Raw genomic sequence first — 72,089 nt, 5'->3', positions numbered from 1 at the left:
CATTTTTGGCACCCAACATGGGGCAGCTCAGGCCACAACATAATGGCAGTGGGGCTATGTAGAAAAGTTAATTTTTTATACATGGTAAATGGTAAATCAGTATACCCACTTTGCAGAACAGTATTAAATGTTCCTCAAAAACTAAATACATACCTTCTTTCATTCCTGGGAATCTATTCCAAAGAACTGAAATCAGAGACACTTACCTAGACATGTTGTAATACTGTATATGTAGTCTGGGGAGATTTAAGAAGACCAGTGCCTCCCTAAATCATCAGGGTAGGATTCTTAATTATAACCAATGACAAATGATCCAGGTTAACTTAGCAGAAAAAATACTCATTAGTTAAGGGGAATCGAGATGTTTGGGATATGGGTTATTTGTTATAACTCATTGAAATTTGATTCCTACTGTGGCAGTGTTGGGGCATATAAGAGTTTATCATGTCATTACGAAGGATTAATGTCCTCCTTAGAATTTTAGTTTAATTCTTGTGACAATGGATGAAAATGGATTTTCATGCATCAAGGCTTGATTCTGCTTTGTCTCCTGTATGCACTTTTGTGTGCACACCAGTTAGTTCACCTGTTATGCTTCAGCAAGTGTCTCCAGTTAATTCACCTGGTATGATTCAGCAAGTGTGTCTCAAACAAAAAGCTTTGACTTCCAGCTTCCAGCCCATGAGCCGAATACATTTCTTTATAAATTACCATGTTTGTGGTATTTTGTTACAACAGAAAACAGACTAAGAAAAGCCAATTATCAATAAAATAGATTCTATTCTCAAGTATTCTAAAAACTGCTTGGAAACCTGGGAAATCTGGCTTCTAAAAATGACAATAATCAAGAATATATAAGCATAAAACAAAACTTAAGCCAGTCTAAAACACATAGCCAGAATATAATAACTATTGGCTTTGTTTTTTTTTTTAAAAATTAGAAATTCAATTAATAAGCATGTAGTTTTTAAAAATTAACTCTGAGTGAGGAAATTAGAATGTGTAAGTTACAAAAATGACCTCTCTGAATCCATACCCTGTGTAAAATTATTTTGAAGTTCCTCCCTTAAGGATGAGAACTCTATTTCCCTACATCCCCTCTGAGTCTTACATTTTCTGAGAGCTTATTTGATTTATAGAATCTTACAGAATCGACAACATGCTAGTTCTGAGTCTTGACCTTAAATAAATTTGCATGCTTCTGCTCCTTCTTAGCACTCTTCCCTGCACAGTTTGTAATAAGCAGAAATAAGTAGAGAAGAAACAAGCTTCTCCAGTGAAGATAATATGAAATATCCAGCAGTCAGTCAACATGACTGCTGACCACACAGAGAAAAGTAGTTTTATAGCCAAGTTCAGAAGAATCACCGAGCTGAGCCAAATCTAGATTGTCAACTAACCTACAGAGTCACGAGCTAAGTGAATGTTGGTTTAAACCACTTAAGCAAAAAAGTGTTTTGTTAAACCACAGAATCTAACTGCTGCAGACAGTAATAATCTCTTACCAGATGGGCAAGGGCAGAAAATGTAGACATTGCCTTTGGTGGGTTTACCCAAAGACCAGATTCCCTGCTTATTACTGTACACAGAGGCAGCAGAGAGGCAAGCAAGCCTTCATCACTTGGTAGGCACTAATTATTTAATACCGACATTTCTAAGAGAACTTTCTAACACTAGTGGCTGTTTATATCCAAATTCAAAAATACTAAGAAGAAAAAGACAAGAGGAGAAAGGCATTGTCATTCACTGGTTGTGTAATTAAAATCAAAATCTGTCATCTATAGTCAGGATTGAGGCAGGTAAAATTAAACACAAATTGTCCTAGAAATAATTAAAAGCTAGACTTTTAAATTGAAGGTTGTCTTTTCATAATTAGTTAACAATTGCTATTGTTTTAAATGGGATTATTGTTAACCTTTGACACTTTGCTCATATGATTCTTTCTTAACCAAATTTTAATTATGCCTAGGAGGAAGTGAAAAAGTTATCCATTCATTAATATATTAAGAGCTCGTTTTCTATCAAGTAAGCCTTCAATGGATGCCAAAGTAAATAGGAAGGGCCCTACTTTCAGTGATATGATAATACAGAAAATATAAATGCATCAAAATATCACTTCATCGTTGATTTTTAATTAATTGGCATAAGATAAAAGCTGTCTCAAAAGTTAGATATGAGCTGTTTGAAGATGAAATAATCTTAGATCAGGGAGAGGTGGGACAGCATCACTGAAGCTACTTAGAGCTGCAAGCAAAGCAGCTGATAGGGTCAACTGAAACATATTTCTACAACAGATCGGAATCTTCAGTTCTGCAGAAGACAGTGTCAACAGTGTCAGCTTGTGAAGTAGCCCATATCTGCCTCATCTGATCAGTTTCTTCAATCATGGAGACTCCTATCAGCTGCCATCAGCATCTCTCCCATGTTCCTGCCTTCCTCATCATACGAATAAGAGGTTCAGGCTCTCAGATAAATCACACCTACTCTTGGCACTAACCTTGTTCTTGTTACCACCTCTGGCTATCTGTCTATCAGCTTCTCTCTCTTGGTGTATCATTAGATTCTCTTGCTCTAATGGACTGTGGGATGATGCTTTTGTCACCTAGATAAAACTGATTCTCTATTTACCATAAGTCTTTAGAAAGATAAACAGAAATAAAATTAACTGTCTTTCACAGAACTCCTTGAAAGAACAATCTTTTACCATCATCAATTTCTATGATGCCATTCTATTTTCATTTTCTCTTTCAGTTTGAGGTCTGAAATGTTAGTGAATGTGACTAAGTCAACTTCAAACTTCAATTTCCAAACCCAATCAATTCAAGGATTTTGCATAAGACATTATTATCTCACACCTTAATGCTATGTTGTCTTGTATCTTCTTTGACCATCTCCATAATTGTCTAGGGAGACTACACCCAGAGGTCTAACCAGTATGTCCAGCAAAATGCATTTCAATTACATCCTTCATTGCCTGTAAAACCACCAATGAGCATTTACCTCATCAAAATTAAACGACAAAATGCTTTAGTTGTCCCAAATAACCTGATCTCAACATTTTGGTCCACTTTTCTCCTCATTTAGGTAGCTCAGTCACATAGATTTTTCTACTCTTCAACAAAAGCCAAACAGCTCTCTCCACTACCAACATCTATAGTTTCTTGTCCCTCTGACTTTTTTGTTCACTATCTTCATAGGTTTATTTCTCTTTAAAAATTTACTCTAAAAACTTAGTTTTAATTTATTTCCTAGCAATTCTTTAAAAATGTCAACCAATATTCTCATATTTGTTTTTAACATTTCTACTTTCTTCTCTTCAGCAGTGGTAACCATCTAAAATTTTATACATTTTATTTAATGTTTTTTCTAGAATTAAAATGATATAAGATATAAGATATAGATATATAGAGATATAAGGTATAAGTCTGAATACTATTGTATTCCTTTGAATCACTGTAGTTTATCATGTGTATCACAGTTTATTTTCTGAGAGATCTTCATTTATCTGCTTTTATAAATATTAAACTTAGCTATTAGACATACTTTGCTGGTCAACATAGACCCCATGAAACAATGTAGAAGTTCCAAGCTTAGGCTCTAAGAAGCATTGGATACTTCTACTCAATCATTTTACAAAGGTAACATTTCAGAAGGATCACACACATTGTCCAGTGATGGGCTGCAGGAGCGATGAATGACCCTTGTAATCCATGCCATCTATGCATTTTTGGCTTGGATTCTTAGTCAGTTGAGCCCAAACTAGATCATCCAGACCCAGTTACTAGACACATTCTTTAAAGAAAGGTATGCATCCTATTGAATGTCACAAGAATTCTTCAGATAGCAAGTACTAAAGAAATAGGTGATGTATAAATGAGGGGATGGAATATCACAACTCATTAGACCACTGGAGTTTTAGTGTTCAGCACTTACTCTTATCTTTGCATTTTCCAACAGATATGACAGAGCAGTATGACTTCTAAGTAATCCCTTGTCACTCTCCCCAAGTACCTAGCTATAAGACATTCTGGAGATATAGACTTCTCTCTGACATGATAATAGAATTGCTTGTAATGTGCAACACTCATGTACAGAATTCCCTCTTGATCTGCATCAGATAGATACTATGTATGAGAAACAACATCAGTCACAACTCTTTGCATCTTCTTCCCCATTGAGTCCACTGCATTTGCCAGTTGTTTGCTTGGTCATTATTTAAATGCTAATAACACAACTCCATAAACTATGCATGCCATGAGGACAAATTCTAGGTTATGTGTTCAGTGGACTAGAACAGTGTCAGACTCATAGTAAAAACTCAATAAACAGCTGGTGGATGGATGGACAGATAGGTGGATAGATGAATGGATGGATGGATGGATTGATGGCTTCTCATTTCTGTGTCACTCTGTGTAGATCAGTACATAGTAAGGTTAGACTGAAAACTGTATATTGAAACCAAATTCTGAAAAGGGAAATAATACAAACAAAGAGAAATTTATCCAAAATATAACCCAAATTTCCTTAACCACTAGCCCTTTCCTAAACCAAATTATATCAAAGTAAAGATGTTTAAGTCATGTGAAAGACTACACAAATGTAGAGATTCTGAAAAAAAAAAAGAAAAAGAAAGAAAGAAAAAAGAATGACATTGAACAGAAAAGAGACAGGCCTTTTGTTTTGAAACATCTACACATACATTATCATACTTCCTTTCAAATTGTTGTATCTGTACAATTCTTTGTATTCTTTGCTTTTTTCCTAAACCAGGAAAGTTTTGATTCATTCTATGTGCTTTAAAAGTGAGTGATGTGGGGAGGGGGACTGGGAGAGGTAGAGGAAGGGAAGACATTAGTCAAGATGAGAGAAGTATATGTATGAAAGAAGAATAAATTCTAAAAATCTAGTGAATAACTAATTGAATCAAATGTGTCCAGGAAATTATAATAAATACCCTTTAAAATGTAAATCCTGGAATGCATGGAAAAAATAACTTAAATGATCCAGAAAAGACACTGTTAATGTGCTCTGATGCAGCCAAACACTTAGGTTGTACTTTTCCGACCAGTTTATTTGGAGTTACTTCATCATAATGTTACACACCAGAATAACACAGGCAAGAACAAAATGTAAAACATTATGTGCTTGGATAGCAGACTAGAATCACAGAGCTTAAGATGTAATTCCTCCTGATAAATGCCAGTTCTGTTCAGAAGAAGCGAGTAACAAGTCTGAAGATTTTAGCTTTCCAACTGAGTGTTGAGCTGCTGAACCAAATCATAGAAATACTTCATCTTGATTGAAAACCAACATACTTAGCACTGTCGGTGCCTTTAAATCTGCATGTTTCTTATTTTATACATATCATCTGCTCAATTTGCCTTAAATTTACTGTATAAGTAGAATGACCTCATTTCACAGAGTTGAAGAAAACCTCAGATTCATTCAGAAACAATAATTAGGGGTTACAGGATAACATGAAATCCTGCTCACATAAAAACCGTTGTTTGAGTGTTTGATGCTGGTGTTGGCGTAACCAAGGTTTGACACATCTCCCAGATTTAGTGTTGGTTCAAAGAGGAAACAAAAACTTCATGTAAATACTGACAATGTTGAGGCCTTTGAGTTTCACAATAAGGGATTCCTAGGCTGCTATAAATTTTCTTTCTTAATAATATCATGATTGTGACCTGTAAAAATTGCTAAGCAGTTATGACATTATCTCCTTTTTAGATGGAAAACAACCCCCTGAAGATGTTGTTGTTATTATCAATCATACCTTCCAGGTGAGTTAAGTTCCTGCCCAAAGCCATTAAATTAGACCTTGACTAAATAAAGCCATTGGATATTAAGCCCAAATTTAAGGGCAATATATATATATATATATATATATATATATATATATATATATATATATTATATATTATACTTATACACACATATACATACATACATATATACACATACACATTATATATATATATATATATATATATATATATATATATATATATATATATTGCTCTATTGATTTCTCTTACTCTAGTCTCTCACTTCTTGCAATCTATTCATACACTGAATTTTTACTCCTTGGTATATCCACAGCTTTCTCTAGTTACTCTTTCTATCCTTACTTTTTTCTAACTGTCCATCTATTGCTTGCTTTCTCTCACTCTTTCCTTCATCTCTTGCAATCTATCCATCCACTGAATTCTTTCTCCTTCTTGGTGTATCTGCACCTTTCTCTATTTATTTTTTCTATCCTTGAGTTTTGACTCGACTATGTCATTACGTCTCTCTTTGCTTCAATTGTTTTACTCATATGATGATTATATGTTTACCATCCATTTATATTTCCACCTTTGTATGAAGTTCTATGTTTGCCGTTCACATATCAATCAAATCACCTACCCAGTCTTCCCCTATATTCATATCCTTTCCTCAAATTGACATTTCTTTCTTTTTTATTTCTCTATAAGTCTTGGTAATTATTTCAAGATATTGCTCTTTTTTCTCTTTCTCTATTATTCACTGTCAGTCTCATTCTTTTTTCTATCTGTGCCCCTCCCTGTCCCAGTCTTCCTCTCTCGTCTCTGCATCCAAGCTTTTTTCCATTGATAGTTTCTGCTAACCTAGGAGCAAGGGGTATCACAGATAGGTGCTTTAGTCTGTTCTACTAAATATCTATGCACAGATCAATTAATGTTAACCTTGTCATTTTCTGAAGAAAGAGAGAACACTGGAGAAAAATTATTCCAGCGTGTCAAGCAGTTTTTCATTAGCGTGCCTTATTACAACTCTCCTTTCAAGGCTGTCTGTAAACACAGTGCCTCTGACTAAAGCCAGAGTTGCTTCCATATTTGGAGGACATCATCTCCTCCTTCTGAATAAAAGAGCAGGCACCTTTACAATCCATAATAAGAAAGATGACATGTCTCTCTGAGCAAAGGAGTGTTCTGTGTACTCATCCATGATTTTTGACCTGGACACTCTCTTCTTGTAGTTCTGCTGTGTGTATGAGCATCTGCTTGTACTGTGAAGTTTCAATTGGACCCAAGGGTAAGAAAAATTGACACAACCATGCTGACAGTTACACTGCTTACTGTGCCCACAGTAATGTCAGAGACAAAGAACTGTCACTTACCGTGCTGCTGCCCATGGATCTCATTAGCTTTCTGTGGAATGAAACCTCAGCTCCTCACAGTTGCTGCCCCAAAGCTGTTTGTTCCTTTGCCCTTTCTCATGAAGCATGATGTTGGTCATCAAAAATCCTTTCTATTATAAAGTGAAGAGTGACTTGACCAACCATTCCAGCATGCTACTTCCCCTGTTTCCAATTTCAACAGCAAAATTAGTTATCTTTTCCTTAGCTTACCTGCTGTTCTCAATGAGGAAGAAAAATTTTCCCTTTCATATACTGTGCAACTCTTTTTCTTCTTAAACTCTGACTGGTGAGGTGGACTGTCAATTGGGCATAACAGACTCTACCAGTTTCATTGCCCTTCCAAAGCCAGTACAACAGAAGGCTTTGAACATTAGAGTAGTTAGTAGGACTGAGCTGGTGCTTGTGGCTGCTATGGAAATAGGTCCCTGTGCCTCAGCTCACATCTTCTATTTCCTCATATTTTTTTTCACGTTAAATCCCAATTGCAGCACCTCCTTCCTCTCTTCCAAGTCTTGCCCTTGCAAATCTTTCTCCCTATTACTCCCTCCCCTTCTAGGACCAACAGGACTAAGCACCTTCTTTCCTACTGAGGCTCAACCAGACAGTCTAGGTAAGGGAAGGGGATCTAATGGCAGGCAACGGAGTCAGAGACAGCCTCCACTCCATTTGTTTGGGGATCCCCATGAAGATCAAGCTGCACATATGCTACAAATGTATATGGGGCCTGGGTTCAAGTCCTGCATGCTTCAGTCTTTGTGAGCCCCCATGGGACCATATTAGTGGACTCCGGAGGGCTTGTTGTAGAGTCCTTGACCCTTCTGGATCACTCAATTCTAGTCTGTACTCTTCCACAAGACTCCCCAAGCTCTGGCATGATGTTTGGCTATGGGCCCTTGTTCTGTTTCCATTTGCTGCTGAATGAGACCTCTTACAAGACAGCTATGTTCATTTCCTGTCCTAGCTCCAGCAGTGACTGCTAGGCAGGTCCTCACAATCTCAGGCTCCTGCCACTCCATGCGTCTCTTCTCTTCCACTCTGGGCCTCTCTAAAGCCTCCTAAAACAAGTAAGGGGTCCATCCATTTAGAACTTCCTAATGTATGGAGTCCTCAGGATTAAAGATATGGATATTCATTTCTCTCCATTTATTCAGTTGTATGAAAATGACCTACAAGCTATTGACAGAACTCTGGAATGTATCAAGGCCTGGGTTCTCAAAGTGTCATAGAGAGCACAGCACACACTCATGTTGGCTTTTCTTTCCTTCCTCACTCTCTCATCCTTGTCTTATATCCTCTGAGGATTATGGCACAAATAAAGCACCAACAAACAAGTACCAGTCTCTAATATTTCCTGGCCAATTGTAAGCCATTCTAAAGGTGAACAGACAGACTAAGGTCTCTGGAATGAAGAGAGATCTGGATCTCTGACCAGCTCTTCCTTAGAGATTTTGAACAAATCACTTAACCTTTTTGAGATTTTGCTTCTTAAGACCAGAAAGACAATTCCTTGCAGTTTTGTGGGGATGGAATTGATTGTGGATACAAAGCTTTCAGTCCTAAGAACAGGGTCATTCATAACAACAGTACTCAACAAACAGCAGCAATTACTGTCATTACAAGCTTCGAAGACCTCAGGGGGACCCTAGAAACTAGAAGCTATAGAGAGGGGATGCTCTGAATTCATTGGTTGTCCAGACATGGTTAGGCTATAGAATTAACCATTATATGAACACAAAACTGTATAAATTATTTATAAATTGCTGTTTAGAGGAAGAGTTGCATCATAAATAGCTTCTGGGTTTTCTAAATGTCTTCATGCATATGTAGAGAGAGAACACATTCAAACTACCAAAACAATTATTTAAACTGATTCTTTCTACCCTTGGGATTTTTCTCTGTCTAATCAACTGGAGATTGTGTAATTGAGACCTTTGGGAAGAGATGACACAGCAAAAATGTAAAAGTGGAACTTGTTGTTGTGTTTTTGTTTTGAGAAAAAGAGCTAAACCTTGTTAGGGTCTTCCTTAGGAGAAAATGATTTTCTTAACAAAAGTTAGGGAGAGTGAGGTTTGCGAAGGAGTGTGTAATGAAGTCAAATGGTAATAGTAGATGCAAGATTCAGAGATGCATGTGCATATCTATAGCTCAAGCATCCATGGGAGCTATTTGGAAACTGAGTCAGACTCCAATACCTGCTGTGTTATAGTTTTCTTCAGCTGGGGACAGCGTTGTACTTCCTAGTGTCATCTTTTGGAAACTTTTCCTCCACATCAATTGGAGTTCTGCATGAGCTCCTGAAACTCCTTTGTCAATTACACTCTAATTATGCTACGTGGAACCTTCTTTTGAAAGCACTTCAGGATTTGTAGAAGGCTCTCTGTGAATGGTGAGCCTTGCCTTAGAAGGGGGGTGGGGGGTGGGGGGAAGATGACATCTTTGAAATGACTGAATACCAGCTAGACTCCTACTCTCAGGCAAGCACAATAGTGTTTCAAAACCCTTGAGACAACCATTGGAGATTAAAATCTGAACCATGTACCAATCATTATGCTGTTCCCATTCTGTGATCTCTGTGAATTCTGAGAATAGAGGTGTGAGCCCCAGATGAGCTTATCCTTGTAAGATGTGAACTGTGAATGGATCTTCAAACATATTCTCCTACAAACTCCAACGTGGAATCCCTACAGCATCCTTTCATTAATCACTAGTGACTTGGATAAAGTTTGGGCTTTCTTATTGGTGTTGAGTGTACTGGGAATCTAAAACTAAGCATCTAATTACTTTAAATCCTAACAGATTAGCTTTAAAAAATGAACACAGTTTGTATGGTTTAGGGTCAGAGTTCTGCTTAGGTAGATGTGTCTGGCTCAAAATCTTTAGTTAGATGCAGTCTCATGACAGTCTGGACTCTGTTGCCACATATACCTCTCCAAGGCTGCCTCATGAAATGTCATTATGCTTCCTCAAGAGTAAATGTTTAAAGAAATAACAAGAAGATAACAAAATGGAAGCCACAGTCTTCTTGATGTGTGTGTTCGTGTGTTTTGCCTACATATATGTATGTGTGGTATCCATGTGCGTGGTACCTGCAGGGTTTAGCAGAGGTCATCAGATTTCCTAGAACTGGAGTTAGAGATGGTTGTAAGTCATCATGTGCTGGGAAACGAACCCAGGTCCTAAGCAAGAGCAGCAAGCACTGTTAACTGCTGAGCCATCTCCCCAGCCCCAACCCATAGTACTGTAATAATGCCGTCTGAGAATGGACATGCCATCACTTGTTCTGCATTTTGTTTACTGGCTATGAATCATTAAAATCTAACTCATAAACAATGGATGCAGATTGGACATGGATGTGCATGAGCGCGCGAGCGCGCACACACACACACATGCAAATCAAAATAAAATAAATGTTTACAAGAAAAAATAAGCTATATAGCATGATAGTGACAGTCATTTTCCTTTATTCCTCAAATATGTATTTTTCCTCTGTAAGATATATATATGTATGTATATGTATATATGCTTATTATGCATATATATATATGCTTATTTCGTTTCAAACAGGCTTTGTCCTAAATCTTTTCTGTTCATATGAAACTATATCAGTTTTGTTTCATAAGCAACCTGAATTTTAGTTCATGACAAAGATAAATCTGCTAAGAGTTATACCCTTTGGTTTCTTCCATTACTTAAGAACTCTTAACATATCTATGTCCTACCCATTCTATCCTATCTCAGAAAAAAAAAGATAATTAAGGGAAAGTAGAAAATAGAATTTTCAAACACTCTATTTGTCAAGTCATCTTTATGTATGTCAGTGAGAGAAAGGTAAGTAGATAGAAAAATAGATGAAAATACTGATAATTTTTAAATGTTAATAACTACTTAATGTGTCAAGAAATAATAACTACTTAATGTGTCAAGAAATAAAGTATGTTTGGCATTTCATTCTCCCCCTACTCCCTATAACTTTCTATCCATGGCCAGTCTGATATTCAGCAAGATATGCACCAGGCTTGCATTGTGCTAATTGCTGAAGGACCGCAAAACTTGAAGCCACCTTAATTTCCATGTCCATCACTGTTTCTTGATTGCCTCACACTGCCTTACAGTTAGTGTTTCTCCTTCACATCTTGTGGTACATAATCACCTCTATCCTTCGTCGTTTCTATTTTCCTTTAAACTCTTATAAACTACAACTTTATTCTCAAGTATCAAGTTCAAGCCTCCACTACTAAAAAAGAAAGAAAGAAAAGGAAAATCTTAGAGTCTTACAGCTCCATGTTTTTATAACATCGCATTCTCTTGTTCCTTTCTGCCGCTTCATAATGACCCATGGAGGCTTTATGCAAAGGCTTCAGTGTCAACTCTCCTCCTGGGACCTCTGTTATGATCCCATGTCTTTTTTTTTTTAAGTTCTCTAAAGGAGACAAAAAACAGACACGTGACCATTCATTTGCCTTTACTGCTCAGCTACATTCACCTAAGATTGACTCTTGCTTCTCAAAGTGATCCATTTGTGCGAGTTGCATTATTATAAGTTCTAGCTGCTTTTCTGCATTTCACATTAGTATTTTGGTCCTATTTATTTGTGTCTCCCACTTACTTCTGAAGCTGGGTCTTTGTGTTTGTTCTCTAGAGCTACCATAACAAAGCACCAGAAGCTGGTGACTGAAAAGTATAAAAGAGAAATTTCTATCCTAATTGTATTGTAGAAGTCTGAAAGGGAAGTGTCAGAGGAAGTATGTTTTCCTTAAAATCTAGGGAAATGTCATTTGCCTCTGCCTCACCTTAGGTGGTTGTAATTGATTTTCAGTGTGTTCTGGCACTGGGTAGCATCACTCTAATCTCTGCTTGTCATAGTTAACATCAGGTGACAAGTTGACATGCCTAAGGAGAAGGAGTTTCATTTACAAAACTGCCTGCATAAAATTGGCTTTTGGGAACATCTTTGGGACACGTTTGTATTTGTTGATTGGTGCTAAAGGGCACAGCCCATTATGGGTTGTGCCATCCCTGGGCAGGATGGATCTTGGTTTTATAATAAGGATAGTTTTTTGTGAACCTGAAAGCAGCTTTTCTCTGTGATCTCTTTTCTCTGTGATCCTGCCACTAGGTCACTGTTCGAGTTCTGCCTTAGCATGCCTTGATGAATTCTAACTCATAAGCCAAGTAAAACCGTTTTCTCTCCCATATTGACTTTGGTCAGTAATTTATCACAGCAACAAAATCCAAACTAGGACACTATTTCTGTATGTGTATTAACTTTTTTGGCATCTGTTCTATGTATGAATTTTTCTTTCTTCTAAGAATATCCTTTCTGTTGGATTGAAGGCCTCTGACATTCTTGTATGACCTCATCTTAATTATATCTCTAATGTGCTTCACTTTAAATAAGGTTGTATTCTGAGATACTTTAATTTAAAATTTTAATTCTGGGGGAGGCACAATTTATCTCCTAAAACTCTTCTTCAGATTTTTGGACTGTGTTTAATACTTCTCTATTTTCTCTGTAATAGCTATAATCACCACTGCTGTGCTTTAAAGAAAACATATTACATAAAGTTTACCACTTTCCCAAATTATTTTACTTTACACCCTTGTTCTCAAATTAAAACAAGCATTTCCCAATGCTGAAAATACAACTTCTTTATTATCATGGTGACTAAGTAACTGAGACAAACAATTTAAATGAAGGAACTGTTTGTTCTGACTTATGGTTTTGGAGGATTCAGTTCTTATTTGCTTAGCCTCCTGTACTTGGGAAGAACATTGAGGAAGTTGGGCCTATGGTGAAGGCTATTCTTTGATTCTTGGCATGGAAAAATACACAAACCATGAGACAGATTTCTGCTTGGATTTCTCCTTTCCCTTCAGTTTGATTGGACCCCTATTCAAGAAATGGTGTTACCCACATTTAGAGGGTGTCTTTCTCAGTTAATATTCTCTGTAGTGATCCTCACTGACATGTTCAGAGGTGTACTTCACTAATCTTCTAGATGACTGTAAGTCCAGTAAAGTTGATTATGAAGATTAATTGCCACATTATCCATGCTTCAAAGATCCAGAACCATAATAAAGCAACTATGCAAAGGATTGCAGCCATTGCAAATGAAATATTCATCATGCCCAAAACCACTATTTTCATTTATTTGGGCCCTTATAATAGTGTTTAATTTAATCTACTAGTTTTTCTCTGTCTCAATTTCTCATGGTACCAAATAAGTAACTTTATTTTTATTACTTTTTTGAAACGTTGTCTCATTTTGTATGGTCAGGTTGATCTGGAGTCTGCAATGAGTCTTCTTGCCTTGACCTCTTGAGTAATATGGTTAGAAGCATGTGCCACCATGCCAGGCTAAAAATAAAAGCTTACAAATAGAAATCATAATATCCTGTTTTACAAAACCAGGGGGGAGGTCAAGCTATTTTATGGCTGCTTAAGTCTTCCACCTGTGTTATGAGATAATGTCACTTCTATAACTTCAAGTTCACACAAATCATTTGTGCTCCTGGATTCAGGAAGTTCCACCAAACAAACTTTCTAATGCAAAGCCAATCTTGACACAAAATTTCTTTTTCTCAATCAAGTTCTATATTCTTATTTTAGCCATAATATGTGTGTGTGTGTGTGTGTGTGTGTGTGTGTGTGTGTGTGTGTGATATATTCAATGGTCAACAGAAGAATTTGGTGATTCAAATCCTGTAAGTCGTCTTCCTTTCTCCATAGATACCCTCCTAGTTCAAGGCTACATTATCTCCAAAGTAAAAAGACAAGTTACCTCTGAATTGGTTGTCCTTCCATTTTATAGTATTCTTAATTGCTAAATCTACTATACACAAGGACTCTGAGAAACGTTTCTACATAAGCGCAAATGATCATCTCACACCTTAGACAAGGCCCTGGGCTTCCGTGTCATTTCTGCATCCCTTCAAGTCTCACCACAGCCATAGCAGATGATGCTAGTAACTATCCTTTAGGTTCTGGCCTCACTTAGGAGAATATTGAGAGTACCAGAGAGTTTACAACAGAGAAAATCCCTAACAGATATAAGATGGGAGTTGATGGATAAACATCTCACTCTTTTGACTTCTCATGGGAACAATAAAAAGGAATCCCCAGAAGATTAAATCCATGAAAGTACAACGCCAAGCCTTATTGTGCTCCGAAGTAAAATGAAACATGTATACATCTATGTACTTATTTTTATGTAATTTTAAATGGTGAGAAGTTTTTTTTTTATTAGATCTTTTACACTTCAGATACCATCCCGTTTCCCCATTCCCCCCCCTTAGAAAACCCCTATCCCATGCCCCCTTTTCCTTTTTGCATTTATACATTTTTTTAAGAAATGTTAATCATAGGCTTTATAAGTTTGGTATTGTTCAATCAGAGGTGTAACCCACTACCCAACCTAGATATATCAACTATCTTTGACTGGTGGAGATACATGAACATCTGCTTCCCTGTCTCCCCCCTCTATCTCTCTTTCATCACCTAGCTTCTCCTCTCCTTCTTCTTCTCCTCTTCTTACTCCTTTTCTTCCTCTCAGTACTCCTCCCACTTAGCTCCTCCTACACATCACCCTTCCTGTTAAAAGGAAACTTTTCTCTCAAAATACAATTAGAGCATAATTATGCCTATTTGTACCAGTGAGGTACAAGATAGTCCTAATACCCAGTCCATCCTTTTGTTGACTAACCAGCACCTCTGTCATCTATCCTAACTAAAACACTTAGTTCTGAACCTGGCTTTTTCCTTGGCTTTAGGATGAATGTCAGCTGATGACCATACACTCAGATCTTTTCTCTCAAAGTAAATAGCTATAAGTTTTCAACCCCATCAGAAATCCAGAATGACTGAGTTGACTATAATTGTGGGAAGCACAAAGCATAGCTTCTAAAACTCAGCCAATTTATAGAGACCTCTGAACACCTGGACACTCGCTCTACTTCAAAACGTTGGAGCATCTGTTCTTCTGCCTTCTGGCCCAGGATCATCTGACAGACCTTAGTGCTGCAGAATTATTAAGGGCTGATTACTCTGTCTAGGCAGATATAATCAGTCGACTATTCTGCAAGTGTGTACTTTTCTGGACAGTAATTAGTCTGTAGAAGGAAAGTGGCAATTCTTGCCTAGTGGCTGTCTCACTAAACATCTCACTCTTTTGACTTCTCATGGGAACAATAAAAAGGAATCCCCAGAAGTAACTGGAGTAACTCCAAGGATGCTCAATTTCTTCTTAGAGTTTAACATAGGAAGCTGTCCGGAGCAGACAGGTCTCTAATGAAAATGAACATTAATACTGAAATGTTTGTCATGTCAATTCTAAGGATTTCTGATGTTTTGAAAACCAGCTATCCATGTAAGGTAATCTGGACTGTTGCCTGTTAACTCCACTCAGCTATTTCTAAATAAAACATAGAGAACACCCTTATAATAAACTCCAAGTCATGAATTTGCTATAGTCCCTTAACTCACAGGCTGACCATCTCAAATCAGTTAAAAAAGTTAAAGAAGGACTGGGTCTAAGCTTTGTATTCCTAAGTGTGTTATACTGGTACAATGCCTATGAGAGTAACAATATTCATCTCACTCTTATATCACTAAGAAGCTCATGCCAATGAAAACCTTAAAATTTGTAAACAAAGTAAATTGGTGCCATTTAAGAATTTATATCTTCATCTTGATATTAATTATACAGATTTCTACTAATAGGTTATGGCTATGCAATAAACCCTAGCTAATCCTCTCTATTCCGACAAAACCACTACTTTTCCCTAGGGAGACAGCCCAACATTTACCACCTTAGTCCCCATGCCCAGGGAATAGGGGCGCTGACTCTTCATTAGCTTCTTCAAGCTGATTATGGGCGTTGAGATATTAGAAGAGGAGTGGGGGGGAGAGCAAGTTGACAATCCTCTGATGCTGTGTCTTCGCTGCCTCCAGATGGAATTCCCGGACCTCAGAGGTTTGAGCAGGTCTGCCCAGCTTGCTTGTTGAGTAGATACACCAAGGCTGATCATTCTGCAATATACAATTCTCAAAACAAATTTTAGTATCAAGATAGTTTTTTTTTTTTTTTAAAGAGGGCTGACATTTTATTAAGAATGTTGGTTCTAACCGCTTTTCTATTTTTCCCCTCTTTTATTGGATATAATATTTACATTTCAAATTTTATCCCCTTACCATATTTCCCCCACCACCCAGGAACCCCTTATCCCATCCTCCCTCCTCCTGCCTCTATGAAGGTGTTTACCCACCTACCCCCAGCCTCCCTCCCCACCCTCAGATTCCCCCCCCCTCAGTGCTCAGCCTTCAGGGTACCAATGATCTTGTCTCCCACCTATGCCCAACAGGGCCATCCTCCCCTACATACACAGCTGGAGTCATGTGTCTCTCCCTATGTGCTCCTGGGCTGGTGGTTTAGACCCTGGGGAGCTCTGGCTGGTTGGTATTCTTGCTCTCCTCACAGGGCCAATGGTGAGAAGTTTTAAAGAAAGTATTACTGAATGGGTTTCCATAAAACCAGCGAAGCAAAATTATAACTAAACATTATTTTTGATAAACATAACTATATGTTTTGTAACAAACATACTTTAATTTTATTGTATTTTTTAGTTCCTTTAATATTCTGGACAAATAAATACCTAAAATATACCTGAATATATTTTTCAGTTACTTCAGGCTTTTATATGGTCCAGAACAATACTGTCAGATTCTAAATCCTAACCTCTATTTCAAAATCTTGATAACTTATTTTTTATGGAGTTTTGTGAAGATTTTGGTATTCTGAATTTTTCATTTAAATGCTGTTTATCACAGTTACTGAATATTTTATACCTCCTTAAAGTCCATCAGAAAGCTGCCCTGTCACCTGGTCTGAGGCAAGGATAATGGGTCAGCAGTAGTTTCCAGACTTTCTCAGAAACAGTTTCTAGGCTCCATGTCCCAGTAATGGTTCTGGAATGTCCATAGAGATAGATTCAACAGATTAGGATAGTGGTCACCTACTCTAGAATTTCCCTAATGTGCTTTATATCAGGCCTGCAAGCTCACTTCAGGTTCTCTCATCTTGGTAATGGGAGGCCCCAGCATGCTGGACTTCTGCAGAACAAAACACTCTGCATTTACATACTATTTGAGTCCAAGGTATCATTCTTTGGTGAATGGTGGACCCTTACATATTGAATGGATATAGAAAGAGTGGACAGCCTTGTCCCTGATTTTAGTAGAATTACTATAATGTTCTTTTCATTTAATTTGATGGTGGTTATCATTTTGTATGTTCCTTGTACCACTGATCTTTCTAAGACTTTTACCATGAAGGAGTATGAGATTTTGTCAACGGCTTTTTCAGCATCTAATGAGATAATCATGTGTTTTTTGTTTTTCTTTCAGTTGGTTTATATGATGGATTGCATTGATAGATTTTCATATGCTGAGCCATCCTTCATCTCTGAGATGAAGCCTACTTGATCATGGTCCATGATGTTTTTGATGGTTCTTGGATTTGGTTTGTGAGTATTTTATTGAGTATTTTTGCATCAAAGTTTATTAGGGAAATTGATTTGAAATTCTCTTACTTTGTTTCATTTTTTGTTGTTGTTGTTTAGGTATCAGAATGACTGTGGCTTCATGAAACAAATTTAGCAATGATTTCTGTTTCTATTTTGTGCAATAATTTGAGGAGTATTGGTAATTGCTCTTCTTTGAACATCTAATAGAATACTGTTTTTAAATCATCTGGTCCTGGGCTTGGCTTTCTTTCTTTCTTTCTTTCTTTCTTTCTTTCTTTCTTTCTTTCTTTCTTTCTCTTTCTTTCTTCCTCCCTTCCTTTTTTTCTTTCTTTCTTTTTTTGTGGGGAGACTTTTTAATGTCTACTTTTATTTCCTTAGGAGTTATAGGTCTATTTAGATTATTCAAATTCTCCAGGAACCTCTTCAGCTGATAAATACCTTCAGTGAAGTGGCCAGCCCTTCATTGGATACATTGGACTTAAAATTGACTAAAAAAAATCAGTAGCCCTTCTATATACAAATAATAAAATGAAAAAAAATGAGAGAAACATTGCCCATCACAAAAGCCACAAATAATATAAAATATCTTGGAGTAACTCTACCTAAGCAGGTGAACAACTTGGTTGACAAGAAATTCAGAAATTCAAGTCTTTGAAGAAAGAAATGGAAGAACATATCAGAAGATGGAACAATCTCCCATGTTCATGGATTGGTAAGATTAACATAGTAAAAATGGTCATTGTACCAAAAGCAATTAAGATTAATTCCTATAAAAATTCCAACAAAATTCATTACAGACCTTGAAAGAACAATACTCAATTTCATATGAAAAAACAAAAACCTAAGATAGCCACAATACTGCATAATAAAAGAACTTCTAGAGATATAACCATCTCTGATTTAAAGCCATACTATGGAGCAATAGTTTTTAAAAAAACTGAATGGTATTGGCCTAAAAATAGACAGTTTGACCAAGGGAATTGAACCAAAGACCAAGGAGTAAACACACACCACACACACACACCTATGGACATATTGTTTTTGACAAAGAAACCAAATATATACAATGGAAAAAGGAAAGCTTCTTCAACAAATGGTACTGGTCTAACTGGATGTCTCCATGTAAAAGAATGCAAATGAATCCATACTTATCACCACATACAAAACTCAAGTCCAACTGAATCAAAGACCTCAACATAAAACTGGAAACACTAAATCTAATAGAAGGGAAAGTGTAGAAAATTCTTTAACACATTGGCACAGGTGACAGCTTCCTGTACAGAACACCACAGCTCAGGCACTAAGATTAACAATTAATAAATGGGACTTCCTGAAACTGAAAAGCTTCTAAAAGGCAAAGGATACTATCAATAGGACAAATCATCAGCCTGCAGAAAAAGAAACCCTACATTCAGCAGAGGAGTAATATCCAAAATATGCAAAGAATTCGGGAAACTAAATACCAACAAACCAAATAACCGAATTTTAAAAATGAGGCACAGAGCTAAACAGAAAATTCTCAACAGAGAAATCTCCAATGACCGAGAAGCACTTAAAGAAGTCATCCCGACTGAGGTAGCACAAACTCCAAAACACAAACATGATATGTGCTCACTTATAAGTGGATCTTAGCCATAAAGTACAGAATAACCATGCTATAATCTCCAGACCTAGTAATGAGGAGGGCCCAAGGGAGAATGTTTGAATCTCCTTCAGTCAGGGAAACAGAATGGACACTGAGGGTGGAGATAGGGGCTTGGGTTTAGGAGGGGTGGGAAGAAAAACAAGAGGGATCAAATTGAGAAAGGACATGGAAAGAGTACTGGGAAAGAAAACTGGAAGTGGTCAGAGTTATCTCTGAGATAAGCTAGAAACGTGGGATAATGGAAACTCCTGGGAATTATGAGAGTGGCCCTAGGTAAGACTCCTAGCAAAGAGGGATATGGATCCTAAACCAGTCACCTACCCAGTCACAAAACTTTCAACTAATAATTTGTTCTACCTATAAGATGTGCAGGGGTAAAAGATGGAGCAAAATATTGAGGGAATAGCCAACCAGTGACTGGTCTAGCTTGAGACTTATAGACTTACACCATGGGAGAAAGTTCACTACTGACACTATTAATGATATTCTGTTATACTTGCAGACAGGCGCCCTGCACAACTGTCATCTGAAAGGTGTCACCCCACAACTGATGGAAACAGATGCTAGACCCACAGCCAAACATTATGTAGATAGAGCTTGGAGAATCCTGTGGAAAAGGGGGAGGAAGAATTGAAGGAGCCAAAGAGGTCAAGGATACCACAAGAAACCCTACAGGATCAACTAACCTGGGCCTACAGGGACCAACAGAGAGTGAACTGCCAAATAGAGATGGACCCAGGCCCTCTGCACATATGTAACAGTTGTGCAGCTCAGAATTCATGTGGTACTCTTGACAGTAGGAACAGGGGCTGCATCTGATTCTGTTGCATGCTTTTGGATCCCTTTTCCCTAACATAGGTGAAATTGCACCAAGTCCTACTGCATCTTGATATGCTAAGGTGGGTTTATATCCATGGGAGGGCTCTCCTTTTCTGAAGAGAAAGGGAAGACGGGGTTAATGGAGGAAGCAACAGTGGAAAGGAGGAAATGGGAGGGAAGGAGGGAGGGGTAGCTGCAATACAGATATAAAGTAAATAAATAAATCAATTAAGAAAAATCTTTACACATGGTTCTCTAAGATAGCATTGCTTTTACATCTCCACATTTAATTTATCCCCTTTCTAAAACCTTTTCTTTATCATAATTAAAATTCATATGAGACCCTGCATCTTATGCTCCTCTTAACATGGGCATTTAATATCTGGTTTCTACCAAACTGTCAGTCACATAAGATTAAGACACTTTTTTCCTAAGGAGATGCAGTAGTTTATTTTATGGTGAGCAAATTGTATATGGAATGTCTCATGTGTTGAATTGAATAAAGAAATTAATAAAGGAAACAAAAAGACCTAAATGCATTCAGTGGCAGACCCTTCACTTGGGTGAATGGAGCAGGTGGGGAGATGTACAAACACATTCAGAGCAGAGCTACTGAGGAACACAGTGTACCAGATTAGTTGGCGTGATTTGCTGCCTGGGTGGTAGGTTCAGAGACAAGCCCGCCCAGCAATCTGGAGGTAAATTTGGCAAAGAGTGCTGCCCAGAAGCTCTTGGCCTCTCTCACAGCACTCTACTTTTGCTGTTACCAAACTCTTTCTGATTTTGTTGTTTGACTCTACACATCAGGTGACAGCGTTTCTAACAGGTGTCCTCATGCTGATACAGAATTGAAGAATGATGGAAAAATAGCAGGCATTTGCTCTGATCCTGATGATAGGGCTGATTTAAGCCCTGGCAGGCTTTTTTGAGAACCACCTGGCAGTACATTTCTACACACCCACACACAACATTCAGTTAGCATTTAAAGGACTTCCATAAATCACCAGGTTCTCTCAACTGCTACAGAGACAGCTGAATTTTTCTTGGCCATGACGGAACTGTTCACGCCATCTTCTCCCCAACCTTGTCAACAATTCAGGGAGAGTGGCTCCAAACAAAGTAACAGTTTGTGGCTCTATTCTTAAACATTTCTCTGTCATTTGGGACATATAAAGGTGTTTGCTGCAGTGGTTTAATCATGGTAGAGATTTAGGAGAAACCTACTCTTTAGCAGACATGTCAAGCAAGAAATCATTTCTCAGGATTGTCTGTAGACACTCATAATAATAATATGCTACCAGTCATATCACCAATGATAATTTGTTTTATGCAAATAGGAACTCTGAATTTACTCAAAGGTATAAATAATTACAGGAAATAATTGTACGTTTTTTTCACATCTAAATAATGATTGTATAATGGGAAGCAAATTATGAAAGGAGGGCATTTGGAAAAGAGATGTTCAAATTCTACCCTTGGCCTTGACAAAAAGAAACATTTAAAAATTCTCAATGTGTGTAGGGTACATCCTGGGTGTCATACGTATCAGCTGAGATGCCCACAATAACTGGCTTTAGTAATATCATGACTTGAAGTATTAGTTGATTTTGTGATTTTAGTTGTTTCTGTTGCAGCCAATTTTAAGACTCTGATAAATTGTCCCTGAGCATGAGGTTGGGTAGAGATGTAAGACTGGCATTGAAGACGCTAAGAGTTGAATTAACCCCAATCCATTACTGAATTTAGTCTACCTATTCATCACCTCCTGGAGACAGTGGTTGGCTACCCAGAGGTGGTTCAGAAGAAACAGTTATCAATAGCCCTCTTCTATAACATAAAACAACATCACCAAAGCTAGTAGACGTAGGAGAAAGATGTGCAGTGCCTTATTGAACTGGTTCATGTTCTTTGTGTCCTCTCCTGACATCTGTCTCTTACATGAACTTGAACCTAAGATCTACAACATTGCCAGACTTTTGGAAAAGAAATAGCCAAGTTATGAAAATACCAAATATGAAAAAAGTATATGTGAAGAACACTTACTGTAACTTGGGCTTTCCAAGGAATTATGAGAAAAGTCTTAGCCAAGTCTTCTATTCCTGCACGAGACATCATGACCAAGAAGCAAGGTAGGGAGGCAAGGGTTTATTCAGCTTACACTTCCACATTGCTGTTCATCACCAAAGGAAGCCAGGACTGGAACTCAAGCAGGTCAGGAAGCAGGAGCTGATGCAGAGGCCATGGAGGGCTTGCTTCCCCTGGCTTGCTCTTGCTTGCTTGGTGGCTTGCCAGTCCAGGGATGGCACCACTCACAATAGGCCCTCCTACCTTTGATAACTAATTAAGAAAATGCCTTACAGCTGAATCTCATGGAGGCATTTCCTCAAGGGAGGCTTCTTTCTCTGTGATAACTCCAGCTTGTGTCAAGTTGTCACACAAAACCAGCCAGTATAAGAAGCCTGCTGAGAATTAGAGAGAGCCATTTTATAGAAAAGAAACCATGGCCCTGAGAATTGATGTGAATAGATTAGAGTCAGAATTATACTCTAGTATAAGTACTCCAGTAAGTAAATAAGAATTCTAAATGGGTTATTTTGCTATTGATTCAGTATTATATGAAAATTCGCATGAACTCAAAATTTTTAAAATGTATCTGTACTTTATCTATATGATTATTTTGCCCAAATGTATGTCTGTGCACCAAATGCACAAGTGTTGCCTCTGGAGACTGGAAGAGACCATTGCTTCTCCTAGATCTGGAGTTAACTTCTCCTAGATCTGGAGTTAACTTCTCCTGGATCTGGAGTTAACTTCTGGATCTGGAGTTTATTTTTCCTGGATCTGGAGTTGTGCTATTAGGTGGGTACTGCAAGAGCAGCAAGTGTTACCACTGAAACATCTCTGTCGTCTCTGCACTTAAGTTCTGAGTGAACTGCTGTAATAATTTATTTCATATCAAGAAGCACTCTGAGAATTAGTATTTTTCTTGGTAAGATGTGAAAGGCATTTTAACGTATTTTCAATAAGTTTATATTCTAAGCAGAAACTTTTGGCACCTATCAGGAAGGTGTTGATATTCATTGTAAACAAAATTCTCTCCCATTCTTTTCTGTTCCTGATAAAAAATGAAACTAGGCGGCCTTGTTCACCTCTTTTGCTATTATCAAAGCAAAAAAGTATCCTAGGTGTGTGTGTGTGTGTGTGTAGTATATATGTGTGTTATTTTTGTCCAATCTCCATAAGAACAAAGACCCTGTTTTGAGTATGTAAGTCTCTGATTTATCCCAATAGCCATATTTTCTTCCTAAAAATCAAGTTGGATTTCCCAAATATAAATAACAAAGAACACAAGTTTATTTTCAGGATTCTACTGTTTCCAATTTAAAATATCATCCTATTGTGATAATTCGAGATCTGGGTCAAATGTGAATTGTCTAAAGAAATCTGTTTATATCAGGTGGTAAAGAATAATACATTTGGTAATACTGGACGGGGGTCCTTGGAACCTTTGGGGCCTAATTAAAATCTCAGTAGTATGTGTGGCTTTTGATAATGTTCCTACTTCTGTTTCCTCACTTTAGGGTATAAGAATTTGGCCTTAAAGCTACAGGCAGCTGTGGAATGCAATGCTCTATTGGAGCATTTTAAATAGCACATTTGGCCCTTCAGAAGTAACTAAATGGGTTTCATTTTCACAGATTTATAGAACCTGCTATTTTGCCTAAATTCTTTCTTGTCCGGCTGATTCACTCCCAGCACTTTTGAATTGAGTTCTTCATTACTCACCCTCCTAACAGTACATAAAGTAACTTGGGTTTGACTTCACACAAGGCTGGCAATGCTTATTTCCTTACAGATGCCAGAATTTTATACATCTTTTATACTGCCAGAGACACATAATAAAATGTACATATTGCAGTTAGTCTAGGTTTACAACCTAGAAATGAAGTTATGGTCTAAAAAACAGTTATTGAGGCTTGGCTATATATTGACCTGTAAGAGGCCTTCGCACAATCTCCTTGTCAAGGTGGTTTTTATTTATTTATTTATTTATTTATTTATTTATTTATTTCTGATTTTATCAGAAGAGACTGGGTAAAACCCTGCCAAAGGTCGTCAATAAGCAAGCCCTCCTTGTTCAGCCAAGATTCATCCAATGTTAGACTGAGACTAAGACCCGGTGGTTTGAAGAAGTTCTCATAGCATAGGGAGCACTCATTTCACCTTGAAGTTTGTTAAAACACAACAGACTTTTGGACAGTCTGAGGAGTCTCGGAGTTATTCAAACTGTAGTCCTCAGCAATAAAATGACATCATTCCAGTGATGCTGAGAAATGCAAATCCATAGACACCAACTACAGACCCAATCTAGGGTGGAGCTCCTGATGTTTCCAGATTGTCATCTCTCCAAGAGATATTAATGTTTGCTAACATATGAGCACCATTGGCTTTAAAAAGCTAACAAGAGCTTCACAACAGTGATAACAACTCAAAAGTCACAGAGATTATTTTAATTGCTACTGGGTGTTCAGACTGTCACTTGATGTCACAAAACACTAGCAACTGTAAAATGACTGAATAAAATGATCTGTGGGCAGATTCTTCATCGCATTTTGTCCATACTGAATGAACCTTGCTTTCTCTCATAGACGCTGTTCTTCTGTACTGAAGTCAGTTCAAAAGGCAAAACCCTTAACTTCTGGGTTAAGTTTTCATGAAAATTCATGGCATCATGACCAAATACCCGTATTCTCACTTTTGATGATTTTTGTGGGATGTTTTGGGGCACTGTGTATTCAGATGCTAATTTATATGCCCAGACATCTGTTTGCAGTTGGATGTTGGCATGTTATGTAAAAATTGTTTTCCATTGGTTCTGATTTGTTAATAAAGAGCTGATTTAGCTGATAGCTGGGACAAAGAGAATAGTTCAGGACTTCCAATCATAGTCAGGGTGACCCAAAAAGATGAGAGAGAGAGAGAGAGAGAGAGAGAGAGAGAGAGAGAGAGAGAGAAGAGAAGAGAAGAGAAGAGAAGAGAAGAGAAGAGAAGAGAAGAGAAGAGAAGAGATAAGATGTGATGTGGAGAGCCATATGGATTCAACATAAGGTCATAATGAGAGAGCAGCCATGAAGATGCACATGGACCAGAGAGCGCCAGGGCAAGTCTCAGATTGAAAGTAAAGGATAAGTGGCTAAGAATTGGGTTGTCCAAGAGGATTAGAATAGCTCAGAATCTGCCCAGCTTGTTAATAAAAATACCTGTGTCATTTACCCAGGAGCTAAAATTGACTAGAGTGTATGTAAAATTACCTTGCAGGTTTTTGGGAGCAAAGGGGTTAAGAACCCCACCCCCAAAATTGCTATCACAGATGATGGCTAGATAGAGGGTGTTTAATCAGAAGGCACAAACCATAATATTTTCATGGGAATATGTGCCAGTAGAGAAATGGAAGGGTAGTTTGCCATGTTTTTGCATGATTCTGTGAGGCATGATGGTCATCCTTAAGCCTCATGGGATTCAGACAGACCCTGGAAACAAAGCATGCAGAAGAGTTTCTCCTAGAACACAAAGATAGTCTCATTCTTTAGTCTTTTCTTCTCTGGTAAACTTCATCCTGGTCACTTCTCTTCACCTGTGTATCCCATGAATATCCCACTAAGGTCACCATCCATCTGCATTTGTTTGTTTTTGATGTTCCTGTTTAGCCACTGTCTTCATCTGAGCTCAATTTTCTAAGAGAAGAAACAGGATATGGATTTCATTAACAATTTATTATTACTTTTATGGTAGGTTGTGCTATAAAGTTGCTCCAAACCAGATTTTATTACTGTAGAACAATCACTTTAAGCTTATCCCCAGCTAGCTTACAAATAAATGAGACCTGACTATGCTTGTTTTCTTTGGCTTTGACAATTACTGGGGGAGGAGGGTAACCTCTAACCTACTCTTTTAACTGCTGTCCTAGCTGCCTCCCCAGAACCATACTCCAGATATTTGCTGTTTCTTTTGGCCATGTGCTCATGGTCCATCTCCTCCCATGGCAGCTTCCTCTCCTCTCATTCTTTCTCCTTCTCCCAGGTAACTCTAAACATACCTTCCTTTAATCCCTCCAGTAATTGGCTGCAGCCAACTCTATTTAACCAACAGTTTTAAAGGAACAAGGTTTGCACAACAAAAGCTTGTAAACAGGAGAAGTCAGTCTAGGACTAGACTTTCAGGTACAGTATTTAGCATTACAATACACAGCAACAGATCAAACCTCAACACATTCATGAATGGAATTCTCAGAAAGAGCTGCAGTGATCTGATCACTGGGACAGATGTAATAACATCCACATCCCTTTCTCTGAGCTCAGTCACAGAAGCTTTGATTACCAGTTTTAAACACAAGTCAATTTATTTTCTCTTCCCTAATTAAAATGCTATCATATTCCTTAGAAAGTGGTAAAAATATAATGTTTCAGACACTTGATTGATGTCAGGGAAATACACTTGAAAAATTAAACCAAATATTTTTACTTTGAGAAATTGAGTGGCAGGACCAGTGCTTTGTTTTATTTTGTAGCAGAAGAAAGATAATTCTTTGGCACAGCTGACCTGTGTTGAGACTCCCTGTAGAGAAAAGCCAGCTTCCTATGCTGGGCAGAGGTTGGGCATAATATTTCATCATTTCCTACCTATCTTTGTTTAAAAGTGCAATAGAAAGAGAATGTCAGAATTTTTTTTAAATGCATACGTTAAATATCTGTAAAGGAGTCTTTGACAGTTGCTAGTCTCCAGCTTGGATTGTCCTCTTCATTATGAGTTTTAATATAATAGAATTCTCCCCCTGAGAATGTTATTTACAAATTGAGTTCAGCTTGAATATTGATGTACTTTTACTTGAGAAGGTGTTCTCTAACCAAGAAGCTGAATGTTAATGCAGGGGTTGCTATGGTAAGCAATCTTTTCTCTAAAGCAGGAGAATAAATAGTTACATGAATTTCTAAATCAATAATAGAAGAGACAGTGTGGGTAAGAACCAGGTATTTTGCCACATAAGTATAGGTTTGGAGTTAGAAGATAATGTCTTCTCTGTAAAATTCTAATATAATTATAGATGCTTTAGGAAATTTTGTATTCACCTTTTGAATCTGATTGTTGATATTTTTTCAAAGATTTTACATAACCCTGTAACATTTGCTTTTTTTCTTTTTCTTTCTTTCTTTTTTTTTTTTTTTTTTTTTTTAATCTTTCACTTAGATAAAGACAGCCAAAGCGGGGGAAAAAAAACTTCCTGGTTTTCATAGCTAATAAAAGGGGCTTGCAGATTTAGATCCTAATTAATGAATGCTTAATGAGCCAGAAGTGTTTAATGAACATTAAATAATAACAGCAAAGCGGAAAGGCAGTATTCACCTTTTAAAAAGTGATCTAAAACAAGAGCTTATTTTCTTGAGAAATATAAGTATATACCTGATGCCTCTCCACCTATTCTTCCTGTAGGCGTGAAAGGGAGTCCTTTTCAAATATTGTACTAACAGATTCTTTGCTTCCTGCCTTCCAGTTGGGGTCTTCTAATGCGAGATGTAAATTGCAGAATGAAGGGAAAGAAGTGAGTTTGGGACCCTCAAGCCAGGCTGAACATTGGTTGAAATGACCTACCCATTGTCACAGACCTTGGGTGCTATGTGTTTTTTCCTCACTGAACACCTGCTCGAGTTGTGAAGATTCTCTTACCACTTCTCCTCCCAAGGACTGTAATTTAGTTGGTTCTCTTTAATCCTGCCAAGTTAGTGAATATTCCTTTAACTTTCTTCAGTTTCCCCACTGGAGTATGAGTTTGCTTGCTTATGAGACCCTACTTTGGTTATCTAGGAAGTCGATATTTCTATTACAGTGACTAGCCACCAGTATTAAAAAGCATCCCTAAATATTTAAACACATTTTAAGTATACATTTTATATGGTTGTGCCACGGGCATTTCAATGCTAAATTTGCCTTTCTGAGTTGCTTTAATTTGCATGGTTAAAACATTGACTTTCTTGCATTCTCATGAGTCCCTTTACATTTTAATCTGTACTTGCATTCATATCACATCTCCTGAGTATTTGCCACATTTCCCCACCAACAGAAACTCTGTAAAGAGTATTTTCCAGCAGAGGGTCTTCCTCTTCAACTAGTAACAAAGACATACGGCAAGAAAGAGCATAAAACCTCAAGCTGTGACTAAGTAGGGTACTTAGGTGAAGTTTCTCCAGTGTATTTTGTCTTTTAATATTACGGATCACTTCTGTCTAATAGAGATGACTTTGGGATGGAGACCAAAGCCTCAACACTGCTGGCTACTGTAGCTAGAGGCGTTACATTGTTCAAGCTATTCTAGTGGTGCTCAGACAAATCTCTTGGTTGTAACAATTATCAGTCACCAGGCAAAATACTTCTCAAACATTAACAACAAGCAGGTGCTTAATTGATTTTAGCTGTCTCATCATCATCACCACCACTATCATCATCACCATCATCATCAGTCATTATTTATCCATATGGTTTATCAAAATTGTTCTTGTTTCTTTTCTGTTACTATGATAAACGTAACTACAAGCTAATTAGGGAAGGAAATAATTTATTTTACTTTACAGATTATACTCTATTATTGATGGAAATCAGGGCAGGAATTTAAAGCAGAAACTTTGAAGGGATGCTGCTTGCTATCTATGTATCACATGTCTGTCTGCTGTCTGTTCATCCATCTGTCCATCTGTCTTTGTCTCTCTTTTACTCCAGCTTCCATTCTACAACAGCCCTTTTCTCTCTCAAACCATAAATAGCGTTCTACTTCCTACACAGAGCCTCACGTGCAAGATGGAGAAAGAAAGCAATGCCATCTCTTGTCCAGAAAAAACATGCATCTCCTACATTAGTCTTAGAACAATCCATCTCTCTCTCTCTCTCTTTTTTTTTTTTTTCAGCAGAACCACTGGGACTCAAGAATAGCAATGTCCCAGATTCATTATCTATTTATATGAGAATATTGATCAATGTGGTGCTAGGATACTTTTCCTATGCATGTCAGTGTTGGAGGCAATGATTTCTGTCTCTTCCCAGAGCATAAGTGATACACTGAAAAGTACCCTGGGGTAATTTGGAGCTAGCGCAGTTTTTAAAACTGCCCAACTCAACCAAAATTATTTAAGCTTAGGAAGAAATAGGATCATTAGGCTTAAGGAGAATAACACAAGTTTATAAGTAAAACGTAGAAGCATGTAAATATAAGTATCACCCTATGATCAAATTTAAAATTCATCTTTCAAATTAGAAGCTGAGAGAATCAAGTTAAAAATATGTAAATCCTATGGCTCAGCACGTCTTCACAATTACATCCTCAAAACAAATGTGTAGTAGTAGTTGAGTAGTGAGAACTGCACTTATCTGTGGGTACAAGGATATGCAGAGCTACCGGAAATTAACAACTGCTAAGAGAGGGAGAATTAATTTTTCCCAGACATGGGATCTCTAATTGGCTATTCAATACTAAGTGGTCAGACCTAAAATATATAGCTACAAGCAACATTAAATGTATTCAAAAAGATTACACACACAAACACACACATATGTATTCAGCAAGATATATACACACATTGCTATATATACATATATGTATATATGTCAATATATACATATATGGGGTGAAGGTATATGTAACAATTATTTTAAACATGATCACAAGTTTGACATGGAGCTGAGGGATACGAAAGGGGTTGGAGGAAGGTGCTGTAGAAAGAAACGTAGGATATGATATAAATACATACATATGAAATAAAAGCATGCATTTATTTTTTTAAAAAAAATGAGTACATGAATCGAGCAAATGGTACGTTATCGAATGAACCTATAAGAATTATTTCAAATAGTTAAAAGTTTGGAATACCCTAAATTTTTCACATTCATGTGAAGTACAGAAACAAGCAAGTGGATAAGTAGTAATCTTGTGATATACACAAACATGGGTGGACTTCACAGATACAGTGATAACTGCAAAAAAGAAATGTGAGAATAATGACTCTACTTACCTAAGCAACAGGCCCAAGAATAACTGATTAAACAAAGTTAGAACAGTGTCCAACTCTCAAAACAGAGTAATGAGCCTGGGCATAGGCACTATCATACTGCAATAGTCCATTTGTATGTCATACAGAGGTTAGCAAAGGTGAGATTCTGTTACAGCTTTAGTAAGTTAACATACGTCATTGAAAGAAATGGTAGACAAAAATCCAACGGTGTTAGAGCAAATTCCTTCATGGAATGGCCAACTACCTTTAATCTTCTCTTAGAATAATAGTTAATGTAAGGGCTAACAGGTAATTATCTGAAGTGCCTTTTTATTTGGGCCACCAAGGCATGGCTGGAAGATAAGGAATACTATACTTTCCAGAATTTGATCCTGAAAGAGAATTGTATCAAAGATGGCACATTAAAGCTCAGTTATGTACTGTAAGAAACAGTAATTGCTGGTCTGTAAAGACCTTTATCATACTCTGCTCAACTCTGGCTCTACACAGTAGTTACTTAAGTAAAATAGCCACAATTCTTTAATAGTTTCTGTACTATTTGATAAACTGCTCCAAAACTATGTACTCACTCGGTTAAGCTCTATAGACAGTCTCCAGTGATCTGCTTTGGATGATTGACTATTAGTAGCAGACATACTTCATCTCGACCCATGTCTGGAAAGGATATATATATATATATATATATATATATATATATATATATATATATATAGAGAGAGAGAGAGAGAGAGAGAGTTATACAGTAAAAAGAAAAAAGCAATAAATATATTAAAAAGTTATTATCATCTTGGCTTCGTAGGATGAGACTTCAGATTCTTCATTTTTAACAAGCTCCCTGGTGGTGCTTATGATGCCAGTTGATCTAACACTGGTTGAATAAAATAACATCTATTCACAAGGTTCGTTGTTTTGCCTAAGGCATTTACTTGTTGTTTCTCTTATTACACCCTGCTCTATCCCAAGCCACAGGAACTGAGAGAAACTGTATGTGTGTTGTGTGTATGTGTGTTGGATTTTCTTTTTTATTTTATTGAATATTTTATTGAGAATCTCATGCATGCATATTAACGGTTTTTATCAAAGCTACGTCCATTCTCCAACTCCAACTTCTCCCCATCATTCATACCTTTGTGCCTTCCAAATCTAGTACTGTTTGTATGTTTGTGAATGTAAGAACACCTACAGGAGCTAGAGTAACCTCTGAGGGACCACATCCCGGAAGATGTCTTTATCTCATACAGAAGCTGTCTGTTAATAACTCCCCACCTAAGGAAGTGGATTCATGAGCATCTCCCTATACATGCCGGGTCCTAGTATGTTGTGATTTTAACTGGCTTGATTTTATGTAGGTATTCTTCATGCTACTATGAGTTTATGTGTGCAACAGTTCTGTTTTCTAGAAATTACCATTTCAATGCAAATGTCTTCTACTACTTCTGGTTCTCACAGTCTTTCTGCTTACCTTTCTCAGTGTTTATGGATGAATGCCTGACAGTCCCTCTTTTATTTTAAAACATTTGTTTCTTTAAAAAATATGTGTATGAGTGTTTTACCTGCATATATATATATATGCATCTGTGCTAAATATGTTTACGGTGCCTGTGGAGACCAGAAGGGGACCACTAAAAAGACATAGAAGAGCCAGTAAGGAACATTCATATATGGCTTGAGCATCCTTTCTTGCCTCAGGTTTCCTGTCCTGAATGAGTTCCTGCCTGGCTTCTCTCGGTGATAGACTATTACCTGGAAGTTTAAAATGAAGCAATCCCTTTCCTCCTCAAGGTGCTTTTTTATTTTTCAGCATATTTTATCATAACAGTAAAAAACAGTAAGACCAAAATTCTTCAGATTTGTCCACCATCAAAGTAGCAAAGTTGGGTTTTTGTACTTCTGTATCTACTAGGTTTGGAACATGGGCTGTCCCTAAATAAGAATGTTACATTGGACAATGTAAAGTCCAGCATCAGAGCATGAGTCTAATAACGTTTCTTGAGTTGTCAGCCTCAATCACTGCCCATTGCTAGGGAATGAGTGTCTTATTACAGCAGTTGGAGTGCCATAGGGTGTTAGTACACCGCATACTATCAGCTCTAGAGAGAAAAATGAACAAAGAGTTAAAGAGTTATCCTTAAGTGGTTTAAATTATATCGCAGTAGGAAAAGACTGTCAAAAAAAAAATCAAAGCAACCTGTATTGTGTCTTAGAACATGATATACGACAAATAATATTCCACATGGTAAAGTATGAGGAGGAAGAATGAGATATCAGCGTGTGAGGTGAAGGGGAAGAGTTCAAAGGGGAGAGGGTTGTCTTCACTGAGTAGATAAATTTGAACAATAGCTCAAAGGAAGTAAAACCTGACCCTCAGAGAGTAAACACTTTAGTCTGAGGGAACAGCTATTGCAGTGAGAATGAGGTGTGAGCAGACTAGATCTGTCCTCAATTTTCTGTCCTTCCTTTAAGATCTTCAGCTGCTTTTACAAGCAAGGTCGACTCAAAAGGAAGGCGTGGTGGTCTGTGGAATTCAGATGACAAACACAGGGGAATGGGTAAGGTAAAGAACATCTGATGGTCCATAAATCCAATCAGACAGGCACTGGATATCCCATGGTGTTCATACCCCTATTACATCAACGGGCAGACTTGACCAAGTAAGGACATTATCTTAGCTCACAGGGGTCACAGCTGAGTAAGGATTGTTACCTTTTCACTCCTGTCTGTCTGCCTAGAACCATCCAATTCTATAAAGTCTGGTCATCAGAGAAGAAAATAAATCAAATTCTTTACTAGGAATCACGGGTTAAATGTGAGTAAATTCTTTATTGATGTTTAACAAGGAAACCTCACAATTTTGCCTAAATATACACATATCTTGTGGGTGCTTAGATATGTTTATTTTGGAGGAGAAGGAAGGGGAAGAGAAATAATTTAATTCTCTGCATCACTTAGAGAACCAACATCACCTTACATTTAGAAAATATCATATATTTTTCCTACCCCTGTGCTGGACAACATATTGGCTATAAGCTGGTTTTACTCTTAGACTGTTTTCTAGACAAGATGTAGTTAGTTCTAACTGACAACCATGTGAGGACCATTAACCTGCACCAGAACAAAGCTTGGGTTTAGCACTTTGACATTTTTGACTTTCACTTCACCACTAGCACTTATGAGACACCCCATACAGGCTAAATGATCTTTAACCTCTTAGATTATACGAGGTCATTTGTATGTCTGTCTGATAGAAATATAGTGAAATGCAAAAGATTCACAGATCTATGTATCGTATAGTCTTGATCAAGCATTACTAGCAGTAGGGGATGACAGAAAGAATCCATATTCCAAGAATTTATCAGATGGTGATTTCAAGAGAGACCTGTGAGAAAATGAGGAAAACAGGAACGCAAAACTCCTTAGTGCAGATTGGTGAAGGAGCTTCCTGTGTTTGAAGCACTGCATCGCTCTTGGTTCATTGGCTCCTATCGCCCAAGCACCTACCTGCTGTGCTGGGGAATGAGCAGTCTCTATATGATTGTCTTACTGGTTTGTTAGAAATGTAGGAAACAACCAATGTTCAGTCAAAACTATAGTTGGGTATCATGACAATCAAAACAAGGTTTCTGTAAACAAATGATGTTTATTCAATTCAGGTCACAAGGGCTATGTGATCATTCTCTCAATTTATTTATGACAGTCATAATGAAGGAAAAACAAAAAAGTAGGGAATGTTGTTAATATCTTCAGCAGGGAATTAATACTCTTATTTGAAATCCAGGTGCCATAGTCTCTTTTCCCAGTCCCAGCACCCAGATTCTGATGCTCATAGAATCTACTTTCTATAATTATATTTTCATGTATTGGGTTTTTTTAAAAAATAGGAAACAAACAATATATGGCCTAATATCTGGCCTAAAACTTTGACATGGTGTAATGGCTTTGAAGTTCATCTAAGTTGCTGCATGTATCAAGACTTCATTGATTTTTAATAAATATAGTCACAATTTCTTACATTTGTGAACCACAATTTTCACTCATTCATTGATTAGGCTATGACATTCACATTCATGTACAGGTTTCTTTGAGGATGTGTCTTTTGTTTCTAATGGAAATACAATTAGGAGTAGAATTCTGAGTCACATATCAGTTGTCACCTGGAAAAAAAAAATCATGAACCTTTTCATAGCAAAGATATCATTATACATTCCCTCCAATAATGTATGGTCATTTACACATCATCATAGTGCTGTAAACATCTGATACATTAGTAGTATTGGTGCTGGTGGTATTCTAATTTGTATAAAAATGTATCTCTTAGTTTTCATTTTTATATTCACATATTTGTTTATTTAATTCATATATATACATATATATGTATACAGACACACACATACACACAATATATATATATATATATATATATATATATATATATATATATATATATATGCCTTAGGGTATGTGTATGCACCACATGCATGCAGCCTGTTCAAGTCAGATGAAAATACCTTGTTGTTGCCCTGCGCCATGGAAGTCCTGCAGCTTTGGCTATGCAGGACTGACCCTTTCATACACTCCAGAAGTTCAAAGATGGAGTAGATGTTGGGATGGGACAACTTGAAGTCCTGTGATCTGGGCCAGGGTGTTAGCTGAGTTAATCAGCCTGCCAGCTCTCATTTGCCCTTGACATAAGAGTCCTTTCTCCTGCTTTGTCAGGTGAGGAGCTCTCGGCCTATAGCATCTGGCTGGGTTTCCCAAGCTCATACCATCTGGGCTAGCTCCCACAAGTAGGCCACCATAGCCAGCTCCAATGCACTGCCCAGGTGAGGTGCAGGACCTGCTTCTTGAGTGCTGCAGCCAGCATGGGTCAAGGTCAGCTCTCCTACTTTCAGGGCCAGCTCTCCCATGCTGCCTAGATGAGGGATGGGGACTTCAACGTAAACCCAGGCAGCAGCTCAGATCCGGCACATCTGCATGACCTTTGGTAGCTATATGGATTACGAACATTGCCATAGATCCCTGTGGCTGCAGGGCCACGGACCCAGACTTGACCCTTGACAGCAGCAGTATTGGCCAGGATCTCACCACGGCCTCATGTGGCAGCACAAGCTTTTCACATCAGGCTGTTCCTGTGTCTCCAGTTCGGCCTCTCTTCAAAGTGCACATCCGTTCTGCTACTTTGTGTTCTATCTCCCCACCACAAACTTGGTCATTGTGGTGGCGCTGCCTACCCACCTGCCCACAGGCCCAGGCTATGTGGCAGTGGCCAGGGCCTCTGAGTGTCTTCCTCCATGGGCAGAGGTCTTTATTATTTTTATTTCTTTAATGAACAGTTAATCTAAGCATGTTTTGAGGGATGATTTATAAATACTATTTTCGAGACATGTCTACTCAAAACCTTTGTTTATTTTTTAATTGGGTATAAATAGGTATCTCATTGTTTTCATTTTTAATTGGGTTGTTCTTTTTTTTTTTATTGAGTTGTAAGGATTCTTTAGTCTGAGTACCAAACTAAATCACATATAAAATATTCTTTTCTTCAGTGTTGCTTTTTGTTTTACAATGTATTTAATACATATATTTTAATTTTTATAAAATCTATTTTTTTCTTTGTCTTTTCTTGTTACTAAGAGTTTACATGCACATATGATTTTCTCTATTTCACCAAATGTTTAACTAGTCATGGTGGTTTGAGTAAGAATATCCCTCATAGATGCGAATGTTTGGCTGTTTCCTCTCCAGTTTATGGTGCTGTTTGGGTAGATGTAGGAAGGCATGGCTTTGCTGAAGGAAATATATCACTGGGGTCTGGCTTTGTTTAGATTTCAAAGCTGCCTGTCATCTCCAGTTTACTCTTGGCTTTCTGCTTGTGATTCAGTAGTGAATCTCTCAGCTGTCTCTGCCACATTCTGTCATGGTACTGTAAGTTGCCTTGGTCATGATGTTTTATCACAGCAATATGTGAGGAACTAATAGGTAGCTCACTATTTCAGTAGAAACATTAAACCCCAATATTTCCTGATTACTGTACCATTCTATGTACTCTTATTTATACATTGTGTCTTTGGCAATCCAAAGATCCAAAGTTTTTATATTTCCTTTCTTGTCTTTTATTTTTCTAATAATATCTGAATACTTTTTTCAGTTAAACATTAAAATAGACTCTACTAATTATTACAAAAAAATCAAGACATTGTTTTTTTTATGTTATTTTGATGTCTTTGTTAAATTTCTAAAAATTGAGATTCCATTATATTGCCATCAAGCCATAAAAAATACAATTTCTCATTGGCCTAAATCTTTTTCTAGATCTCCCTGTAGAGTTTGCCATATTTTTTTTTATACAAAGCTTGTTAAATTATTGTTATAGTGGTTTTTTACTATTTATTTGTGAAATATTAATATGTATAATTATTGTGAATGCAATCATTTTCTCTATTATACTTTCTAAAGTATTATTATACAAGAAAACTACATCTGATTGTCTTTTGATTGGCTGCATAAATGAATTCTTTTACTAGCTCCAATTCTTGCTGTGCTTAAGATTCCTAGATGATATAATCACACAATTTGTAAATAATAATTTCCCTCATACTTCCAGTTTTATATTTTAGAACAATTATAAATAATTATGATGACAGCAATTGTCCTTCTTTTCTTCTCAGTTTAAATGAAGAACTGATTTGTGTTTTAATAGGATTTGTGATTTTGGCAATGATTTCTTTGTGATAAATAAACCCACAAATATGCACAGACTTACAGGCATCATGTGTTCCACATTACACGTATATGAAAACTAAGCTTAATGCACCAAATAGTCTATACAACTATGCTGTAACTGTAACTATGTTGTTTAATGTTTAAATATATTTTTAAACATATCATGTGCCTTCTCGTAATCTTTGAAATACTTGTAACTATATAGGTTCTTTTGGTTTTTCTTTCATTTAGCAGCAAAATAAATCTGTTAATTGTTTGGAAATTTGACCTTTTTCATTTTTAGCATTAATCCCAGTAACTATTATTAATTCTATTATTTTTTACCTTCAAATTACATTTTAATATAAGTTAAATTGTTCATTCTTTTCTCTCTGTCTTATTGTCGTGGTTTGGTATCAATAACAAACAGCATTTTTCAGTTTATTGAAAATTATGGCCTTCCGCCACTCGCCCCTCCTCCAGTCTGAGGCCTGCGGGTGAGTGCACCCCAGATTCCACCATACACATTCTGGGGGATCCATAGAACCCATAGCCAGTGCTAGCACGCCCCTTCTGCCGCTCATCCCTCCTCTGGTCTGAGGCCTGCGGGTAAGTGCACCCCGGATTCCGCCAGACACATTCTGGGGGATCCATAGAACCCATAGCCAGCGCTAGCACCCCTCTTCTGCTGCTCGCCCCTCCTCCGGTCTGAGGCCTGCGGGTGAGTGCACCCTGGATTCCGCCAGACACATTCTGGGGGATCCACAGATCCCGCAACCAGCTTTAGGTAGGAAAACCCACATACTACCCTGAGCTCATAGCTGGGTGCCCTGAGTGCTCAGAATCCAGCAGATACCCCTCCCCCACCCCCATGCCCCTGCCGGCTAGCACCCCCCTTTTGCCCATCTCCCAGGTCAGAGGTCCGGACCAGACCTCTACCAGGTCTGCAGTTGTGTGGACCCCGGATCCCACCTGAGACATACTGGAAGGTCCACTCAACCCAGAGCCACAGAGGAACAACTGAACTTAGAGTGTCAGACAACATATCCTGAGATATCCAAGAGGAGACACTGCACCCAGAACAGCAGACATCTAGCTGGACTGCTACCTTGGAGGCACCATATCCTGAGGCATCCTAGAGATACCACTGTAATCAGGGCAGCTGGAAAAAATCACAGAGACATCTGGACTCCTAGAAGACCAAACACAAGCGAGACAACTGGAAAGACAGGCTTCAATCAGAAACAGAAGTACAGGTAGCACTAGAATTAACCAGATGGCAAAAGGCAGGCGCAAGAACATAAGCAACAGAAACCAAAGTTACATGGCATCATCAGAACCCAGTTCCCCCATCATAGCAAGCACTGAACACCCCATCACACCAGAAAAGCAGGATTCAGAGTTAAAATCACTTCTCATGATGATGATAGAGGACTTTAAGAAAGACATAAATAACACTCTCAAAGAACAGATAGAAACCCTTAGAGAGGAAACACAAAAATCCCTTAAGGAATTGCAAGAAAATGCAACCAAACAGAAGAAGGAATTAAACAAAACCATGCAGGATCTAAAAATGGAAGTAGAAACAATAAAGAAATCACAAAGTGAGAACACCCTGGAGATAGAAAACTTAAAAAAATGATCAGGAGTCATAGACACAAGTATTACCAACAGAATACAAGAGATGGAAGAGAGAATCTCATGTGCAGAAGATACCATGGAAAACATTGACACAACTGTCAAAGAAAATGCAAAATACAAAAAGCTACTAACCCAAAATATACAAGAAATCCAAGACACAATGAGAAGGCCAAACCTAAGGATAATAGGAATAGATGAGGGGGAAGACCCCCAACTTAAAGGACCAGTAAATATCCTCAACAAAAGTATAGAGGAAAACTTCCCTAACCTAAAGAAAGAGCTGTCCATAAATATACAAGAAGCCTACAGAACTCCAAATAGTTTAGACCAGAAAAGAAATATTTCCCGCCACATAATAGTCAAAACATCAAATGTACAAAACAAAGAAAAAATACTAAAAGCAGTAAGGGAAAAAGGCAAAGTAACATATAAAGGCAGACCTATAAGAATTACACCAGACTTCTCACCAGAGACCATAAAAGCCAGAAGATCCTGGACCGATATCATACAGACCCTAAAAGAACATAAATGTCAGCCCAGACTACTATACCCAGCAAAACTGTCAACCATTATTGATGGAGAAACCAAAATATTCCATGACAAATCCAAATTTACACAGTATCTCAACACAAACCCAGCACTTCAAAGGATAATTGGTGGAAAACTCCATCACAAGGAGGGAAACTACAACCTAGAAAAAGCAGGAAAGTAATCTTCCAAAAACCGTAAAAGAAGGTAGCTACACAAACATATCTCCACTGCCAATAACAAAAATAACAGGAAACAACACTCATTTTTCCTTAATATCTCTTAATATCAATGGACTCAATTCTCCAGTAAAAAGACATAGACTATCAGACTGGATACGTAAACAGGACCCAACATTTTGCTGCATTCAGGAAACACACCTCTGTGGAAAGGACAGACACTACCTCAGAGTAAAAGGTTGGAAAACAATCTTCCAAGCAAATGGTCCCAAGAAACAAGCTGGAGTAGCGATTCTAATATCGAATAAAATCAGTTTTCAACCAGAAGTAATCAAAAAAGATAAAGAAGGACACTTCATATTCATGAAAGGAAAAATGTACCAAGAGGAACTTGCAATTCTCAACATCTATGCCCCAAATGTAAGGGCACCCACATACATAAAAGACACTTTACTAAAACTTAAAGCATACATTGCACCCTACACAATAATAGTGGGAGATTTCAACACCCCACTCTCAGCTATGGACAGATCATGGAAACAGAAACTAAATCGAGACACAATGAAACTAACAGAAGTTATGAACCAATTGGACTTAACTGACATCTATAGAATATTTCATCCTAAAACAAAAGAATATACCTTCTTCTCAGCACCTCATGGTACCTTCTCGAAAATAGACCATATAATTGGTCACAAAACAGGCCTCAACAGATACAAAAAGATTGAAATAATCCCCAGTACCTTATCAGACCACCATGGATTAAGACTTGTCTTTGACATGGACAAAAACAACAGAAAACCGACATACACTTGGCAACTGAACAATGCTCCACTCAATGATGACTTGGTCAAGGAAGAAATTAAGAAAGAAATTAAAGACTTTTTAGATTTAAATGAAAATGAGGACACATCATATCAAAACATGTGGGACTCATTGAAAGCAGTACTAAGAGGAAAAATCATAGCTCTAAGTGCTCACAAAAAGAAAGTGGAAAGAGCATACATTAACAACTTGACAGCAAACCTGAAAGCATTAGAACAAAAAGAAGCTAGTATACCCAAGAGGAGTAGACGGCAGGAAATAATCAAACTCAGGGCTGAAATCAACCAAGCTGAAACAAAAAGAACTATACAAAATATCAACAAAACCAGGAGCTGGTTCTTTGAGAAAATCAACAAGATAGACAAACCCTTAGCCAGACTAACCAAAGGGCGCAGAGACAGCATTCAAATTAATAAAATCAGAACTGAAAAGGGAGACATAACAACAGAAACAGAGGAAATTAAAAAAAAATCATCAGATCCTACTACAAAGGCCTATACTCAACAAAATTAGAAAATCTGGAGGAAATGGACAATTTTCTAGATAGATACCAGGTACCAAAGTTAAACGAGGAGCAGATAAACCACCTAAACAGTCCCATAACGCCTAAAGAAATAGACACAGTCATTAAAAATCTTCCCACCAAAAAATGTCCGGGGCCAGATGGTTTCAGTGCATAATTCTTTCAGACCTTCAAGGAAGACCTAATACCAATCCTCTTCAAGCTATTCCATCGAATAGAAACAGAAGGAATACTACCCAATTCATTCTATGAAGCTACCATTACACTCATACCTAAACCACAGAAAGACCCAACAAAGAAAGAGAACTACAGACCAATCTCTCTTATGAATATTGATGCAAAAATACTCAATAAAATTCTCGCAAACCGAATCCAACAACACATCAAAACAATTATCCATCAAGATCAAGTAGGCTTTATCCCAGGAATGCAGGGTTGGTTCAATATTCGGAAATCCATCAATGTAATCCACTACATAAATAAACTCAAAGAGAAAAACCACATGGTCATCTCACTAGACGCTGAGAAAGCATTTGACAAAATTCAACATCCCTTCATGTTAAAAGTCTTGGAAAGATCAGGAATACAAGGCCCATATCTAAACATAGTAAAAGCAATATACAGCAAGTCAGTAGCCAACATCAAACTAAATGGAGAGAAACTTGAAGCAATCCCACTAAGATCAGGGACAAGGCAAGGCTGCCCACTCTCACCTTACCTATTCAATATAGTACTGGAAGTCTTAGCTAGAGCAATTAGACAACAAAAGGAAGTCAAAGGGATACAGATAGGAAAGGAAGAAGTCAAAATTTTACTATTTGCAGATGATATGATAGTATACTTAAGTGAACCTAAAACTTCCACCAGAGAACTCCTAAACCTGATAAACAACTTTAGCAATATGGCTGGATATAAAATCAACTCAAACAAATCAGTAGCCTTCCTCTATTCAAAGGATAAACAGGCAGAGAAAGAAATCAGGGAAATGACACCCTTCACAATAGCCACAAATAAAATAAATTATCTTGGAGTGAATCTAACAAAGCAAGTGAAAGATCTGTATGACAAGAACTTCAAGTCTCTGAAGAAAGAAGTTGAAGAAGATCTCAGAAGATGGAAAGATCTCCCATGCTCCTGGATTGGCAGGATTAATTTAGTAAAAATGGCTATCCTGCCAAAAGCAATCTACAGATTCAATGCAATACCCATCAAAATTCCAAATCAATTCTTCATAGAGATAGAAAGAGCAATTTACAAATTCATTTGGAATAACAAAAAACCTATGATAGCGAGAACTATTCTCAACAATAAAAGAACCTCTGGGGGAATCACCATTCCGGACCTCAAACTGTACTACAGAGCAGTAGTGATAAAAAGTGCTTGGTATTGGTACAGAGACAGACAGGACGATCAATGGAACAGAATTGAAGACCCAGAAATGAACCCGCATACCTATGGTCACTTGATCTTTGACAAGGGAGCTAAATTCATCCAGTGGAAAAAGGACAGCATTTTCACCAAGTGGTGCTAGCTCAACTGGAGGTCAACATGTAGAAGAATGCAAATTAATCCATTCTTATCCCCTTGCACAAAGCTCAACTCCAAGTGGATAAAAGACCTTCACATAAAGCTAGGTACACTGAAACTATTAGAAGAGAAGTTGGGGAAGACCCTCGAATACCTAGGCACAGGGGAAAAGTTCCTGAACAGAACACCAATGGCTTATGCTCTAAGATCAAGAATCGACAAATGGGACCTCATCAAATTGCAAAGCTTCTGTAAGGCAAAGGACACTGTCAACAAGACAAAACAGCAACCAACAGATTGGGAAAAGATCATTACCAATCCTACATCCGATAGGGGGCTAATATCGAATATTTACAAAGAACTCAAGAAATTAGATGCCAAACAACAAAATAACCCCATTAAAAAAGGGGGTACAGAGCTAAACAAAGAATTCTCAACTGAGGAAACTCGAATGGCTGAGAAGCACCTTAAGAAATGCTCAACATCCTTAGTCATCAGGGAAATGCAAATCAAAACAACACTGAGATACCACCTCACACCAGTCAGAATGGCTAAGATCAAAAATTCAGGTGATAGTAGATGCTGGTGAGGATGTGAAGAAAGAGGAACACTCCTGCATTGTTGGCGGGGTTGCAAGCTGGTACAACCACTTTGGAAGTCAGTCTGGCGGTTCCTCAGAAAATTGGACATAGCACTACCTGAGGACCCAGCTATACCACTTCTGGGCATATACCCAGAAAATGCCCCAACAAATAACAAAGACATATGCTCCACTATGTTCATAGCAGCCCTATTTATAATAGCCAGAAGCTGGAAAGAACCCAGATGCCCTTCAACAGAGGAATGGATACAAAAAATGTGGTACATTTACACAATGGAATATTACTCAGCTATTAAAAATAATGAATTTGAGAAATTCTTAGGTAAATGGATGGAACTAGAAAATATCATCCTGAGTGAGGTAACCCAATCACAAAAGAACACACATGGTATTTATTCACTGATAAGCAGATATTAGCCCGAAAGATTGAAATATCCAAGATTCAACTCACAGACCACATGAAGCTCATGAAGAAGAAAGAAGAAGTGAGGATGCCTAGGTCTTTCTTAGAAGGAGTAACTAAATACCCAAGGGAGCAAATATGGAGACAAAGTGTGGGTCAGAATCTGAAGGGGGGGCCGTAAGGAGACCATTCCGTATGGGTATTCATTCCATGGGCAGTCACCAAAAATAGACGCTGATAGGGATGTCAGGATGGGAAAGCTGACAGCAGCCTGATAAGGCTGTCTCCTTAGAGGTCTCCCAGAGTCAGACATACCCAGAGACAGATACCCACAGCTATCCATTAATCTGATCAAAGGTTCCCAATGGAGGAGCTAGAGAGTAAATTGAAGGAACCTTAAGGGCTGGTGGCCCGGTGAGGAGAGCAATAATACCAACCAGCCAGAGCTCCCCAGGGTCTAAACCACCAGCCTAGGAGCACATATAGAGAGACACATGACTCCAGCAGTATATGTAGGGGAGGATGGCCTTGTTGGACATAGGTGGGAGACAAGGTCAATGGTACCCTGAAGGCTGAGCACTGGGGGGGGGGGGGGCGGGGATCTGAGGGTGGGGAGGGGGGCTGGGGGTAGGTGGATAAACACCTTCATAGAAGCAGGAGGAGGGGGGATGGGATAAGGGGTTCCTGGGTGGTGGGGAAAATATGGTAAGGGGATAAAATTTGAAATGTAAATATTATATCCAATAAAAGAGGGGAAAAAATAGAAAAGCGAGTAGAACCAACAATCTTAATAAAATGTCAGCCCTCTTTAAAAAAAAAAAAACTATCTTGATACTAAAATTTGTTTTGAGAATTGTATATTGCAGAATGGTCAGCCTTGGTGTATCTACTCAACAAGCAAGCTGGGTAGACCTGCTCAAACCTCAGAGGTCTGGAAATTCCATCTGGAGGCAGCGAAGACACAGCATCAGAGGATTGTCAATTTGCTCTCCCCCCAACTCCTCTTCTAATATCTCAACGCCCATAATCAGCTTGAAGAAGCTAATGAAGAGTCAGCGCCCCTATTCCCTGGGCTAGGGGACTAAGGTGGTAAATATTGGGCTGTCTCTCTAGGGAAAAGTAGTGGTTTTGTCAGAATAGAGAGAATTAGCTAGGGTTTATTGCATAGCCATAATCTATTAGTAGAAATCTGTATAATTAATATCAAGATGAAGATATAAATTCTTAAATGGCACCAATTTACTTTGTTTACAAATTTTAAGGTTTTCATTGGCATGAGCTTCTTAATGATATAAGAGTGAGACAAATATTGTTACTCTCATAGGCATTGTACCAGTATAACACATTTAGGAATACAAAGCTTAGACCCAGTCCTTCTTTAACTCTTTTTAACTGATTTGAGATGGTGAGCCTGTGAGTTAAGGGACTATAGCAAATTCATGACTTGGAGTTTATTATAAGGGTGTTCTCTATGTTTTATTTAGAAATAGCTGAGTGGAGTTAACAGGCAACAGTCCAAATTACCTTACATGGATAGCTGGTTTTCAAAACATCAGAAATCCTTAGAATTGACATGACAAACATTTCAGTATTAATGTTCATTTTCATTAGAGACCTGTCTGCTCCGGACAGCTTCCTATGTTAAATTCTAAGAAGAAATTGAGCATCCTTGGAGTTACTCCAGTTGTGGTGAGACAGCCACTAGGCAAGAATTGCCACTTTCCTTCTACAGACAAATTACCGTCCAGAAAAGGACACACTTGCAGAATAGTCGACTGATTATATCTGCCTAGACAGAGTAATCAGCCCTTAATAATTCTGCAGCACTAAGGTCTGTCAGAAGATCCTGGACCAGAAGGCAGAAGAACAGATGCTCCAACGTTTTGAAGTAGAGCGAGTGTCCAGGTGGTCAGAGGTCTCTATAAATTGGCTAAGTTTTAGAAACTACGATTTGTGCTTCCCACAATTATAGTTAACTCAGTCATTCTGGATTTCTGATGGGGTTGAAAACATATAGCTATTGACATTAAGAGAAAAGATTTGAGTGGATGGTCGTCAGTTGACATTCATCCTAAAGCCAGGTTCAGAACTAAATGTTCTAGTTAGAATAGATGACAGAGGAGCTGGTTAGTCAACAAAAGGATGGACTGGGTATTAGGACTATCCTGTACCTCACTGGTACAAATTGGCATAATTATGCTCTAATTGTATTTTGAGAGAAAAGTTTCATTTTAACAGGAAGGGTGATGTGTAGGAGGAGATAAGGTAGAAGGAGTACTGAGAGGAAGAAAAGGAGTAAGAAGAGGAGGAGGAGAAGGAGAGGAGAAGCTAGGTGATGAAAGAGAGAAAGAGGGGGGAGACAGGGAGGCAGATATTCATGTATCTCCACCAGTCAAAGATAGTTGTTATATCTAAGTCGGTCAGTGGATTACACCTCTGATTGAACAATTCCAAACTTATAAAGCCTATAATTAACATTCTTTTTTAAAAAAATGTATAAATGCAAAAAGGAAAAGGGGGCATGGGATATGGGTTTCCTAAGGGGGGTGGGGGGGTGGGAATGGGGATAGGGAATGCCATCTGAAGTGTAAATAAAATATCTAATAAAAAAAAATGAAAAAAAAAACAAAAAAAAAAAGAAAATTATGACTTTATTTACTATGAAACTGTATAAAATGCAGGTGACTTTTTCCACCAGCTTTTCCTTTAGTTCCTCTACTTCTGTTTATTTTGTTGTTTTTTTTTTTCCTTGTCATTTCATCTTTGATCACTTATTCCATAGCAATAACATTATCTACTATAAGATTTTCTCTTGCTTCTTGGAAGAATGTCCTATCTCAATTTGTTCTTTGTCTTACTTGAGGACTCCATTATTTTCTTGCTTTGGTAAGAACACTTGTGTTGGAAAGGGTGAGGGCATAAATTCCCTTTTATTTTTCTCTTGGTGTTCATGCCTTTGTTTATTCCCGTGAGCTTGCTTGCCAGAGGTTATTTTGAAAGGTTCTCTATTTACTTACAAATTAAGAAGTCAATTTTTAAAACTTCCTCTAACTTTAACAAAGACCCAAGATCTTAGTGCCGCTAGTTTGTTTTTGTTTTCATTTACATTTATTTCTTTATTTAGTGCATATATGTGTATCTGTGTGTATATACATGTGTGTCCACACTTGTGTGTGAGTAAACATGTGCCATTTCATACATGTGGAGGTTGAAGGAAAACTTCCTGATGATGAATCTTTCCTTCAAACACATGGATTCAGGAGATAAAACTCAGGCTGTCAGTAGTTAAGTGTCTTTCCGTCTTGTCAGTGCCTTCCCTTCTTTTTGTTTTTTTTTGTTGTTGTTTTGTTTTTTATTTTGAGGGGTTTTTTTGTTTGTTTGTTTTTGTTTTTTGAGACAGGGTTTCTCTGTGTAGCCTGGATGTCCTGGAACTCACTCTGTAGACCAGGCTGGCCTCAAACTCAGAAATCCACCTGCCTCTGCCTCCCAAGTGCTGGGATTAAAGGCGTGCGCCACCACCGCCCCAGCAACCCTCTCTTCTTTTGTTCAAAGCCAAATTCTCTTTATTGTCTTACAATGAGGAAGACTGAATCCAGCCTCCCACCCTATTGTCTTACATATACCACTAATCCAGTTCAAGTGCTGATAGTTGTATAGTGAAGATTTTAGCCTTCTTGATGGATGAATGTTTGGGGTTTATGTATGATAGCTCCACTGGAATAAACTTTTCCTTTTGCCATTTTGCATTCTAGATTCATTAAAAAATTCTACATTGGAACATGTTGCTATGAAAATGATGGATCATATGGACTTTATATTTCTAATTATTGAGTGGCAATTTGCTGTTGAAAACTTTTAGTTTCATGAGTCTATATGTTTTTCTATTCACCAAAAATACTTCTCCATTATTTGTGTATGTAATAACTTTTCCACAGAATATTCCTGTCTTCCTCTTATATTCAGAATAGACAAAAATAAAGATGAAACTTACCATTTTTTCACTATTGTGTTCACTTGAGATTCAAGTCTTTGACTTCATAAGTACTATGTATATCTTTATTTTTTTCTGGCATCAAATTGTCTCATCCAGAAAAGAGGAAGATAAAAGGAGGGGTGGGGAATTTCCAGCTATTGGGATATATCTAATATTCTTATTAATTTTTACAATGACAATATTCTCTATACCACGGGAGCAACATTAGTTTTCAATAAAAAAAAATGGCATTTTTTAATTGCTTCATCAGAGTAGTAGTGTACACTTGTGCACTTTATGTTTAGAATTCTAAATCTTCCTCACATAACAGGACTCACTTTGAGCTGGACTATGCAACTCATTTTGGCTGTGGAGCACGCTCACATGTGATGGAAGCAAAGCATTTGCATGGTCAGGTTTGTTCTTTGCCATTTTCTCAACCTTCAAGATGCTGACACCCCTCCTTTGTAGACAGGATCTTAAAATGACAGGTACATAGAGCTGACATAAATTTATGCCTAGCCATGTTACCCGCACTCTTATGAGTGAGAAATAAATCCTTGGTATTGTGAGTAATTGGAACCTTGAAACTTGATATTATATAATGACTTACTTTAACAAGAAAGTAAGTTTGAGAAAATGTCTTCTTTAGATGCCTTTTGAGTATTTCTGTCTTTTTCATAGCCTGTGAAGACATTCACAGCATGAAGTAGAAACTCCAGGAGTCTAATCACTGAGGTATACAACCTGACAATGAATTTATGCTAAGGCTGTACCTCCCACTGGCTACTGTCAGCCAATGATTAGCCGCATTGTACATCATGGGAAAATAGGTCCAGTCTGAGAAACTTGAGCCTTCTTTAATGATGGAATTTGATTAAAAACTACTTCCAACTCTTTCACAAATTTTCAGAAACATGATCTAGGATACTTTTACCCTCTCTCCCTTCCTTTCTGATTTTTATATATGATATATGTTCCATGGTCTAGTAACTCTGAAGCTTTTCACAGATCCTTCTCAATATTTTTATATGTCCCTCAGAACACCACTGCCACTATTTTTGTGTTTATTCTTGGCTTGGCATTTGTTTCTCAGGGAACATGGACCAACTCAGTCTCTTTTCCCTTTACTCTTCCAGTGTCCACAGCAGCCTTCTTTGGGGGACATTTAAAGTTACAAATGTTGATATAGATTGTTTATACTTTCAGATTTATATTTTCATGACATGAAGAAATTCAGAGACATTCTTCCCATGTTTTGTCTGTTTTTCCATCTGTTGAACTTTACGCTGGAATTTCTTTTAAGAAAGAACTATTATCTTTTTATATGCAAACTTCTAAGAAAAAAAGGTAAATCAAAATTTTTACAGAAGAATGTATGATAGCCATAATCTTCTGGTACCTTTAAAAAAAGGCATGCAAAATACACTGATTTTTTATATTTAATTATAAATTTTAAATACACTGAGGCTTTGTGGGCCCTTGGCTCCTGACCTAGCTAATAAATGACTGGGATAGTGGCACACAGTTGGATCTCTGTAATTATATAGCAATTACCTTGGTTTATTTCCCTAAGGTATGCAGAATTTACATACTAAAAATATATTGGCTGTAGAGAAATTGAACTATTATCATATGTGTCTATGTATGTATGTATGTATGTATGCATGTATGTAAAGTAGGCCAGTTACAGAACCTTAATTTTCAGAATGGCCTGTTACGGTGTTTAGTTTACTGAATGCCTTGAATGTATTTAGTTGTGAACATTGTACTGAAACTTAAACTTAAAAGGAAATATAGCCATAATTCCCTTAAAGCTGCCAAATGCTATGGAGAATGACTGACCTGCTGAAGTCAATTTTCAGTTGGGGAAGAGTTTTGCCTTCTCAATTACAGCTAAGATAGTTTTTAGAATCTTAACCAAATAGTCATATCATGATAAAGATAGGATAGACAGGGCATAGGACCTCTAAACAAATTTTCTTCCAAGCCAATTGAATTCTTTGTGATCAAACGAATTGGTCTTCCGGTGTGTCGGCATTCACTGTTAAAGTCTTTCTTGCAGAGAAGCCACAGAACTATGATAGTTGCCCCTATGGGTATAAAGAATCCATTGTAAAGCTTTTTAATCAATCTTGAATAAATGGATAATCATCAAGACTGCTATAAAAAAATGCTCTTTGAAAAATTGTTAAATTGTACTTCCTGTATGGAAATAACCTTACTTGAAAAAGTAGAAGACATCTTATAAAGACAGGTTTTTGACTGCTGGTGATTTGCAAAAAGCAAAGAGGTATTCAAATGAGTCTATGCATCAGCACCAAAGCCTTGCAATCTATGCTTCTCTTAAAAAGAGGAGTGCCCCTTGATTGCCCTTTAGTCAGAATTCAATTTTGCATTCCATTGCTTTACAGGTGGAGAGAATTCCAATTCCCATTTATTTCATAATGTCTGGCATGTGAACCTCTAGCCGGCTCAAGAAGTTATGATGAAACGTGGGACAATCACACCTTGAAAGGCGGTGACAGTATATCCACTTGAAAAGTAATTGCTCCTGGCTTCAAACACAGAGACTTCAAGATGGAAAATACATTCTGAATAGCAAATGCCAAGAATTCTAATCTGACTTGAAATGTCCCTTATCACTTTACAGAAGTTGGATAGGCCGAAAGATGAGATCCAAGTGTCATATATCACATCAAAACTTGCTGTTTGTTAAGTTTTCGTTAATCTCTGTCTCCTTCCATGCATTTCTCCTTCTCCTTCCTCTTCTCCCCCGTCACTCTCTCCATTCCCAGACCTTAAATCATGCCATTATTAATCTTTTTTTTATTTTAATAATGTTTTATTTTTTGGTATTCACTTTGTTCTGTGTTTACTTAATCCTTGATAGTATGTCACTTAGTTTTGAGTTTATTGAAATGGTATCATGGATTACACAATTTATGAGGCACCTTTAAACTCAGCAATATTCTTATTTTTAATTAATTTACTCATTGTAAAACTGAACACAATTATTAAGACTTTCTGATGTTTTATTTTGTGGCTATATTCCAATTCATTGCACTGCTTTTTCATTAATGGGTAGGATACAACAGCTACAAATGTTTCTTTTAATTTGTAATGAGTGCTCATTTTCCTTATAGAATTATAGCAAAGGCCCTAGAATCAGGATTCTCACAGGAAATACATTGAGAGTCAAAAATGGTCCAACCCAAAAATCTTTGCCCCTGGTCCCTGAGAAAAGGTCTATGTCTAAGTCCCTGTAACTTGATCCTCACCCTAGTACACATGTGCATTTCCTCTCATTTGTTTTCTCTTCTCCACAAGTTACAACACTTCTATGGCAAGGAAGACACAGATAGAGAATTTGTTCTTTCATGTTTTAAGTAAATCTATATTTAGCCCTGGTAATGGTATATGGCTGCAATCCCACCATTTAAGAGGTAGAAACACAAAGATTCTAACACAAGATTACTAACACAAGACCAGCCACGAGTTTTCATGGTAGAAAAAGAAAGCCAAAACCCTATAGCATACACACACACACACACACACACACACACACACACAGACACACACACACACACACACACATTCCAATTATATTTTTTTGATATCCAGAAGTTTTGAATTTTAATTTAGTCAAATGTCTCTAATTCTTAAACTCATTGTAACTTACTTAAGAGTTTTCCTTCTCCAAAACTATAAATATATTTCAAATATTTTAGTTTATCTATTTACATTTTATTATTTTAAATATACATTTCCATAAATGTTAAATTATTAGGTATTTACATGTTTAATTTTTCCTTTTAAAACTTATTATTTATTGTATTATTATTATTAATTATTATTACTCTGTAATGACCCTTGACTCTTTTGGTGTGTGGTCTGATTGTTTTGGCTTAGTTTATTTGATTCATTTTTGTCTTATGAACTTGACAGACCCTAGAATTATCTAAGAAGAGGACCTGAACTGAGAAGATGCCTCCAGCAGACTGCCTATACACAAGTCCATGTGGCACTTTCTTGGTTAATGATTGATATGGAAGGGCTGTGCCCATGGTGTGGAGAGCAGTCTCACCCATGAGCTGCTGGAACTGAGCTGCATATGCTGAGAAAACAGAAAGAAAAAGGGAAGCAATTTGTCTCATGGCTTCTCCTTCAGTATTCGCCTTCGGGTTTGAGTCCCTCCCCTTGCTTCCATTGATGCTAAACAGTGCTGCGAATTTTAGATCAAAGAAACTCTTCCTTCCCTCCCAATTTGCTTTTGGGCATACTGTTTTATTATAGTGATGGAAACCTAAGTAAGACAGCATGTCTCTTATAAAATATGTTCATTTACTTGTTTAGTATTTCTAGAATTTGCCATGTTAGGGTACATTTACTTGTTTTCATAGTTCTAGAATGTACCCTTTTAGGGTGTGCCTCGATGGTAGAGAGTGTCCGTATACATGAGCTCCTCTGCTCGAGTTCTAGAACTTCCCCCCAAAGTGGAAAACACTAACCGAGTCCTAAACTAAAACACTTTAACTTCACATGAGTAAAGGTACAGAGCGTGTTCTCATATACATCACAGATTGGATTCTGTCATACAATTGATTATTATCATAAAGGCAAGTCAGCAACTTTAAATGAAGTTCCTTAATCTTCACCTTTTAGACTCCTTTAGAAAATTATGTGCCAAAATAGTTCTAAAAATATAGTTTCTTGGATCATCTCATTTCTCAAGGGGAAAAAAACTCTACATAATAACTTTTTAAAAAGTCTATCAAATTGTATAAAGCATTTAACATTTAGCAAAGTGAATACCTAATTATTGTATGAATTATTTTTTATTACACTTAGTCTTTTGAAGAAAAAATGTCCAGATGTAACTAGAGAGACCCTGGGGCTACTGTTGAGCACACAGGGGAGAATGCATACTCCCATTAGGAAGAGTGTTCAAGTCTCATTATGGTTCAAAAGATCTAAGTCTGTAAAAGAAAGTAAGAATATCTAAAAATAAAACAAAGGCAGCACAAGAAGTGGCCTTAGTTGGGCTCTTCTCTGAGTGGGTATCACAGGCTCCTGGCTCATTTAGGATGTTCTCTGCTAGGTTGACTGGGCTTGAGTCTGGCTTCCATCGTTTTAGCAGGCTTACCCAGTCCTCTTTTACACCCAGCCCTTGGTATAATTTCTGAGTGAGAGCAGGAAAAACAACCCAATATTCACTCTTTTTAACTCTGTGTACTATACTTACTATCACCCCAGAGGGCAAAATAAGTCACATTATTGGGCTTAAGATCAGAAGAAGTGGGCACTAGAACGCTTCAAGGCAGAGGGTAAGGGTACTGGTATTGGAGTCATTAATTCAATCAATTTACCACAGAGACCAATTTCCTTCCCTGGCTGAGAACTGCTGGAAATGAGAACAAGAAGCCTGTTGGAGAGGCTGTCAGGGAGCGATGGTCCCCAGGGAAAGGCAGGTTTCAGCTAAAACAGGGCCTCTCACCTTTTAGCTGGGGCCCTTCACCAGTCTTTGTTTTTTTTTTTTTTTTAGTACTGAAGCTTCAAATTGCCTAAGATCGATTTTTAACAAGGAGACTGAAGCAACCCAGAAGACTGGAGTCTTTTGTTTCAAGTTGCCCTTACAACAGGAAGCAATATGAGAGACTGACATTACCCCCAGAAAAATGGTGTCTTTCTTCTGAGGCATAGAAACAATTTTGAGAATAAGACAGGTCCTGGTAACTGCTCTTAGAGATATTTTTTGGTCTCTATTTGCATAAACCTTGGGTATCTCCTTTGAATTATAAAAGAACTTGTGCAATCAGAAATGCCCAAAAGAGAGGTGCAGGCAGCCATGTTTCTGATACACAGTTACAAATGCAAAAAAAAAAAAAAAAAAAAAAAAAAAACCATTTTGGGAATAATGAAATAAATTCATGATATAAATTCATGACTTCTACGGTTTTCCTTTATTCTCTTAATGTGTGTATTTGTGTGTGGTAACATCACAAACTTGGTATAATTTCAGGTTGCTTAGGTTGTTTCTACAACATACACTGATGAATGTTTTTACAGTCACAGTTGAGAAACAAGGCAATATATCTTAGAAGATTCAAAACATCTGTGTTGCCATGGCAGAACGAGAAGCTAGACTTGCTGTACATATTTTGAACTGCCTCCTTCCTTAATGCCTTGTGCCATGTCCTTAGTGGATTTGCCCATGGAAGATGGGCTTTCAGTGTGCAATTCAGCTTGGAGGAAATCATGTTTCCATGTATTAGCTGCTGACTCCTTTAATCCTGTTAGAATTTAATTTCCCTTGATTGAATACGGTGCTATCTCCAGGTGCTGAGTGGCCCTTTCCCATCAGTACATATAAATCCTGTTAATCTTCCCCAGTCTGTGGATGTTCCAAAATCTTCTGAGGTCACAGTACTCTGAAGAAGTATGTGATGCCTGCTTTATGTGACAGAGGGACAGTGAGACCTTCACACCCAGATACCTTGTTTGTGTCTGTGTCTGAGACTTGGGTGTTGCAGTGGAAATCTTAAGCAAATATTGCCATCTGTCAGTAGCTTCTCCATTAACTAACAAGTACAAATGCTTAAAAAAAAAAAAGAAAAGAAAAGAAACCTTAACGTGAGAAATTCTTCAACAATTGGTGAGGTGCTGCCCCATACCAATCAGTAGGATATTCGATTAATCCAATTTTGTGGCATAAACATGTCCTTTCCATTATGTAATCTTCATTTACATTCAAACTTGTCTCATAAAACCCTTTCTAGCAATTATCAGAGCCATAACAAATATCTGGATCCCAGTGAGGTCTTCTGCACTCTGGGCTTCCTCTTTCAGTTCTTCCCCTATCGAGCAGTTTGTGCTAATTATTTTTCTATACCCAACAAAAGGAAGCCAGTTATTGGCACTGTCAGTTTTATTCCCTGTGAGCACCTCTAATTATTGTGTGTTTTGAAAGCTCAAGAAGAAACTATTACAGGAATTGATATGTTTGTGACATCGGGTATTAACTCTAACAAATACACTTTATTAGTAACAATCAAGAAGTAGTTCTATCAACTGACAGCTTTTTAAAGTACCCGTTGAACTATTTCCCTGGCCTCAATTTGGTTGCTAAATATGGTCCAGGCATTCTTTAGCATGCTGTGATTTAAAGATAATTAAGACACTTTGCCACAAAAGCAATGGGAGTTTACTGTCAGGATTTTTTCAAGTTTCTCAAATTTAGAAGCATCCAGGTCAGAAGTATATATAAAAATAAATGGGCCCAGTGGCAACGTGCAGTGCAGATCCCAGCCCCTATCTGGAAGGTGCATGTGTGGGGCAAGGAAGCTTCATTAAAACTCACCATTGTCTTTTCCATGCTGAGATGCTGTCCTGCTGCTCTCAAGATTCCTGAAAGTTTAAGAAGTTATATTCGGGTATTTTTTCACATTATCTGTAAGTATTGACACACATTTCAATTAAGACTTTTTGGAGTTCTCGACTGGGTTTGACTTCTCATATTTCCCCTGTCAGCTGGCATAGCACCCACACTGCCAGCTGCAGCTCAGATTACCAGGTACTGGTTGTACTGTGTCCTATCTGCCAAAAGTGTCTGTCATTTATTAAACATAAATTTAATATTTAACTCCTGGTTTAAATGAGGCAATCTAGGTCCCAGAAAAGAGTCAAAAGACAATATAAGAAATCCAGTGCCAGCTGATGGGACATGGTCATGGGGGGCTGAGGGTGAGAGGGTTATTCTGTCCCAAATCTATTTCTTTGTCATATTTAGAATTCAATGTTCAGAGAAACTGAAGATGGTTACAGATACAAGAATGGCTTTGGGGAGGAAATGTCCCAATGGGGGAGGGGGAGGGGGAGGGAATGTGTATATATAAAGTAAATCCAGAGTGGAAAGGTCCACATATGGACAGGTTTCTCAGTCTCATAACCTTTTCTGCTTGGAAAAGATCTCACAGACAGAAGTGATTGGGAGCCCACCACATAGACCAGGCATAGTACTCTAAGTAACTCTCACCTAGGAACTTGATCTGCCAAGGAGAAAGTCCCTGCTAGAATCTATTTACCATATTTACTCCCCTGCCTACCACTCATCTTCCTGGCCCATCAAAGGCCAGGCTCCATCGTGCTTTCTCAGCCCTTGGTAAGATTCAGCCACATTACCCTTCATTTTAGAGTCCTAGTCTGAATACAGACTTTGTGTTTTTAAAAATTAATGGGTTTCTTAGTTGTTTGTCAGTCAGTTTGTTTCACAGACCAAAATGATTCAACTTGTGGAAGGAAAAGAATGAATTTAAAGAATCACTGCAAAGCCACAACAGTCGCTTGCTTGGGGAGAAACAGAATTTCTTATCTAGCCTCTTAATCTCTTGGGTGGTAGAGACCCTTTGTCGCAGAAAAAGTGACAAGAAAAAAAAAATCAAAAAGAAATTTATTGTATTTCACATGTTCATAGCAGATGGAGCTATAGGGAATAGTCAGTTCTCACAAATACGCCTTAACATTTCAGCTTCTATAGTACCTTCAAGAAAGATGAATAAATTATAGAGTGACCACGAGGTATTTGATAAGCACAGGTGTAGGGAGCTGACAGAAGGCGGCTATCATCCTTGCAGGCATCTTGAGCCATATACTCCACAAGAGGTTTGATTACATTAGCCTACAACAGCTGGGCACACTCTGATAACATCTTGCTTTAGATACCCAGGATCTTCCCTTGGGTGTGTGAGACTTAAAGGTGTGTGACTTAAGGGCATGACTTAGAGATCAGATTTAGAGACAAGGCCTAAGGGCATGACTTAAAGGCGTGACTTAAAGGCGTGGCTTAGAAGTGAGACATATAAAAGGCGAGAGGCAGACAGAAGAGTTGAGTACAACTTGGAGTAGAAATTAGGCATTGAGGAAGAATTATTTAGGCACTTAGCACTTGGAGAAAGAACTTGGAACTTGTAGGCACTAGGGACTAGGAACTAGGGACTAGGAACTTAAGACTTGGGACTTGGACTAGGAAGAAAGACTGAAGAATAAACGGGATTGAATCACACTCTGTCTGGTCTCCATTCTTTGAGTCCATCCTCTCTCTCTTGCTGAACCCCAACCCGTGGGCGGACCGGAGCAGCTTGGGGCAGTGCTGGCTCTAACAGTTTAGCCTCCAAGGCTTCTGGCAGTGTGGGTTCCAACATTGACAGAACGGTCCAAGACATTTTGGACTCCAAAAGTAGGGTAGAGCAGTTCTCAACATTTCTGAACACACAGGGAAATACAAAAAAGGCAGAGTAAACAGTGAGTAAACAGCTATGTAGTTCTAGCCCCCTTGACCAACTGTGCACTCTGTTTTCCTTATTTTGCTGTGCTTATCTAGGGTACCTCGTTGTTGCTCTAAGAATTCACAGTGAAGAGTCAAGATGAGCTAAAGTCAGTTAGGACTAATGTGTCCTACCAGCACAATGCTAAGCACCTTTGTTTCCTTGTAATGGCATCTCCCCTGTATAAGCCTTGCAGACCTGGCTGCTCTTATCATGCATCTGATGCTGTGACACATCTAAAGACCCAAACAAAGTACAGAATAGCAAAATATGTATACCTATCCTTTCCTGGAACTTCCTGTATTTACCCCACCATAATTCAAGAATAATCTTCCACTCTATTGAAGTTTTCCCACACAGTGAACTACCTAAATCCCTAGGCATTGCAACCCATTTTTAGAAGCTGCATCTCCTCTACAAGGGCCCCCAAAGGATATTTTGATTTTACTTTGAAATAAAGTCTCAGTTGTTCACTCTCAATTCTTTGTCTCATCTTTGATTTCTTTCTTTTCTGTGACAATGTTGTGAAACGCTGTCCTCTGAACATACCACAGTCATTGTCATCTTAATCATAACTGCTACAATAATACCCACAGGAGATCCTCAGCAAGATCTACCTGCTGTCATTCACTCATAGAAAGAGAAATAGGAAGGGCCATTATATGTTTACGTGAGAGCCCAGGTACTCTGTCCTCCTGTGCAAACCTTTCAATAGCTTGTAATTCTGTGCTACGAGCACATAGGCTCAGCAAATGCTGAATTATAGGAGATGGAAAAGAATTCCATTTATGTAGTTGCCGGAAGATCATTACCCATCCCAGTGCTTTCCATGATTTCACAAAGTAGGCTCCACAAACTCTGCATCAATTACCTGGACTTGGATGGAATTTTGGCCTCTCTATGCCTTGCCTTGGGTGAGTAGCCAGACAATTATATCTGCCCTGGAACCATTAATACAACAGGTAAATTCTTGGGGACACTAGGTAGATGGCTAATTTTTTCTGTTCCTGGGATGCTTCCATCTCTCACTGATGGCAACATGACAAGGGTAAATAAAGGATGATGAATCTCTAGATAGGACAGTGTGTAGAAAGAGTAATGTATGACTAGAGTCACAAAAATTGTGGTTTGATTATATTAATTTCTTTGATGCCATCTTAAGCCTTACAAGGAATTATGAAATGTGGCCCTCTAGGCAGTAATGGTGACTTGGCTAATAAAAGATTAGACCTATTTACATTTCTCATTAAATGAGAAGAGAGTTCATACTCTAAAGGAAGTATAAGAAAGTAAGTGTTGCTGTGGACTAGGTACTTTTCTTGAAGGTGCAATTGCACATAAGGTGCTCATGATCTTGCAGGCAACCCTCAGCTGTGCTCCTATAAGTAGCCTCAGTTAAATCAATTGACCAAGCACAGTACATGGAAGTTTTCCTTTATCTACTATTAGTAACTTCTATGATGGGTAGAGGTTTGTTCATTTCTTTCCTAGAACTTTTCATGAAAGAGAGGTTCAAAAGTTGCTTTAAAGGGCCAGTCTTTGTTAGTCTAAGTTTTACTGATTTCTCTCATCATTGGGTCTAACTCTAGATTCATGTGCTTACCTACCTTGAGAGAAAATTATTATAATTAGACAGACGCACAGACAGACAGACACACAGATACACAAACAGACAGAAGGTAGAACCATAGACAGGAATATGAACTTACTTTTAGTCTTAGCTAGAACTAGAGTAGTAGAAATTCTCCCTTGAAGACAGCCCTATTCATAACAGTGTTACAACTAATACAATGGCTAAAACAAAAGCAAGTCAATATACATGTGTAGATGTATCTGGGGGTCTATTATTTGTACTGGGAAGTAAGATCTCTTTTATGCTACAGGCCTTTGTACTAGCGCTAGGAGCCTTTGCTCTTGGATTGGAGCAATTTTCTTCTCAGCATGACATTTCCTATTGGGATTTTAAACTATAGAAACCATATAAAAGACACATAGAAACTGCTTTTGCTAAAAGGCTCTCCTCATCAGTCTCACAAGGTAGCCAGAAACAAGATAAAGGTCTATCATTTCTACTTTTATTTTTCACACATCATTTTGGGGAGGGGGAATAGACTCCTGCTTAACTATGTGCATAAGCATACTTGAAGTGGAAATTTTTGGTTTTCTTGAAGACTCTGTTGTGTTGTGATTTTTTTTTTCTGCAAACTGTCTTAGCAGAGGATGTTTATGCTGAATCAGACACACTGGAGGATATTTTGCTGAGAACAGACACATGAATTTTTTCTGGAGGCAGCCTGAAAAAAGAGCATGAAATGTTTTGCTAGAAAGAACACATGATGTTTGGAAAGGATATAAATATAACCCAATAAAAGTGAGCAACATTGTATGGTTTTGGTTTGCCTTGCTACTCTCTGCTGTTCATTGTTTGCCGTTACTTTATAGAGAAACACAAAGAACTTCTAGTAGTGTTCTGGTGGATTCTTGCCACTTCTGTGGACTCAGGCCAATTGGCAGGGCCTCAAAATTTCTTCTGGAACTGCCGTTACTGACTCCATGAATGCTATCTGCTAGTGGATTGAACTACAACTGCTTATTTATATGAGCTGAACTTCTGATATCTTGATAATGTATTTGGATTCACTCCAAATAACTATTTCTAAACAGGTCCACATCTTCCTTTGCCCTATTAACCTTTCCTTTCACTACCTCTGGTGGGTGGTAGGCTAGAAGGGAGGTTAAAGCATTTAAGCACACTTATTTAAGAAGGTTTTGAAAAAAATGTAAACCTACACATACTAAAATCTGAAAAAATCATTTTTACATATTTTACATATTTTTATTTTATGTGTATGTTTTATTTGCATGTATGTCTATACATCAACTGCATGCATTGCCCAAGGAGACCAGAAGAAGATATGAATCTACCTGGAACTGGAGTTACAGAGAGTTGTTAGCTACCATGTGGGTGCTTAGAATCTTCTGCAAGAGCAAGTGATGCTCTTAACCACTGAGTCATCTCTTCAGGCCCTAATTATAAGCATATCAATTTTACAAGGGGTGTTTAACCCATGCTTCCTATGGTCAAGGCTGAAGAAACAAAGAGTAACTAAAACATTTTGTTGTCAACATTTAGTGTCATATTCCAATTTCATGAAAAATCACCAGAAGCTCTCTGAGTGTCATTGTTCTCAACCTACAGTCACCTTACTTTTGAGAAAGTGCATAGCACATAGACAAATTAGCTCAACAGGAGATCATCAGCAAGCAGGAAGGATTGTCTCAAGAGAATCAGGTTGTCACATCCAATGATGGACTCTTCTCAGGGGACCATCTTGAAAAACAAACCCGAGTAATGATCAACCAAATTCAAGTGCACAGACTGCTTAACTGCACATTCCTCTCACCCACTGATTCATTCACCCACTGATCCTCTCACCCTCTGTTTCTCTCTCACTCTTTGCTCAGTTCTTCCTGTTTTTGCCTAAGGCCATGACCATGTTCACAAGGAAGAGAAATGCTTTATCTCCATCTTTAATGGTCATCCTAAATGACCGTTTGGAACAGAACTGTTCCATGTCCTTTTGCCTTTACTTTAGTTTGTTTTCTTTGGAATAATTGCTTGTCCTGACATCTTGTAATTCCAGAGTGAGATCTCTGATCTAGCTAGGACTCAGTTTATAAGGGAAAAATCATATATCTTGTAACTTCAGAAATTTGTATCCTGCCCTTGGAGGCTCCTGGAGACAGAACCACCAACCAAAGAGCATACATGGGCTGGACTGAAGCTTCTCGTACCTTTGTTGCTTGCTCTTCATACTGGTCCCCCGAAACTGGAGCAGCGGCTTAATCCTGACTCTGTTGTCTACTTGTGAATCCTGTTCCCCTAATTGGGATGCCTTATTTGGTCTCAGTGGAAAATATTGTGGCTATTTCTACAGTGACTTGAGGTGCCAGGGTGGGTTAGTACCCAGGGGGGACCTCCCGTTCTCAGAAGAGAAGAAGAGGGGTGAGGGCCTGTACAAAGGAGAGACTGGACGAAGAGGGCAAGGCTGTGATTGGGATGCAAAGTAAATAGATAGATAGATAGATAGATAGATAGATAGATAGATAGATAAAAATGACTAAATAAATAAATAAATTTATATCCTGGTTTATTTTAGGTAACTGCAAAGCGGAAGACTTCCCTAAATCTGCTCTCATTTGCCTTTTGCTCAGAAATTTTTATGGCCATAAGATATTTGTAAATGCCCTACTCAGATCTTCAATACTGTGCCTGGTATAAGGAAATTAAAGAGAAAATTATGGAGACAATAGAGAAAGCAAAACAGAGATAAGCAAATATGAGCCATGAAAGAGAGACAGACCTCCATAGTTTCCTCATAGAGGCCTCAAAAGATTCCTTCCTACTTGAACTAATTTCCACTAAAGCTGACGGATATGTTTGTTTTATTCAGGTTTCATTTTTCTCCCATGTACTTTCCATTATTTAATTGTTTCCAATAATGATGCCCCTTAAAAGGCATGATGAAAAATATGAGAAAATAGAGAAGATGATGCAACTCTTAACCAAAAGATGTCTGGCTTTACCTTTAAAAATGTGGGTAATTTAAATGTTTCATATATATATATTTTTTGTTCTTTAATCCATTTTTACAGTCCAGACTTCAACCCCCTCCCAGTCTGTAACCCAACTGCTCCCCATCCCATCCCACCACCACTACCACCACCCCCATCTCCTCCCCATCTCGGAGAGGATGTCCCCACTGCTCTCCCCGACACAACCAGGCCTCCCCACTCCCTGAGGCCTCAAATCTCAAGGGTTTGGTGCATCTTCTCTCACTGAAGCTAGATCCGGCAGTCCTATGCTGTATATGTATTGGGGGCCTCATATCGGCTGGCATATGCTGCCTGGTTGGTAATGAATTAAAAAGACTTTGAAACAGAAAATAAGTGCAGGGTTAGATTATATAATGGTTTAAGCAAGTTCACAAGGTAAAATATTTAGAATTGTGCATGCTAAATCCTGAGCTATAATACTGATTAAAGATAGAGTCAGCTCTTGGGAGATAGCCATGGATGACAAGTTCTTTCTGACTGAGAGGGACTAATGGGAAGCTCTGAGTTCAGACAGAATGTGTTAGTTTCTCCAATCAGGTTGAAAATATGATTAGAATGTAGAATAATATAGTTTTGCGTATTCCTGGTTTTATTGGCTTATGGATTATATCCTTAGAAATCCCATAAGCTATTAATTCTAGTACAACTTTGTATCACGTGGGCTACAAGGTAGTACCTAGCAATCTAACTTCAAGATTTGAGAAGCACAGTGTAGAAGAACTAGAATGGGAATAGACCAATCCCACTGATGGAAGGGGTTTCATTGCTGGTTCTCAGCACAGGAATTGAGCAAATGCAAATTATTAGTTAAATAAGAGCTAATGTGGCTGCAGCTAAAACCCATTAATCATTATTTTCAAGTATACAAAATACGTTGGTAAAAAAATGAATTATCTGGGCTTTCACAAGGTTAAAATCATATGTGGTATATAATATCTTGTCAAGGTAGAAGGAAATAATATTAAAAATAAAACAACAGCTAAAGTAATTTCTTGTATGTGTTAAAATTAAGGTGTATACCTTTAATTACTCACAAGTAAATCAAAAACAGACAGAAATCTGAACTTAAAATTTATAGAATATGTTCAATCTCCCAGGAGTACAGTTCAATCTGTGATAAATGGAAGTTTATACATAAGAGGAGAAACACTTGAAACCAACTACCTGAGCATCCATATGAGAGGAGAGTAACAAACTAAATCTGATAAAGTACAAGGAAGCACATGGCACATGGTGGGGAGAAATTAATTGAATTCAGAATAAATGTAAAATACTTGGAATCAATAAAGTTAGTAGCTGCTGGGTTTTTGTTGTTGTTGCTTTGTGTGTTTTGTATAAAGAGTAATAAAATTAACTAACCTTTGCCTTGACAAACTTGGCAAAGGAAGAGCTACAAAGAACCAGGATATAAAATGAAAACTGGAGAAGTACTGTAAATGAAAGATAATTGGATAATATTACAAAAATCTGTCTTTCAAAAATAAAAGACATTCAGTGTATAGACTAGAAAAACCTTAACAAATACGACAGAAAGTTGGAAACACAACAATTCTGATAGACTTTGAAGGTATAATACTGAAGAGTTTTCAATATTGAAAGCTCCAGTGCCCAGATTGCTTCACCTGTGATGCCTATCAAAAATCTGAAGGAGAAACAAGATGACTCTAACACACAGCATCACAGATAGTTGACAGAGTGAAAGCTTACTTGGCCTCTCTTTCTTTTTTCGTCCAGAATATCTTTGGCATTAAAACCTAATGAGGACAATAAAGAAAGGAAAACTATAGATCAATTTCTGCCATGAATATTGATTTAAATATGAACAAATATTAATTACAACCTAGTTATATACAAAAAGAATAATGGGACATCATGATACAGTGGGGGATAGCCCAAGAAACTACAGGAGGTACACTTTAAAAGCTGAAGCAATGTGGTTCGCAAAGAGAAAGAGTAAAGGACAAAGATTTTCAAAAGATGCTGAGAGAGCATTTGGCAAAGCTAAATATTCAATTTAAACCCATAGATGGCTAAAAAAGAAGGGGACATTTTAATCTAATGGTGCCTGGGCAATCTTCTCCTATGATATTCAGAAGGACACCTGCTATCATAACTTGTAATCATCATTGCACTGAAAATCAGACCAGTGCAGTAGCAAAAAAAAAAAAAAAAAAAAAGATGTAATTTTCATTTTTAAGAGACAGAAATTAGAAACAAGAAAAACTGTCATTATTTGTAGATGTTGTTTATTTAGAAAAAACACAAATATTTATAAACTCTTTTTGTTAGTAAGTGGATATAAAAACCTATTGAATGCTTTAGAAGATGGATTTTTATTGAAATCTCTTATTTAAATATCGATGATCTTAAATAATTATATATATACATACATATATAATTACATACATAATTATTTCCAATTAATTTTATCCTAAATAAATATAATATTTTAAAATATTATTTCTAAATAATATTTATCATATACATTCACACATACACATATATATTTCTTTTCAGAAAAGGACAAGCCTTCCATGGATATCAATAAGCCATGTTACATCATGTTGCAATAAAACTAGGTACCTCCTTTCCTATTAAGGCTAGACAAGGCAACCCAATAGAATGAAATGGTTCCAAAGGCAGGTGACAGAGTCAGAGACAGCTCCTGCTCCCACTATTCAGAGTCCCACATAAAGAACAAGCTACACAACTACGCCATATGTACAGAGTGCTTGGATCAGCCCCATCCAGGCTCCCTGGTTCTTTGTTCATTCTCTGTGAGCCCAGGTTAGTTGATGCTATGGGTTTTCTTGTGGAGTTCTTGAACCTCTGCCTCCTACAATCTTTCTCCCTCTTTCATGGGATTCCTCAGAGTCTGCCTAATGTTTGGCTGTAGGTCTGTAAATCTACTTCCATAAATTTCTGGGTGAAGCATCTCTGATGACAGTTGGGCTTTGCATAAATTTATGAGTATAGCAGAATGTCATTACAAATCATTTTCTATACTAGGTCTCTGGGATATTCAGCGTCTGTGTCCTGGGCCTCCAGGCACTGTCAAGGGTGGGCTCATTCTCAGGGTACAGGTCTCACTCTGGACCAGTCATTGGTTTGCAACTCCGACAAGTACTGTGTGACTTTTACCCTTCTTAGCACACCTTACAGGCAAAGCAAATAATAGATCAAAAGTTTTGTGGCTGGGTTGGTGTCCCAATCCCCCCTCTGGAAGTCTTGCCCGGTTGTAGGAAATAATTGGTTCAGGCTCTGTATCTGCCATAGCTGGGAGTCTTACCCACAATTTCCCTCATAGCTTTCCATGTCACTAGGTTTCTAGCTTGTCCTAGAGATGTCCCCTGATTCCAGTTGTCAATCCCAGTACTCCGGAATTCAAAAGTGTGAGTTTTTTTTTTTTTTTTTTTTTTAACAAATTCATTATACAGTTATTCATTATACTGACAGTTGAGTCAGTGCTTATTGACCTTTAAAGAATAATATTTATAATAGCCAGGCTATCTAGGCACATGGGGCTCAGAATGTTGAGGTATGAGAGTCTTCTCTGCCCAGGAGTTTGCCATCACCTAGTCAATGTAGTGAGACTGTCACAAAAGGAAAAAACACAGATAAATAAGTAGATGCTGATTATAATCACATGAAAAGGAAACCCCTATTAAAATCTAGTGGGAGATCTTCAAAACATCTGATTGTCTGAACAGGACTCCAATAGCTCAGGAAATAATAGAAACAGTTGTCAGGTGGAGTTGTGTGATTAATAAGCTTCTACACAATGAAGGAAATAATCAGCAACCGCCTACAGGATGGGAGGAAATCTTCATCAACTACATATCTGACTATAGATTCATAAGTAGAATAAATTTTTAAAAACTTCAAAATACCCCCCTAAAACCCTAAATCGTCTATTCAATAAATGAGAAAACAAATTGGACAAACTCCATCTGTGATCATGTAAGCAGTTCTAATTAACTCAGTGAATCACACATAAACAAGTAAGGGGAAGAGCTAGTTGCAAAGGTTTCTATGGAAAGAAAGGGGGACAGGAGAAAGTAATGGAGGCTGCATAATATAAAAATGCATTGTATGTGTTTATGAAATTGTCATAAACTTAAATTTAAATGATATAAAAGAGTGAATGACAGAAAAGTAGAAACATAAGTGAGCAGTAAATATTTAAAAGACATTTGCAATATTATTAACCATAAGATTATGTAAGTTAGTGCCATCCTGAAATTTTATTTTACCCTAGTCTGAATAGGTATCTAGAAAAAAACAAGCCACTATAAATATTAATGAATACTAGTAAAGAGAAGAATGGCTATAGGTTGGTGAAGGGAATTAAAACTAGTACAGCCTTTGTGAAACAATCAGCACTGATATTCCTAAAATATTAAAGATGAAACCTATCTACCACTTTGTAATATAAAGGACTCTAGGTCAGCACATCCATGTGTTTTCAGCCTTACTCATGCTTGTCAAAATATGAAAAAAAAAAAAAAGCCTAGTTATCCACTAACAGATGAGTAGATAAAAAAATGTGGTATATGTTGAAAATGGAGCATTACTTAGCCATCACAAGGATAACATTGTCCAATGATTTTGGAAAATGGGTAGAGCTGGAGGTTATCATATGAAAGAAAATCAGTCACTCCAAAATATTAAAGATTTTATTGTTTTTTCTCTCATGTGTAATCTAGATTTAAACATATTTATGAACTACACACACACACCACACACACACAAACACACAGTGAAAATAGAAAGATGAAAATGTACCTGTGAGCGGGAAGTTCTCAAGAGAGCTAGGAGTGAGGAACAAGTTTATATGATATGAAAATAGAATGTAAACTATTTAGGGTGAGGAAAGGGACCCATGGTAGTGAGGAGAGACAAAGGAGCAGGATGGGAGAGCCAAAAGTGTAGAAAGCCCCATGATCTATGTTCATGAAAATTTCATAATGAAATACATATCCTCTAAGCTGAAATTATGTTTTAAACTAAATAATTTTTAAGTAATAAGATACAATTTTATTACACTGGAAGATTCGAGATATATTAGGAGATAATTATCCTGACATTAACCTCTACATCCTACACAATCCACTTAAATATGTAAAGATTTTCTTTTGTGGAATTTATCAAGATGATAGTACAATTATATGAGAATGGGAAAGTGTTTAGAAGGCACAGCAGATCAAAGAGTCAGACTCCATCTGGATATGCAGCACTATACTTCTTGTTATCAAGAGAAATCATCAGGAAGTCAGAGGAGCACAGCCTAAAGTACAGCTAAGCAGTACACCAGATATTAGAATTCAGAGACAACTCTCAGCTGACTGTTGACTTAGGTGACATTGTAGACTAGTTGGTAAAGTTTGTTTAGTTTGTATTGAGTCAATAAAAATATTAATGAAAATGTGTGCTCAGCTATTGTATTGAGTCACTAAAACTTTCATACAGAAAAAGTACCAATTTTCCCTTTCTATCATCTACAGAAAGTCACTTGCAAGCTGATCACTGTAATAGAACAATACATATAAAGTGTAGACCAATAAAGGTTCTAGGAAACCTTGTGAGACATGGGGTAGAAAATGAACTTAAACATGAGCCACTAACTATCAAGAAAATGTTTCTGAGGCAGATCTGGAAGAGGACTTATTTCCTACCAGAAAATAATACATACATGCCCCCCCCACATGCATGAATGTATTTAGTAAAATCAGAAGTGTCATCCACACAAGGGAGTGAAAAATACAAATGTCATACAAGGCTAAAGTACAGCTCAAAGGTAGGACCTTTAAAGTGGTTGTCTTGTATTCACAGGCCCTTGCTACAGTAAATTTATGTCAGCTTACCATTATACCCTTTCAACAGAATAACAGCAGTAGGTTTCCCCCAGAGTACATGACACACCCAGCCACATATTCTTGTCTTTGATAATGATGCTAGATATAGATTCTGTCCAATAGAAAATAGTGTTGAGTTACTATTTAAAAATGTTTATTTTTACTTTATGTGTGTGGATATTTTACATGCGTCTATGCTAAAGATTAGTACATCTCTCCACTCACATCAGAGGAGCTTTCATCTGCACAGATGGTGATTAATACAGGCCCACAACTGCTCAAGTTACAGAGAAAAAGCTGCAGAGATCTCAGCCCTTCATAGGACATTTAGCTCACCCTTCTGACTTCTGGGCCCAAGACTCAGGGATCACTATGGAAGAAGAGGATGAAAGACTTTAAGAGTCAGAGAGCATAGATGATCACCAGGAACCTGTATCTTATGGACATGGAAGGGCAGTTGCACATACAAACTCGCAGTGTTGGGAAAGCTGCACATAATCTACACACAGAGACAGTTAAAATCAGACAGTTAAAATCCCAGCATGGAAAGGACAAGAGGGCATAAAGTCCCACTTCAAACTAAAAATTCGTTAGCAGTTGATAACTGCTGCAGGATGGAAAAGAATCAATCCTTCCTAAAGGTATAATACTGAGTATATCCTCCACTCTCCAGTGGTACCTGAGAATATTTAGGTAGAACAAATTGAACTTTTAGTGGGGTAAAGAGCTAATCAGAATTCTCAACAGAGAAATCCTAGATGGCTGAGAAACACTTGAAATGTTCAAAATAATTAGTCATCAGGGAAATGAAAATCAAATCAACTCTGAGATTCCATCTTACACCGGACAGAATGGCTACAATCAAAAACTCAAGTGATAGCACATGCTGGCAATGATGTAGAATGAGAGGGACAACCCTCCATTGCTGGTGGGAGTGGCAACTTGTACAGCTACTTTGTAAATCTACTTGACAGTTTCTCAGCAAAGTAGGAATAGTTCTACCTCAAGACCCAGCTTTATCACTCCTGGGAAAATACCCAAAAGATATCCCGCTCTACCACAGGGACACTTGCTCAACTATGTTTATAGTGGCTTTATTTGTAATAGACAGAAACTGGAGACAACCTAGTTGTCCTTCAACTGAAGAATGGGTAAAGAAAATGTGGTACATCTACACAATGGAATACTATTCGGCTATTAAAAACAAAGGCATCATGAATGGTTCAGGCAAATGGATCTGGATTGAGCTTTTGAATATCCTGGGTGAGGTAACCCAGACTCAAAAGAACATGTATTGTATGTGTGTTGCCTGTGACGTAGATTGCCCTGGGAATCAATGGCACAGACTCCAGGAGCAAGCTGTTGTAAGCTCCTTTAATACCCTCATTGGTCCTATGAAAGTATCTCTTCTAAACAGTAGTCCCAGATTGGCTGCCATTGTCTGTATCATCAATCTTTGGTCTCTCAGGCAGTTCTCAATTAGGTCCTCCTGCATGAGATGCCGTTTTGGCTGCACAGCCCTAGCATTTCTGCTGAGGTGGCTATGCTGTTTCTCCTACAGTATGTGCTCATTGCTAAGTGGATATTATCCATAAAATATAGGCATCATGCTTGTTAGCATTCCCTCTATGCTCTGACCAACAGTTACCTAGCAACAGCCAGGTAGGCCTAGTTTACTATAAAAGGGGCTGTTTGGCCCCTCATATCTCTCTCCCTTTCCCTTCCTCTCCCTCCCTCCCTCTCTCCCTCTGCCACTTCTCTCTCTCTCTCTCTCTCTCTCTCTCTCTCTCTCTCTCTCTCTCTCTCTGTGTGTGTGTGTGTGTGTGTGTCTGCCACTTCTCTCTCTGAGCTCTATCTCCCTCTCTCCCCTGGAAATAACCTGGATGTACCTTAACTGAAAAATAAATAAAGAAATATTACAATTCTACACAATGGAGTACAATAAATATTTATCCCCTCCACATGTTCCTGGCAGGTCTCTTCTCTTCTCTTCTCTTCTCTTCTCTTCTCTTCTCTTCTCTTCTCTTCTCTTCTCTGCTCTGCTCTGCTCTGCTCTGCTCTGCTCTGCTCTGCTCTGCTCTGCTCTTCTCTTCTCTCCTTGTTCTTTTTGCTGCTGTTGTTGTTATTGTTGTTCTTGTTGTTCTTCCTCTCTCTCTCTCTCTCTCTCTCTCTCTCTCTCTCTCTCTCTCTCTCCCTCTCCCTCTTTCTCTGTCTCTACTCCCTTCTAAACTTCCTTTTACATGCCCTAAATACACTACTTTACACTATACATGTAGTATGGCTGGTATCTCAGAGGGAAGGGATGTCTCAGCATGGATTCTCCAAGGCACTCCTCTCACCTCACCATACCTGGCTCTACTCTCTTTTTTTTTTTTTTTTTTTTAAATAAAACACAACACTGCTGCTACATTCCACAGACCCAAAGCAGCTAAACAAGAAGGAAGGCACAAGGGAGGTTCTAAGAATCTCACTTAGAAGGGGCAATATAATATTCATAGGAGACAGATGGAGGGAGGGAACTGGGTGCAAGAGGTGATGGGGAATGCGGGGGAGATCAGGATCAGGTGTGGGAAAAGACAGGGGAGATGGCCAGATGAACATGAGAATGAATGGAGAGATCTTGAGGACATACCAGAGACCTGCAATAGAGGAGGCTCAAAGAATCAGTGGGGATGACCTTAGCTGAGACTTACAGCAGTGGTAATATCAAATCTGAAGAGGTCACCTCCTCTATCCAGGATGCAACCCCAGTGGATCATAGGAAGATCAACCCATCTACAAAACAATCATCCCAAAATTTATTCTATAAGAAATGCAGGAGTGGAAAATGCAGCAGGGACTGAGGGAATGGCCAACCAATAACTAGTTCAACTAGAGACCCATTCCCTGGGCAAGCACCAATCTCTGACACTACTAATGATACTCTGTTATGCTTGCAGACAGGAGCCTATCATGAGTGTCTTCTGAGAGGCTCCACCCAGCAGCTGAGTTAGACAGATGCAGACACCCACCGCCAAACATTGCATGGAGCTTTGGGACTCCTATGGAAGAGCTAGGGAAAAGATTGGGGAGCCCAAAAAGGATAGGAACTCCACAGGAAAATCAACAGAGTCAACTAAATTGGATCCTTAGAGGCTCTCAGAGACTGTACTACCAATCAAAGAGCATGCACAGCCTGGACCTACTCCCAACCCCGCACATATGTAGCAGATGTATAGGTTGGTCTTCATGTGGGTCTTATATAACCTCAGAGAAAGAAGAAGCATCTAGCTCTGCAGAGACTTGATGTGGAGGGTAGGGGGATATCCAGGAGGGGAAGGCTCCATTCTCTCAGAGGAAAAAGAGGGGGTAGAAGCTGTGGGAGGGAGGTACCTGGAGAGGAGACAGTGATTGGGATGTAAAGTGAATGAATGAATGAATGAATGAAACAAAAACAATAAAGAAACAGCCATTCGTTGGGTTAAGGTTGTAGAAATAGATTGGGGGGTGCTGGAGGTATGATTATGATCAAATTAAAGTGCATTAAAATTCCAAATCAAAGCAAAACTAATAAAGAATATATGGTCATACCTAAGGAAAGTATACAAAACATAGTTGTTTATTCATGTCCTCCTTTTTCAGTTTAACAGTCCCACTTCTCCAAGGAGTACCTTGTGGAGTATATAAGAGAATTCAGTGCAACTGTGTCTGCATCAATACAAAGTCATAACAAGCAAAGACTAATGACAAAGGTGTAGAGAAAGCGTTGCTACATGGAGCACATAAGGAGAACTCAGGAATTAATTCCAATGATGTTCTCAAACAAAGAAAACATAGTAATTTCATTCCAGGAGTCTCTGTATATCTATGTGCAAGCAGATGTATTTATTAAAGTAAACATACTCATTTGTGAAGTGAAAACTTCTGGTTTCTTTGGAAAGTCAGTTATGTCAAGTGATATTTTGCAAGGGCACACAGGTGAAATAATATTTTACAAAAGCAGACACGTGAAAGAATGTTTTCCTGAAACAGACACAGGTGAAAGGATGTTTTGCTATAACAAACACATGAAAGGACACATGATATTCAGAAGGAACATAAATATGAGCCCACAGCGAGTGGGAATTTGAACATTGGTTTGCTTTGCTTTGCCTTGCTATTCTTCACTAACAACACGTATGTCTTGGTTCACCTTATGTTGCATTGCTGAGCTCTACTTGTGGTGGTGCCATAAAGAGAAACTCACCTAAAAATTTCTCAAGAGGTTCCTGCAGCTTCTTGCTGTTTCTGCGGCCCTGGGCTAGTTGGTAAGCCTTGTGGTTTCTTCTGGATTGTATTGCCCTTTCTGGTTCATGTGTAGTGACTACCAAGAGGACTGGACTGCAGTTGCTGATTCCTATTTGGTGTTTGCTACTGGACTGAACTGCTGAATTCCTGAAAACAAAGATTGGAATCACTACCCAAAGAACTATTTCTAAACAGGTCTACTTCCCCCATAACCTAACATTTCTCTTCCACTACCTCTAGTGGTTGGGGGGCTAGAGGGGAGGTTGAATGCTTCAAAGTAGGTTAAGAAAAATTTATGCCTACACATTTGAATATGTGTACTACTCAAAGAAGGAGACAGGAGAGAAGGGTAAAGGGAATGTCTTTGAAAAGTTGCAGGGGAGGGGTGAATTTACACAAAATGTATGATGTAAACATATCAAACTCACAAAGAGTAAAAAAAAAAAAAAAAAAAAAAAACTTTTGAGATATGCTACTGAACATACTCAGTTTAAGGCCTAGTTCAAGAAAGCAACATGGTGGACCTGAAGGCTTGTGGACAGTTACATTGTATCTTAAAATTGGTAGACAATGGAGGAGTTAGAGAAAGGACAGAAGGAGCTGAAGGGGTTTGCAACCCATAGGAAGAACAACAATATCAACCAACCAGATTTCACTCCTCATCCCCCAAACCTTCCAGGGACCAAACCTCCAACCAAGGAGTACACATGGAGGGACCCATGGCTCCAGCTGCATATGTAGCAGAGGATGACCTTGTCGGACATCAATGGGAGGAGAGGCCTTTGTCCTGTGAAAGCTCAATGTCCCAGTATAGAGGAATGCCAGGGTGGGGAGGTGTGAGTGGGTGGGTGGGGGAGCACCTTTATAGAAGCAGGGAAAGGGAGGATGGGATGGGGGCTCTCTGGAGGAAAAACGGAAAAGAGGATA

The 72,089-nt window shown here is 37.9% G+C and overlaps 1 long non-coding RNA gene across 1 annotated transcript; it reads right to left on the bottom strand.

Moving 5' to 3' along the window:
* Nucleotides 1-24,646: 24,646 nt before the first annotated feature.
* Nucleotides 24,647-54,647, bottom strand: LOC143441194 (uncharacterized). Its single transcript, XR_013108423.1, has 3 exons — nucleotides 54,462-54,647; nucleotides 30,775-30,859; nucleotides 24,647-25,885 (listed from the first exon to the last, which is right to left on the bottom strand). It is a non-coding gene; the product is annotated as an uncharacterized LOC143441194 (long non-coding RNA).
* Nucleotides 54,648-72,089: the final 17,442 nt, after the last annotated feature.

Source organism: Arvicanthis niloticus, chromosome 2, assembly GCF_011762505.2.
Source record: "Arvicanthis niloticus isolate mArvNil1 chromosome 2, mArvNil1.pat.X, whole genome shotgun sequence".
Classification (NCBI taxonomy): Eukaryota; Metazoa; Chordata; class Mammalia; order Rodentia; family Muridae; genus Arvicanthis; species Arvicanthis niloticus.
Note: the sequence above shows the minus strand (reverse complement) of the source record. Positions and strands in the feature narration are given on the sequence as shown.